A 72,089-nucleotide genomic window follows, 5' to 3' on the forward strand; every position below is an offset into this window, starting at 1 on the left:
TCTTTTGTTTCCATTTGAACAAAGCCCGTCAGTAATTCATGAATAATCAGTGAATTAGGGCAGTATATCCGCATGCGCTCTCGTTTAAGAATTCAGCCAGCATTCACTGTTGTTCCAAGCCACAAAACAGACCAACTGGCATATTTCAGGAAGAATATGTCTACTCTACAAATGAATCACCCAGCAGGTTAATCATCAATACTAAACTGGTCATTTTATATGCGAGATTAATTTGAAGACATATTAAATGCGCTTGAAGTCGAATGAAGTCACATCAGATAGAGAATAACCTTATTTCCTTGGTAAGCAAAGGAAAATGAAACGATTTGATTTTGGATCCATTCGGGGTTTTTTTTATCTCTTTATTCCCATAGTCGGACTCTTAGAGGTACCTGTCAAAACAGCCGTCATCGAAATTCAGCGCATAATTCAGTCGGTCAGAGTAATCGATGGGCAAAAGTTCCGTCCAGGGCTGTTGAGAAAATCTCTGCAAAAGTCTACATACGAACAACTTCAGATTTGGAGAAAACTTAACGACTCTGTTCACGAAGCTCATGAATGTTCTAATGACTAGGAACTTTCTATTAATTTTAATAAGATGAGTTGTCTAGATGCGAAGTGAGTCTGCAACTCTCTTAAAAGTCAGCAGGCTCGAGCTGAAAACTGGTTAGATATAGCGGGAATGTCTCCAATAAAATGTAATAAAATGAGAAATAGACAACTACATTTCAGCCACGGTCGTCATATCTAAAAGCCGTCTAGAAGATTCGTCCTTGATCATACCTTCCCATTGAAAAATCTGCCTTTAAAACACAGCAGACGCCATAAGTAAGTGCAAATACTAAGCTCTCACCCTGCCCACAGACACACACACACACACACACACACACACACACACACACACACACACACACACACACACACAAATACATCAAGACACTTTTGAGCCGGCTTCATTTCACTGTAGGCTTTGGGTGGGTGATAAAATGAATATCTACATCACTTGAAATATCCCATATTAAGTATTCACTAACGGTGTGAAAACAAGAATAGTGTCTGTCATGCGAGCGCCCCCTTGTGGAGAAACCTCAGTCTGCGTGAGTGAATTGCAGGTCCACGAAATGCTTTTCATATAAAAAATTGAACACAAGGTGAAACAAAGCTACACCAAGCTGCGACCGTCTTCATCTGACACCATGACGACGACAATAGCGACAATAGCGCAGATGGCTGAAACACACCCCCTTCCAAACCCAAAGTACAGGCAGCCAGGATGTGAGCTCCATCGGCCAGGCCCGAGTCTGTAGCGGTCTGCTGCCGTCTGGAGTGTTCCAGAGGAGGCCTCTAAAAACCACCCAGCTGCTGAGTGATGGACAGGGCCATCAACTAAGACCAGAAATCAAATGCTTCCTTGTCTGCCATGGAGAAGGCTGGGTGGTGCAGATAGCCACTCAGGCCAGACCTCCATAATTCAAATCCAGCTTGCCTTATAGCACTTCCTCCCCGCACTCTGTCTGATGCTAGCTGTGGGCAGCCCATGCAATTACCTATGGGGACAGATGCAACAGATGCTTCGCCTTTTATTTGGAATGTTCTCTTCTTTTATTTTATTTTATTTATTTTTTTTTCATTCCCCTCCACAAGAAGCCCCTGGTCAGATCTGAATGGACATGTGTCCATGGTTGACTTTCAATGTATATGTTTTGTAGTGTTTATCGAAAGGCATGTATCTATGATTGGGGGTAAACAATGTAACAGATGGTATCTTAGTAAGTGCTATATGAAAATCAATGTTCCTATAAAAAATAATGAAAAATGTAATAAAAATGCACTTCCTGTCCTCAGAGGGAAAAGTAAGCAGCGACAGGATGAAGAAGCAGCCTGGGAGTGTGAGTTTAATAAAGATCCTGTAACACCTGGATACTTTCAAGAGGGTCAGAAATAAGTCAAGCCCCTTCTAATGAAACAATTTCCACTTTTAGAAAGCCCAACTTTGTATGTGTCTAATTTCTGTCAATAATTAAAAAAAAATAAAAAAAATCCATAGCCAAACTAGAAGAACAGTCTCTTCTCTCACACCATCTCTCTCTCACTCAGTCTTTTTTCCCCCACACTCAATCCCTCTCTCTCACCTTTAGTCTCTCCTTCTCCCTCCTTGTCTCTGGACTGTAGGTGAGTGATGGCTCTGTGGTGTGACCCGTGCTATGTGGCGGAGACTGGAGAGTCTTCAGTGACAGTGGGGGGAGGGTGGTGGTTATGGGTGGGCATAGGGCCTCTCCATCCTCTCAGGCCCAGCTTCTTCTCTCGGGACATGACCTGAATATTAAGGCACTAGCCTGGAAGAGAAGGTTCCTGGGGTGGCAGGATACCTCAACTTGGTATCCTCATGAATCTCTAAAGGAGCTGTGGAAGTTGGGGAAGGCCAGGCTCTCACTGCCCTGTGGAGGTGGGGGAAAGCCAGGCTCTCACTATCTTGTCTCCCTGATCCATCTCCACCTGTCTCTAATGGTGGTTATTAATCAGGTTTGTGACAGCACTTGGATATAGGACAAGAGGTGTTTAAGAAGAGAATTAAAAATTGTTTTTCCACCTTCTTCCTACCAGAAACAGCCACATCAAAGAGGCACCAGTCACTGTCCACAAGTCAGGGCACAAAATGCCTCTACTGTTTTTAACTTTAGATCTTTTATATCTTACTGCTGCAAAGCAAAGTGTTTGGGATGAGGATACAATACAAGGCTTAACTGGGACAGAGCAGACTTCATTATACTCATACTCTGCAAACTTACCCTTGCACTCACAAGCATGAACACATTTGCAGCAGCAGAGAATGCAGTTTGTGTCTGGTGGCTAATCAATCATCCAAACATGTCAGACAGCAGGAAAAGAGCACAGAAGGTGCCGCAGTGGGTGAGAGCAAACAAAACCGCGCTGAGCTCTGGACACGACTTGAGCTCTTCCATTATTGTTCCAGGGATCAGGGAGGGTATGGGGGCCCAGCAGGTGTCGGGGGGATTCTCTGCAGATCTGGGCAGGCTTGGTGAGGGGTGGTGATCGACAGCAGAAGGATGTCCTTTTGGAAAGGAAGAGGCCGAGGGGTGGCCATTAGTGACACAGACAGATTCTATTAACTGATTGGTCTTCAGCCTACTTAGGCTCAATCACCTAGCAGACAGAACCACAGAAAGTGTGATTTGAAGTGAGCAGGCAGGGTAAACACTGTCCCCACTTTCCCTTATCTGATTTGGGTGATGGGAGGGGTGGTGTTTGAAGTTCTTTGAGACTGAGATTCAAAGCACAATGGGACTCTGAGTCGAGCCCAGCCTGGGCAACCTTTGTGGACAGACAGAAGGGGAGAGAAATGAGGAGCCTTTTGATCCAGCTGCCATATCTTCCTCTCCCACTCTCTCTCTTTAACTCTCCTCTCCCACTGTCCTCTCCCACTGTCCTCTCAGTGTTTTTACTCTCTCTTCGCTCTCATACAGTCTCTCATGTAGTCATTCTCTTTTCTCTCTACTCCTTCTCCTTCTCACTTTCTCTCATTTCCTTGCTTCCTTCTCTCTTTGTCTCTGTGTTTCTAAAACACTTCTGTGCTTATGTTAAACTGTAACAGCTCAGTGAACCTCTCAAGCACAATGAAGCACAGAAGCCAAAACCACTGGGCCCTGAGCATGGATTCATTACAAAGATGAAAATACAGGTCAGACACACCCAAAGTAGCATCCTAACAATGACAGGGTTATTACAGATTCTGTGACCGTTTGTAATATACTCAGAGAAAAGATGGTACAAATAGGCTGGTGTAAGATGAAAAATTGTGACTGATTTTTTTTGTTCACTGATAGCGCCAGAGGACACACTAACTTAGTTTGGACTCAGGTGATCCAGTACACTATGGCACAATATAATACTTTTTAAGGTCATCTAAAACAAATCCACACACAAACACAATCACCCCATGCCCCCCCCCCCCCCCCCCCCCCACACACAAATAAGTGCTACTGGTCACCATGGAGATGAAGGGAATACTCCTGTTTCTGTAGAACCATAATTCAATTAAATTTTCTCAAAATTTGAGGATTAAAATAAAGAGGAGTATTTTAGAGGTGTGGCCCTATTAGATGACAAAAAAATGTAATCCCACTTTAAATATTCCAAAAGATGTGATATCTTTATGTAGATTATGATTGTCTATCTCTTTTCTTTTCACTTATAGAGCCATAGTAACATATTTATCTAAATCACTAGCTGGCATGTGACTGCAGAGAGCCTCAAATATAAAGGAGACATTGTATCTCTGAAACACAAACACAAAGCTTAAAAAGCACCAATGACTCGTTTATTTAAAGTTTAAACTATAAATAGTGTAAGATCTCAGTTTAAATTATCCCTAGCACCTATTCTTTTTCAAATGAGAGGAAAATACAATGCTAATAAACAAACCTTTGTGGTTAAACTGGATGGCAGTAAATTAACCCACTAGCACTGACATGGATGACAATAAAAGTCTGTCCAATAACAACAGCAATAACCTCAGTCTGACATTTATGGAAAAGGCACTGGTTAGTGATAAGAATGATACTTGGTGTGCCACTTGGGAGGCAAAAAGGTAAACATAGCATAAGAAAAATCCTATGTGGTGTTCATGCCCATAAACTAAATACTGACATAGCATAAGAAAAATCCTATGTGGTGTTCATGCCCATAAACTAAATACTGACATAGCATAAGAAAAAACTTATGTGGTGTTCATGCCCATAAACTAAATACTGACACATTTTTTGCAGTACACCCATGTGACCTAGAAGACAAATTTTGTATCTGCACTTCCAATTTATGAAACCTTTTATAAATCCAAAAGAATATTTTATGTACATTTGTACAGGCTCCATAAGACACAGTGCTCAGTGAGAACAGACAAAGGATCCTATGTGTAATGGGGGTGGGGTTGGGGGGGGGGGGGTAGTGGGAAAGAAAGAATGTGCATTTGATCTGGAAGATGTTCAGAGCAATGTTCATGTCCCACTAGATTTAATCTTTTGAAAGCCTGAAGAACATGTTGCCCTCAAAAGGGCATGTGAGAATGTTGGTACATGATAGATAGATAGATAGATAGATAGATAGATAGATAGATAGATAGATAGATAGATAGATAGATAGATAGATAGATAGATAGATAGATAGATAGATAGATAGATAGATAGATAGATAGATAGAAAAACATCATCAATGCATTAAATTATTTATGATTTGCACAAGATAACTGCCAAGCTAATATAAAAGCATGAAACAATTTGATCCAGGAGAGAGTGAAAAATTAAATGTGTGTCCTCTAATCCACTTCACTCAGAACAGACAGAGCTGGAGTCACTACAGATGAGAACAAGCAGTGTCCTTCAATAGCTTCCTTCATATCACACGAACCTGTAATAAACGCAACCCTGGTGGCGCATAGCAAAACATATCTGCATGTTACCATGGTTATGAGAGAGAGAGAGAGAGAGAGAGAGAGAGAGAGAGAGAGAGAGAGAGAGAGAGAGAGAGAGAGAGAGAGAGAGCGAGAGAGCGAGCGGGGGGTGGCACTCAAGATGTTTCACACTTGTCGCCGCATATGTCGTTTCCTTCTCATTATGAAAGAAAGGTGAGCGGTCCTCTGCGCTTGCTCGCCATGAAAAAGGTGGACAAATAAAGCCAGGAAACCATTCTAAATACAAAGGGATGCTAGTGCGACAAAAATAATTAATTTGGTTAGAGAGGAGAAGGATGCATGGGGTCTTCAAATGGGAAGGAGGCGAGGATAGTAGATCTGCCTTCAGAGAAGCGTAATTCGTGCGCGAATTTAAAAGTGTGGCATATAAAATCGAGGACGGATCTGGACGAACATGGTCCCGAAACCAAACATAGACGTACATGGTCATGACAGCGTCGACATTTGCTTTTGGACGAACAGCGGGGTCGTCGAAACTTTCCTGAGAGGCTGTGATAACACCCGTCCATCCCGACAGATTGACTCTTATTCAGTCCAATCCGCATGTCCGTTAGTCTCCCTCTACCAAACAGCGCGTTCGGGTTGAGAGGGCAGCTTTAACGATATTACTGGTTACCGTTATCTTTTTTTGTCACGAAAAAGGAGGCCCAATTTAGAATTCGCAGGCCAGCTGAGCCGAGCAAGTACGGAGTCTCCCTCAGTAAGCACAGCTGAAAATGTACTTTAAGATGATAACTGAATAATTGTCTTTAAGGTAAAACGTCACTGCTATGGCTGTTATGACTGCAAAGCATTTACTACAGAAATAGGAATTAAGCACACCGCAAATGTATGGGCTATTTCTCTTTAAATAAGCCTTCTGCCAGCAGGTGACTAATGGAGTGATGTCTGACTAAAAAAACCCAACAAAAACACATGTAAAATTAAGCTCTTTTCATAGGCCACTGAAGTGTAGGTTACACATACCTCCCTTCCATTAGTGTGACCGGCGCCTCTCTTCCGCATTCAACCCAAAGGTAGAGTGATTCACTGTAGTTCAGCCCAGTGGCCCGTGGCTATGAACTTTAATTTTCACGTTTGCGAGCATTGTTAGCTTTCTGCATGCCTCCGGGGTCATTAGCAACAACCCCACCGAATACTGCCGATATGCAAATGGACCTAATTATACCATGCTTTGTATTTGTGGCTCCTACTATGTTTGAATTGTTACGACAACCTTTTAATAAAGAAACGGCGCAGGACTTTTTAAAAAGGGGAAATTACCTGGAGCTACATTCTGGCATTCAAAATTTCAAATAAGTGTGTAAGAAGAGGGACCGTTATATTTTCAGAGAAATGTATTTTAAATTGCATTTCGGTTATATCTACATGTGTTAAACTTTGCATAGTAATAGTTCTAATCTTCCTTAGCCTTAAATCCCCACACTTCTTAATTGGTGAGCAAAATTCTGCTAAGCCATTCCTTAGGTAATGCAGGGCAATACATTCATGTAAAAAACAAAACAAAACAAAAAACACTACGTTTTTTCAAACTAAAGGTGTTTATGGTTATGGTTTTGCCTAAAATACAGTGAATGCAAATTCGACATGGGCATATTGCAGGTGTTTAAATAAATAAATAAATATACTAATACTAATTTACTAGTAATATTGATATTTCATTTAAACGTTTTTCTGAATATTAAGGAGGGAAGATGTTGAAAAAAAGTACTTGAGAACACACCTCTGTGGGAAAAACAAAGTATCAAAACAACAACAACAAAAAAAAAGGCCTTCAGTTCAGCAACAGAAAACATGTGCACTTGTCTCCAGCAATGCTCCTGGTTAAATGCCAGCATTTGAATGTCTTGTACTGATTTACATTAGCTTATGTAACTCAGACAGCTCAAACTGTGAATGACAAACCTTAAGGGGAAGGACACAGTTGTATATTTGAGGCTGTTCCACTCGACAAAACTTTCACTGATGCACCAAAAAAGTATTTCTACGGCTTAGGTGAATAAATAAAGAAGAAAGAAATAGAGTATCCGAAACAGAACTGCCCATCCGTGTCTCGATTCAGCATTGTCTCTCTGACTTTGACCTTTCTGGAGTTGCTATGCCTGAAACTCCTCAGTGCCAGATTAAAGTGTAAATGCATTCAGGCTTGGTCAACGGGACATGTTTCTCATCCCTGTATCGATGGCACTCCCAGAGAAAAGATACTGAAATGCGGTTATTTTTTTTTTCCTTCCTTCGGCTTTGCTCTGCAACCGAGTTTCAACAGTATGAGGGTGGCACGGACAGCTTGGTAGCAATAAACTGACAGATATCAGCTACTCCCTTAAAACTATTTTTTTTTTAAGTGGAGGGGGAGATCAATAGATCAACTCAGTCTTCAATACTGAGAACGTGTTTGGACTCTGCGTCTTGCATGCCCTGCAGTCGAGCGGAAAGGTTTTCACTGGTAGCAATAATAAAGACCTTGGTGGATGAAATAACCATCGCATCACCCAGTTGATTTACATTTTAATTATAGTTCTGTTTACATTCCCATTTATCATTACCAAGGACCATTTCAAGGTTGTTCTTGATGATGCCTGCCATGAAAGACAACATTAAAGCTAACAAGTGAATAAAGCAACGGGCTGGTATTCCATTGGACTTCTGGATAAATTGGGCTGTTTTCCAGGATATACATAAATTAGACACCAAAATGAGAAAAAAAAAATGTAACTACCTATTTTTGAATCCCCATTTTCAATCATTTTTTCCTCAATCTGTGATGAATTCACCCATTGATCCCCAAATACTAATTATTCCACTGACATCGGAAGCATGTCAAAAATAGCGAGATTATCGGTTTTAAAACAGAATATATATATATATATATATATATATATATATATATATATATATATATATATATATTCCCCTCCCCCAAATTCCTGTGCCTCAACATAGGCATTGATGACTCATCTACTTCATAAACAGAAATGGCATGCATCAAGGATGTTTGAGGATTTTTGTATGCTGAGGCAGGACCCAGGTGTCATCTCTTTTTTTGGATTGATGTCAGGATCAATAAAGCCAGAATCTCTTTTCAAACACATAATCTGCCAGCTCTACACCTTATCATCATTATATCTCTCTATCTCTCACTCTGTCTGTGTGCTGTCTCTTTAAGTCCCAGTCTAGAGTCATCCTGTGTGTCCTGGGTTTTGCCACAATTTCAACAAATCGAGCTTAAAAGCCAGGTTTTCTCCACATGTGTTTGCTCTCTTCCTAACAACCAATGACAATTACACAGGTCATTTTCCACGACATTTGGCCACCTGGATGTTGGAGACCTGCTTGCTGCGCAGCAACTAGAATATGAATGCAAAGTGAAACTCAGCCCATGTTGCACAGCGATAGCTGCAGTGCCTTGAGATCATTGAGCCAGGCCAGCACTACAAAATGACAAAATGGTGTTAAAACAAAGCTATGTGTACCAGCTTTCAGAATTTAGATGTTGTACTTTTTAGGAGTCACACGTATAATTCTGTCCAAACACGTTGCCTTATGCAGATGTGCACATGATGTCCAATCACCCTGCCTTATGCATAAATGACACATGCTGTTAAATCACATTGCCTTATGCAAATGTGCACGTTACATATAAAAAGGAATGTGATTGCTCTATGGTTCAACCAACATATTGCAGATGTAAATTCATTGAATTAAAGTTACATTGTGCAATTTCATAGACATTGTTACATTTTAATTCAGTGTACTGGATTTGTTAGAACAACATAAATTGTGTCAGTGTTTAATTAACAGAAATTCTGGCTGTGGGATTGTCACTGTTCTCCCAATATCTTATGGAGACTTTAAGATCAGTGCTACATTGCAGCCCAGTGCTACATTATTACACAGAGCGGAGGCCAGCAGAATCTCATTCACTCTGAACACCCTTACATTATCAGCTGATAGTCTCTACTTACCGGTCTCATTCAAAGAGCAGTTAATAGCTCAAAAAATCTGCTAGTGACAAATTATAAGTGAAACTTTCCATTTGGTGCAAAGCCTGTGAAATTGAAAAGTCTAATCATACACATGTGCGAAGACGTAATTTATAAAATGTCATTTTAAGCCTGAGACAAAGATGACTCTAATGAAACAGGAGATGAGGAAGGAACTTTCTTATTTCAACACTTATTTTACCCACCACTGATCAAATTCACCTTTGAAGTCAGCTTCATTTAAGAGCTAATGAATGTTGCTTTTAGCATATTCTCATCATACCCCATAATGAGGTCCTAAAAACACATGAATCATAGAACATGCATTTGGTTGTTTTTTTAACATTCAAAAACATTGTTTCTCTGTGACAGCTAAAGTGGGTGCCGTATGGTTGGCAATATACCACAAATGCTCTTCAGTGACCTGATTGTGTTTCTGGGGCATGATCAAACACTAGCACTAGCCGCTCTTGTTAACGCTGCTGCTGAATCACTCAAAGCAGCATCTTAATCAAAGGTCAACAGCATACATGTGGATCAGCAGACATGTGCTTCAGCATGATTCAGTTCCCTCTTCTTGCTGGTGCAGGGGGCTTTCTGAGCCTGGAGGAGCAGCCTAGCCAGGGTGCTCTACTCACAACTCTGCATGGGCTCTAGCACCTACTTCCTCCCTCATCATGATCATCATACGTAGATGGCCAGAGAAGGTTTAGAAAATACACAGACCTTGGAGTGACTCAATCACAAGCATTGCTGAAAACATCATGAGGTTCTTAGTAATTAGGATTGAAAGGTTCATCATGTCATTACTCCGGCATGATGTCATGTTATGGCAATGATTGAACATTAAAATGTAATACTGATTAAGCTTTTAAGACCCAGCACAGATTATACCACAACTCAACTATAAATAAACATTGACTGAGCAATTAAATCCAGGGTCAGGGGTAAGTGTTGTAATTGTTGCTGTAACTTGAGAAAATCAGCTTACATTTTAGGAAAAAGATATGAAAATAAAATGGACTTTTAATGTGATATAGCTTGGACTGCCATCCATGTTCAGTTCATGTATCCATACAAACCTCTGAACCATGTGACTGTCAGTATTACAGTCCTTTGCTATTACTGACATTCTGGAATCAGTCTTCCCCTGTGTGAGATGACAGTGGTAATTAATTCATTGTAGAGGTGATTAATTAATGTAACGATGGATTTGATTTACTTGGCACATGCTTCTCATGTCATAACTTGTTTGTAATTGGCAAAAGGCACCTTTTTCTGGTATGGGAATATGGACTGAGTTCTCTTTTAACTAGACAACCTACAGGGTCGAACAAAATCTGAATAAATATGCTTTTGTCTGAGTTGATGAACCAAACGCTTCAGTTGTGAATAACTGTGGGAGGACAAGAAATATTCCCTCCAAAGAAAAAGGAAAAATGGTTGTCTGACAAAAAGGAAATTAAGGGGGGTGGGGAGGGATAAATTGTCCTTGAAGTTTTCCTCTTTGCAAATGCTCTTTAAGAAATTAATTTAAGACATCATACTTTTATGACAAACAACTTAAACAAGAAGCTTTACTCGGGGCAGGCTTCTGTCTGATTGCTCTCCCTAGTGTTCTTTCTCATGTTAAAATCAAACGTTATCTCAGGAAGCTCAAAGACTCCAGGTGTCTGCGACATTTACAGTGAGAGACAGGGAGATATGGATGAGTGCATCGCCTCGCTGTAATTTCTCTATCTTTGCCCCATCTCTTTCTCACTGCACAACACAGCGGTGATATTTGACATTACTATGGCTTCTGGGAATAATATTATGTTATTCTGTCAACATTCAGAAGCACACAAAAATTAAGACAAATGAGCACAATCCATTCTTAATTTTCCAGCAAAGTAAAAATTATGGAAGATGAATAATGCCTATATTACCATCCAGAAAGAGAGAGGAAGAGATGTTTAACAATTATAGAATGAGCAGAATAACAGAGGTACCGACTTGCACCATATTTTTCTGATGTTGTTTTAGTTGAGTTGTGCGATCTACATGTAGATAGCAGGACACCAGTTCAATGACATGATCCTGAACTGCTACACTAATGTTATGTGATTTAGAAGAGAATAAGCAGCAAGGTGGGCTATAAACGCTGAAAATGCAGTTCAACTGAAAAAAGCTTTAACGTTTCCAAAAAGGGACTGATAACAGATGCTGAACTGCTTGGGGTACCATGCCTTATGCTGCAGACATGCATGTCTCTTTGAGTTGACAAAATTACTGCAATTATTTAATTAGTTTTGCATATATGGAATTAAGAATACAAGCTAATGCCTTAGAAGTGAGAACAAGTTTAGATCCTTGGAAAGGAAAACTCTGAAAATCCAATCACACCTGTTGTGGACAAATGGTTTTCAAACATACTGACAAGTGTGATCACATCCAAAGTCTATGTACAGTGTAGCAGACATAAGGGGCTTTTTAAATACAGCTTGTTTTCAGCTTTTCAAAAACACTTCACTTCATATTACCACATATATTAACGCATGGCCACAACACACCACAAACAGCCATCAATCACCTTGTAAGCTGGTTTGCAAAATCAAATTATCATTTAAATATTTCATGATGAACACTTGAAGAGAAATTGCATAAGAAGGAGACCATGACAGACCAAACAAACAAACTAACAAACAAACAAACAAACCAACCAAACACACAAATAAAACAAAGCTCATTGTGATACTAGTCTTATTGATTCGTTTTAGTTGTTATCCTTTCAGCAGTAGCATGGAAATTAATTTTGGCCTTTAGGAGGACAATGTAATTTTTTTTCATGCTCTGAGCTAAAGGAGGTCAGGCAGGTGATCAGTAATAAATGGGTTTGGTGGCTTTTTCTAGCCAAGCAAAATCTTGGAGATTTGACTTGTGTTAATAAAGTAAAGTAATAGGATTTTGGTCTGAAGACAGATGACTGGATCAGATACTGCCAAAAGGAGCATCAGATTTGTGACACACAGCAACTGAGCTTCTAATCGGGTGCCAAGATTTCTCCTGACCCTGGCTAGTTAAGCCTTAGCTTTCTAGGAATGGAGGAAGAAGACAACTGTCAAATGATATCTGCATTAAAAGTCATTGGCACACTGTATGAATAACAATATCTGGTGTTGTTGCCATTTACTGGATGATGTTTGGAAACCAAAATGATCTAGACTTGATTTTTTGTGCCCCCTGATACTAAATGCATGCTGCTCTGCAGTGTCATTTGCTTGTGTACACAAATGAATTGTCCCCTCAATTATTAAGAACACGTAAACCAATCAGTGTGTCTGCTAATTGTCCAAGCTTCCATTTCACTTAGTAATGAAGTGCAAGTGAAAAGTTGTACAGGACTTGGAGTAAGCAAGACAAGCACACCCTCCCACATCCACAAAACAAGCGCATATCAAAACTCTTCATCTGTCAATTCCTCAAGGAGAAACACTGTGATATCCTGAGGAGACTTTAGAATTCATTTTGATTATACACACCATAGAATGTATATGTTTATGAATTTAATTGATATGACCTGGGTTGTGCAAATTGACTTTTATGTGATCCTGCTATGACCTACCATGGTCATTGCAGAACCTAAGCACACTCTTCCTCTTCCTCAGTTTTACTACTCATGAGATCATTTCCTAGCAGATAGAACAATTAAAGCTGTTGGACAAAGGCAGTATTAGTGTCCCATAATTCAGTGAAAGCATAACTCTGAAAACTGGAACGTGAATGTTCCAGAAGAAACAAGAGGAGGGCTATTAAATCTCAGTGTGTAGGTTAACTCATGATAAATGTGTGCTTCTTCAAAAACATTTATGCGATTACTAGTAAAGTAAAAAAAAAAAAAGGAAAAAAAGACGGTGTGGGTTAAAGGAATATAATCAACATAGCTGTGACAGGTGTAAGTCTTTTGTTTGTCTTGGGCTGCATAATAATGATATATACAGACTAATGTAAATGTGGAAAATATGGAATTCAAGTATTCAAATAGAAGGTTAAAGCTACAATGCCGAGTTTAACTGCACAGCGGGACAAAACCAGCAGGACAAAAAAAAAGAGTAAGATTTTGAACTCATCAGTTTCAGAAATATCCTTCTTTTCTTATGTATGAACAAGTGGCATTTGATGTCATTTGTCTGCCACTCCTCCATACACACAATTTCCATATGCATATTTTGGCATAATTAGAATCAGAAAAATGTTTTGCATAATTAGCAGTAAAGCAGCCCAGTAATATTACATAGGTGGGACCTGTTAAATAATGGGTGTAATTAAGCTGGATTTCAGGAGATCAGGGGAAGTCTTGATGCATAACCAATTACACAGACTACTGTAGTACATAATATTTATAAGTCCATTACATATAAGAAAATTAATTATAGGCTGACCAAATATAGTCCTAATATAATTTGGCAGTCTCTAGTTTCATTTTCAGACATTATTTGGCAAAATTGCTTTATAATTAGATTTATGTTAATGTTAATAAATAAAGAAATAAATTCCTAAACAGTCAAATGACTGTTTTTTGTAGGAAAGGGGGTGAGAAGGAATTATATGATCATTTATTTCTAAAGTTTAACCTTCTACATCAATCCAAGCATAACCATATAAAAAAACTCACAGGTACTGATTGATCAATCTGATTGACAGATTGATAGTCTATAGTGGCAATATCAGTACTGCTCTGTCACCCATCCTAAATCCCCTTACTGCTTAAAAGAGGGCAATCATTCCATCAGCGCTAAACCACCACAAGCATCATCCCTTCATATCAAAACAGTCTCCATCTCGTAAAATGCACATACTGCTCTCAGTGTGTCTGTACCACAACTCAGCCAGGCCACGCTGCCCGTCATCAAGGTCGCACTCATGATGGACTTCAGTGACCCTCTCTGAGAGGAGCGCCCGTGGGGTCATTGCCACTGCACCTGTCCCTGTGACTGTCCCTCACGCTCTCACGCCTACTCATCCAGAGTGGCGGGTCCTCAATGGAATCAGCGAGAGCAGGTCTGATCGGCTGTGTGCACTGCATGCAGAGGGAGAAGCGGGGGGACCTCATAAAGTCCCTGTGACTATGTGATCAAGACAACAGCTTATACGCCTGCTCTGATCAGCCAGAGCGGCCCTCCCATTCTGCAAAGAGAGCGTGTGATTCATTAGCCATGCGCTGATTGGCAGTTGTCTTCTGTTAGTAGCCTTCTCTGCTGTCTTCTGGAAACTTCCATAGTGTTACCACAGTGCTTAGAAGGCCCCACCATAAAAGAAAAGACATCTGTGTGGCTGGTGTACCCTGCATTATTGTTAAGAAAAAACACATTATTGTTGGTGTATTCCACATTATTATTAAGGAAAAAAAGCCTTCCAGAGAAAACGGGATCATAATCATAAGTAGCGTTCCCTGATTTGGGACTCTTAAGTGAGCTCCTGTTTCTGCCAGGCAGTGATCAACATGGGCTCCACCCTATCTGAGTGGCTCTCTTTTCTCCTGACACTTCACAGTGCCATCAGCCACCAGGTCCTGATTTCTGGTAAAATTTCCCAGGTTATGACACCTTGGTGCTGTAAACAACGGTGGTGTGAGACGGTTCGTGCCATAATAAATTTCTCAAGCATGCCATAGGGGACATGGTTAAACACGGTGCCAAAAGGCATGCAGTTTTTCTTACAATCAAACATCAGTTAGAATGCGACTCAAATTTATCTGGAGGTGCCTTTGGTTCTGACGCCATATGTAATGAGCTGCATGTCAATAGTAATTAAGAAATACTTACATCATTTACATTTATAGTATTTAGCATTTTTATCCAAAGCGACTAACAATAATGACAGAGTACAAGTCAAGCAATCGAGGGTTAAGGGCCTTCCTGAGGGGCCCACAGGAGTAACTTTGCAATAGTGGGGCTTGAACCAGCAACCTTCTGATTACTAGGCCAATTAACAGGTTAAAAAGAGGTTTAAAGCACTGGAGGAAAATATTATTTCTACTGGCAAAAACTTTTAAACATATTTCAACCCACATTTTACCTGTAGTTTCACTTAGAAGGTAGGAGCTCTTTGATGGGCACTTCATGACCTTGAACTTGACAAAAGAGCCTTTGATCAGGGCATTATGAAAACCGCAAACAGGCCCTGAGCTCAAAAACGCCTTCAAGGTGTAATCACGAATAAAAGCTAGCACCCTTCGCTGGAGAGGTTATCTGCTTTTAAATTGAAATCCCTCGCCCCCACATGCCAAGGGCAGCCGCATTTGAGCACGCAGAGGGCACCTCCAGTGCCAGTTCCATCCGAGCCAAAGTGCCTGGCATGTACCTGGGCTGAATAAAGCCCAGATCCATATTATGGGGTCTCAGGGGATGCTATTGTGCAGCCTGACAGTGATCTATGGCCTGGAGGGAAATTGTGGCTGAAGGCCTGCTGTTGTGTCAAGTCTGCACTAAAGTTTCAGAACGGTGACTTCATTCAAACGGAAGATGCATAGAAGGTTTTTGACGGACTGCCTTTAGCGATCACTGCAAGATCTTACGCAAGCATCGAGTTCATCACGGGTGCCTGAGGCTGATTCTGTCTAAACTCCCTTGCCAATATGACACCAGTCCCGTTTTTGATCTTGGTGAGCAATACTCCGCTAACTCCCCTTCGTAAAGGACACTTGGATTTGAGCATAGCACTCTGTTCAGAGTGCTTTTCTCTCTCTGAAACATTTATGTCTATCGTAGATCAAGATGAAAACGACACAAATACAATGCACCTAAGTGATGGACTTTGGCATGCAGCTTTAATAAAGGTTAAAAAAAAGTTTTTCTTTTCTAGTTTTTTGCCATGCAGGTAGCACCAAGCAAGTAGTGCCACCATTCTTGCTCTAAGGAACCCTTTTCTGAAGCCAATAAGTAATTGGATAGCGATACAATTGGGCTGTTTTCTGATACTAGTTATTATGGTTCTAGTTATAAAAAGTAGGGATTTACAATACTGTACAAAAGTACTACTCAAAGGCCACCCATGAGATCATAAGATATTAATCTGGGGAGTGAGTTTTTATTTGCAAGTAAAGACCAATAGACTATATAAATACACACTAATACTAAAAGCAAATCTACAATGCAAATAAACCTCAATACAGTACAATTTACCTTTTGTGTGTTTTTCCATAAAGTTCTTCCCAGAACACTGATTTGGATGTCAAACCTCTCCTAGTAATGCCTTCAAATACATTAGACCTATAGATGGAACAATTACTGTGACTGTGCAGAAATGAGCCCCACTGTCAACGTAATTAAGATGGACATATATATATATATATAAAGAAATAATAATAGAACAAAAAGCAGGCAAAGTAGTAAAATAAAAGAACATCCCCAAAACAAACTTGGAACATTATTATGGGACTGCTTGTTTATACATACTTTGCTTGGAAGGTTCGAGGCTTATGCACAATACTTAAATGATAGCTCACACTGCACTTTAATCTTAAAGTCATCATACCATTTTAAATCTAACATGCTGTAGAAAAATGAATACCTTTACTGTCAGATCACATTTTACAGGCTACTGGCAGACTCTGCGTCATCTAGTGCTGCACAAAACCTTCAGTCAACTTCCTTTTCTGCTAACCCATATAGAACATTGCATATGAAAATACTCCATTATATTTAAAAAATCTCCACTGTCAGATGTAGTAGTCAGTGATGCAGATGAAAGATGCAGTTTTTATTTCTGAACTGACAAATAAAAACATTGCACCACTATGAAGGGTAATAATACCAGGAACTTTTGTAGACGCTGATGGCAAACCAATAAAGTATTGTAGCCAAACAAGTATTATTACAAAGGGACATTACTAGCAAAACCAACAATCTGTCACTCGAACTCTCGAATCTGTGCTTTCACTAACATGAAACAGCATCTCTGGCTGTTATCTACACACCTAAGAGACCCCCCTCCCCCGCTCTGGGAATAGAGCTGCAGCTTTTTTTTTTGGTTGTTGTTGCCGGTTCCTCCCCGGAGCAGCTAGCGACAGGATATGAGAAATGCAGAGATGGCAGAGAGGGGCAGGCGCGCTTGCGGGGGCTCAGACAATATGTGGGGCGATGACTATCAGCAGGCGCTCTGGGGAACCGGCCTCAGCGCTGTGAGAAGGTGGGCAAGGGCAGCAGTAACCGCTGCGTGCTGAGGAGCGCGCTCGGCTGCAAGGACGCTATCGCCTTGGCATGCCAGCCTGCTATCGTCACAGGGGTCACGTAACAGTCACTTGCTTTACGAGGGACTTCCAGGCACGTGTGTGTGTGCGCGTGCTGGGGCAGACAGGTCAGATGAAGATAAACACAGAAGAATGCACTGGTGAGACCAAATTGTATTTCTAAAAGTTATCAGGAAAGGCATCTTGCCGTAAGGGGGCGGGGCGCGGTTGCTGTAGGGATCACTTACTATACATCAACAGGCAGGAGGCAAGACAGGGAGAAAGAGAACACAAGGAAGCTGATGAGGAAGAAAGTAGAGAGCTTCAGGATGGTACCGAGGTCATGCACTGCACCAAGGTCCAGAGCTTCCTGAAGAGGGCACATGTGTGGCATGCGTTTGTGGATAGATGGACAAACAGATGCTGCACTGCCCCCATTCTCCTCGGTGTAAGAGCACGCGGCTCAGCCTAGCATGCTCCCAGAGGGATCCAGTGCGGCGTTACGCCGTTGTACATGCTCGGCACGTATCAACCAGAGCACGCGCATTAGACGCATGAAGAAAGAGAGAACAAAGTAGCCTATCAAAGCCTGGCCTTTTAATCAGCAGAGGATCGCAACCACCCTAAAGGGGCTAATTTAGGATTATTTGAGGGATTTAAGGTTTAAGGATTTCATGATGAGTTTCAACCAAAACTGACTTGCAGTGGCGCATTAAGGATAGCAAAAAACCCCAAAACACCCTAAAAGCCTACTGAGCAGCTTAAGACCTCTGATGAGTGCGCATTTGAATGTATCCTGTACTAAAGCATGCTTTAGTGACACATCATACTCTTGATATTTTCATCAAATGTATAGCAGCAAGCAAGTATTGTTGCCACAACCACCCCCCTCTTCCAACTCCATTCCACACCAAGACATTTCTACTCACATTGGGACACGATAGGAAGCTTTTTTTTCTGCTTCTTCGCTGGATACTGATTGTGCTTGGCTGGGTATTGACGTTTACAGCACTTTGCACTGGGGGTGGGGGGTTATAATACACATACATAGTTGTGAAAGCAGATGCTAAAAACCCTTTTATGCAGGGTTTTTCATTATTCTGCATGATTTGTAGCTGAAGCACACTATGCACCTCTCATATGTCGTTGTCAAGCACATCTCATACTCCATTGTCAAAACGCTCACCTCTGACAAATATACACCTCTTTTGGATTGAAGAGACAAATATCTTAGGAAAGGAACAATAGTTGGTTTATTTGTCATGCACAGAGTGATTTTTCGTATTTTACAGTGGAATGTGAGGAAGGCATTTTCCTTACAGCTTTGGATCAGGGTGATGTGGGACTTTTAACTTAACAGACCTTATGTCAAACCCCAGTCAGCAACTCTCCACTTCCCTTAAGCCTCTGACTGCAATTTCAGCCTGATAGTGGAAAGTGGGGAAAAACTGCAGGAGATCAAAAGCACGCTGGGAATGGAAGCTCTGAGCTCAGTTCCTTGCCGCGCTCATGGGATCGAGCAGCGCAGTGACCCGCCACATGTAGAGTGCGAGCAGGGGGAACTCTTCCGACAGAGGCAGGACCTGGCTCTCCAGCTGGGCCAGGAGATCCTGGTTCTCAGCTCCGCATTTCCACCGCCCGGCCTGCGAGAGGTGCTCTAGGAGCCAGAAAAGGTAGAAGGAGTTCTCATATCTGGCCCAGTCAACTGGCTGCTGCCCTCCTTCACTCGATCCCTGCAATAGAATACAAAGTACTTTAACTGGCGGCAGGGAAAATTCATTTAAATACCTGAAGCAGCTGCATAAGTCATATGTAAGATGATATATGTTAGTATATTTAACCAGTGCATAAACAGTACAGTCATCATGCAACAAAAGGGAGTACTAAATCCTTCCCATGGTACAAGCTGGCCACTTCAAAATCCAATACCAGTACATTTATGGCATTTTAAAGGATGTTTTTATTCAAAGCACCTTACAATTATGATTGAATACAATTTGAGGAATTGAGGGTTATGGGCCCTGCTTCGGGGCCCAACATTGGCAACTTTGGAGTGGTGGGGCTTGAACAGGCAACCACTAAAAAGATCTTGCAAATATTTTTGTACTGAGTGCAGATTTAAAAATTCATTTATGCATCACCCTGCGGGTTATTCAGCTACAACTTCCTCCCAGATTCATTTCGGCAGGGGCTCATACGACGTGAGGAATGGCTCTTTTAGTCAGGGTGAACGGCTACAAGGTGCCAGCATGGGATGGGGTGTACTGAGTTTCAGGTTAGTGGGCTGTCAGCTGAGAAGTCACGTGCTTGATTTGAGCCGGCGGCATCCTGCCGCCTCAGCCGAGGCACTCCAGACCAAGCTGCTCCAGGTGTTACTGTTGCTGTGAAATGAATCACTGCTAAATGAGTAAATGTAAATCAGAAAGCAAGGGCTTATCAATCAGAGCAGCCACTGCTGAAAGGGGAAAGCAGTCATTTGGCTTGAATGTGAAGAACCCCCAATGGTTCCTGCCTAGTTGATTTTCGTCCAACACTGATTCTGTCCCTTGTCCCCCCTCCCGAAATGTCCTCTTCTTCCATGTAGGCCGCTCCTTCATTACGCCACCCCCACCTCCCGCTGATAGTTGAGAAATGACGAAGAACGTGAAAGAGGCTTCAAAGCTTTGGAACTGGAGTGTGGGTCAACAGCTGTCCCCGACAACCTCAGCGCCTTCCCGTACCGGTCCAGAGACAGTCTCCAGTGATGGAAGGCGTCGTGGAGAAATTCGAATTCGGCTGTAATAGCTTCAAGGGCATCTTCTGAGTTTATTTTTAATGGCCCCAACTGTTCTGATTGTAAAATGAAAGGTGGCCAAACAGCAAGGAAGGGCTCTTTGTAGGCATCTTCAGTACAACTGCAGAGATGATAAAAGAATGATGTACAACCAAATTCAGAGAATTTGGTTTTATGGTGCTTCATGATGATCTGGTTGCTCAAAAGTACAGGGACTAATTTTCTCTGGCCACAGGGGGCGATCAAGGTGAGAGATCTGAGGCAGTAACATTCAACTTTAGGTGCAATCGGCCTGGAGAGAAATGGACACAACAAGGCAGAAACATATGAGATGGAAAGTCCTCCAGGGTAATGCCTCTGTTGTTTGCAAAGCCTGCTGATAAAATTCACGTGGCTGTCGAATGTAAAAGTGCAGCACGCATGACACGGCTAGTTGTGCATTCACAGTAACAGACAGACTTGGACAACTTGAGAAATGGGAAAATGAAGAGGTGAGGTTATCTGAGCTCCCTTTACACACACACACACACACACACACACACACACACACACACACGCACGCACGCACATGCACCTATTTAGGTTAGACTGTGAATGAGTGCATGTTTATTTGGGTTAGATGTCGTGTGTGTGTGTGCACATGAATGTATCAAAACTGAAGTAGGCAGGCCGCAGATTTCGTCTCTTTGTGCAACACTTTCCCAACAGCACCCATCAGCCGAGGGATCCCTACATATATTTTTTCCTCTCTATCCCCCCCAACTCGCAAGTGAGAACTATTCCAATGACTAAACATATAAATATATGTACATTATAGCTTTTCATACGACCGTTAGCACTTTTTGGAGTCCGACATCTCTACAACAACAGAGGAAAGATCTATGAAAAAGTTGCCCTGGCTTCCTGTTGTGCTAAGGAGACTGAACCAAGGTGTCTTGTACCTTTTCCTATAACGTATTCAACACGAAGTGTGACACATGGCGAAGAAATAAGATGCACCCCTGTCTAAAACACTGAATCCTCAGCTGTGCAAAAATCTGTCATCGGTCCCTTTGTTGAACATGGTACTCTGCCCACTCATTCAGGTCAAAGGGAGCTTGGAGCATCTCTTCAGGGGCTCCCCTGGTGAATATGTCTGTATAGCATGAAGTAATCTAGATAGAACAAGGCATTTAAAAAAAAAAAAGTGTTTTGCTGTAAGAAAAACAACCACAGCCAATATTTCTTTCCCAAGTGCTTCATGATTAAAGAAAAATGCTCGAAGGAAGGCACTGCAGACGAGAATTGGAATATCAAATATGTGGAGGTAGGGAAAATGAAAAAGAAAAACAAAAAACCAGAAGGTATGCTGAGATGACAAATCTGACGTCAATCTTTCCAAATCTCGTAGCTGTCCCGGGACGCAGAGCAATAAGTGTTTCGGGAGAGCCAGGGGGTGGATTGAGGCGGGGTGTGGAGAATGAGTGGGAGATAATAAGGAGAAGTGTGTGTGTGTGCGTGCGTGCGTGCGTATGTGTCTCTCTGTAATTTCTCCAATGGGTGTACACAGCAATCAAAAAAATGAGACAAGGCAGGAGGGAAGAGAGAAGATGGAAGAGAGAGAAGGCTGTCCACATCATGTGGCGAGGTTTTTCGTTGATCTCTGTGGAAAGGAAGGTGTCTCTGCTGTTCAGCGTCTTCCCGCAGTGGTAGTGTCATGCATTATTGGGTCTGAAGCATCAAAGCATGGTACCAACCAAGTCCTCGCCTCACTCTCAGTCCATTGGCTAGTTTGATTAGTCTCAAACTTCTGATGGGTGGCTCAAACTTCTGTTGGGTGGCTCAGATATGACTGCGTGAACAGGGAGGAGCTGGCAGCAGGTTGAGCTGCTTCACATGCTCAGGCTCTCCCAGGACTGCTCTCCTGTGAGGCAAACGAACCGGCTGAGGCATGCAGACGTACTAAAGAAATAGCAAGCAGCCATGACCACAGGATCTCGCCAAGACCGAGGCTCACTGCGGCGTTAACAGAGATGAACCGAAAACAACACCTAACTGCTAAAAAGCTGGAATAAAGCCCCTTGGAGGGGCTAGTCCATGCTGGAGCCACGGCGATGGTGGAACCCGACAGGCGTGCGATGCAAAAGCAGAAAACGGAGCCGAAGGCCAAGGACACTAAGGCAGTACATCATTACAGGCTTACTGCTAAATCACTCGATCACAGCCCTCGATATCTGTAGCAGCACAGAGTGGTACGAGAGAGAGCTGAAGCAATATAGGCAGAAAATGATTTATTTTCCCAATGGAAGAACACAGCCTGTGTCTTTTTTTTTGACTGAGACACACCAGAGAGACAGACAGTGAGAGCAAGAGAAACAGAAAGAAAGGAACAAACAAAATGTCTGGGGTAAAAAATAAATAAAGAAAAGACGACAAAAAATAGACAGGTGTCAGGAATGACAGCTATGATCACTTCTCTACTTGCTCCTTTCCATGACTTTCATTTGTAAGTCAGTTTGGTCGCACGTGACCAGATGATTCTGTAAAGCTTGGCCCGAATAATGAGCTCTTCAGGAAAAGGGCAGATGACACCACTGCTTTGGCAGCCTGCTGGAAATCTGTGGTGCTCAGCGGCCCACGGGCTCTGTGCAGGGTGGAGGAGTTCGGGGTGGGTAGGACCTCGCTCTGTCTCTGCAGAATTAATGCTCATCTAAATGCATAGGCTGTCCATTATGCGCTCTACTCAGCTGTCCCCATGTCCCAGCACAGAGAGGGCTGCCTTATGCTCTGCTTCTTCCACCTTTAGTAGGCCAGAGAGAGAGGGGGATGGATGGAGAGAGAGAGAGAGAGGGGGGTCAGGGGAGCTCCACTATCTAGGACACACAGTGCACGCCTTGGACCGGCTGGGACGATAAGAGGCTCATCCCCTCTCCTTTGCTTTGACCCCACGCTCTCAGACATTCTGAGAAAAGTTTGTTTTTGGAACATCTCCCATCTCTTCTGAGTAGGTCTCTCACCAAGTTGTCCTCCTTCCTGCATGAGGTTCATATCCAAGAAGAAATTGATGATACATTTGTTTTCTCCACTGCTATAATCTAAAAGTGGCTTTATTATTACATAGACCATTATTATATACAATTATGCAGACCAGTTAATCTGTATTGTGATAAACCAGAAAAGCCTTAACAGAGAAGAAAACATTTACTCTAAAGATATATCTGCACATCTAGCTATACATTTAAAACTTCATATAAATGCTGAGTGCTGAGAAAACAACATACTGACACACATCTCAGGTCAGGTCAAAGATTAGAGGCGTCTCTTATAACAGGACTAACACTTATTACAATGACTAAACAGCCTGTTGCTACAGCTGGCCAATTCGCACACAACCAATAAAAAAAAAAGAACAGCCACCTCAGAAGGATTAAGGAAAAGAGAAAGGGCATGCTGAAAAATGACTTTCTACCTTCATGGCTCCCCAAACCATTACAGTGTGTGATAGGAAAAAAAAGGAAATCAACTGCAAAACACAACTCCAACAGAATCCCATGAGTGTTACCTAATTATTCATTTACACAGCCCGGACGTGTAAATTTGGCTTCCATGGCCAGGTGTGTGTGTTGCGGAGTGTGTGTTGCTGCGGCCTGCACTGCCGGGGCATTGTCCTTGTGAGGCAGCGTTTTCCCATTGCAAGAGCCACATGCTCTGGATCACCTGGATTACACTAGTGGCGATTGATCTGTGCTGCATTGTTTGCACTGGTGCTGCAGTGACATTCAGAGGAAGAATGGGGCAGTGGAGTCATTTATTACCCCCACCTCCCCCACCCCCTTCCGCCCTGGCACAAGGTCACTTGTGAAGACTAGGGTGTACACTGGAGCTCAAATGTAAACGGCGGTACAAAGTGAGACCTTCTACCGCCGACGGAGAGCAGGAACAGGCAGGCTGAACCCACTCGAAGCCTATGTCCATGTAGCATACAAAAATAAATCATATTCTTGCAGTGTGAGAAAAGTCAAATTGGATGATGTGTGTTTGTGTGTGAGTGTGTGTGTGAGTGTGGGATCTGATCATGAACAAAATGAAGCTGATTAGGATCTGCTAGGTGCACTGCCTGAGCACAGTCTCTCTCAGTGTCTTCTCAATCCAAAAAAGCAAACAACTTCCACAAATTGATTTCTGTTCTCCAACTGTGCTGTTTCTCAGGGCGTTTTTCCCGCTCCCCACCCCCCCACCCCATCCCCCCAATCACCCAGTGTGCTACGTTCACAATACAGAGATTTACAAGACAGCAAATCGATTCTGCCTTTTCCAAGAGTGCATTTGCTGAGCCTTATCTAACGTGATCCAATCAAAGGGTGTGGGTTTATTTCTGATATTCAAGAAAACAGAAAAAAATGATTGATGTTCTTTATAAATGTGCAGTATATCACAGCTATTCCTTTGTGATGCAGTATGTGCATGGACTCTCCACAGGAGTCTTGGTTTGCAGGCAGGGTAAATGGAGCCTCTACAGCAGAATGCTTGAGTTTCATATGATACATCTTCACATTAGCCAGGACTTTCCAAAGCAAGTGTCCTAAATGGTCTGGAATTGCACTTTTCTTCTCTACAATTAGTCCAATGTTGGATGTTATCACGCTGTGTTTTATCATGGAAACCTCATAAAAAAAAGCTGTTAGTTGCATTTTCTTCTACAATAATCTGAAGAAGAAAAGTGTAGAAATATGATGGATATATGTTGCACATTAGGGAAGTGCTGCATGGTTGAACTGTACCCTTCTACCTGGGTCCTTTAGTCAAACACTTGAGGAGAGTCGAAGGATACGGATGTGGCATTTTGTGGTGGACCTCGTTGTTGGCTGCAATCGGTCACCAGGTAACTGCCCACATCAGTGCTTCCTGCGCATAGTTTCAAGGCATGTGTTTTTACAGGTCTAGGTGCCAGTCAGAGCGTTCCCCCAAAGAGAACACACAAATATGTCTTCTGCTCCGTGTGTCCGTGACTCACTTCAGCTGTGATGCTCAGCTCTCAAGCCCTCACCCCAAGTGCTACCCGTTTCTCATTTAATGCACTCCTTAATGAGGAGACGGCACAGTGGATGTGCGTGCCAGCTGACAACAAGGGGGAAATGTGTGCCTCTCTTTGCCTTTTACTTAAAAGGGAAACGGAGAGCTTGCATCTGTTTTTCCTCGGTCGGTCTGATTAAGGAAGGGTGACAGGAAACAAAGATGCCGGCGGTGAGAAGACAGGGCCAATGTTCCCGCAGCACCCTGCAATGGACTCTGGCCAGCTGTATGCTTCCTCTGAAACAAAGGTTGTACCAAGGATACATTCCAAGTGCATTTAAATTACGTCTCCAGCTGCTCTCTGCTAAACCTGATGGAAACCATTTTCCTTGTTTATAAAACACACTCACGCACAGATTTAATCCCAACGTCAAGATACAGGATGCACGAGGCAAGATTTGTAAAACCCACGACAGGTTAAAAAGATCAAACTCCAGAGCATGGATACAGACTTGTCCTTGTGTTTAAGCAGATGCACTGCAAAACTGAGATGTCTCTGCTCAGCCCCTCACATATAGCCATAGAAAGGCTATTAAATCGTGCATGTTTCAGACATGCTTGTAAATGTTTATGAAAAGTAGTAGAACCCAAAAACAATATCAACTGAGAATAATAATAATAAAATAAATAAACAGAAGTGCCTCTGGTTTGAAAACTGCTTTGAAAATCACTCTGCAATCTAAACATATTCTAGGCTACACGACATGTGGTAATGATATCTATACGGCTGAGGGTTAGGTTATATTAAGAGTGAGCAACAAAGTGCTTTCATTTTACTTTAGAAATCGAACTTAGATGCTAACGATGCAGCTGCTCATTCTAGCAACAAATCTCCAGACAGCGCAGAATTGGAGCTGCCAGGTAAACCTGCCCTGCGAGACACCACATGCATGCTGAAAGGTCAGGGGTGTCACACCCTTCGCTCCTAGGCAAGGGTCAGCAAAACATGTATGTATAACCATTACTCAGAATCCAAATGCATCCATCACCAGAAGTAGACTCACTGCCTGTCTGCCAGAGACAACGCCATGATACTGACAGGGTTTTTACATCATGTAAAAATGTTTTGGTCAGTTTTATGCACCAAGTATCTTGGGTAACTTGTAGTAACTTGTCTTGGGTTTTCCAGTTTTTGCAGTTGTGGTTCCAGTGGAGATATGTGGATATTTCCTTTCTCTCTCTCTCTACTCAACACCTGCCTCAGTCTGCTGAGTTATGAAGGAGGTTAAGGAGTACCAAGTGTGGTGGATTAAACTTACATCTCATAATTAACAATGGCGTTCAATTAGATGCAGCTAAAGTAGATGCCACCTGATAATGTGATCATCCAGTGTATATGCATGCTCAAATTTACTCTGCTCTGGTTTGAGACTAAATACGCTTACTCCCAGATTTTCAGTACCACAGGTACAATAGCAGTGCCAAATGTTCTCAATATGAATGGGTTACAGATTTCAAAAGAGAATGGAAAAAGAAATGTGATAGAAAATTCTGGAATTTTGCAAGCACCCAGGATAAATATGAGAGAAAATTCTGGAATTTTGCAAGCACGTAGGATAAATGTGAGAGTCAACACACTGTCTCCAAATGAGAGCAAAGCAAATCCCGGGTGCAGCAGAAATCTAAGCGCATGCGCACACACACACACACACACACACAAATATATATATAAAATTTATTTTTTGCATTAGAGCAAAGAACAGTGTGCTCTTGCATTAATAGCCAGCTCTCAACTTCTGGCAGTCAAAGAACCTTATAAGATCCCTCCTCCGGGCTCACCAAGACTTGCTAGAAACATGGAAACAACAGTAAATGAACACTGTTGGTAGAACATTGTACTTCGTAAAACTCCTCAGTGAACTCAAGGATCACGTCTTATGCTGTTTATTCTGCAAACAAAAAATATCTGATTCATGTCTCTTGTTGAGCAGACAGAGCATGGTGCTAGTAACACCAAGGTCATGTGATTCCCAGGGAGCATATCATGTCATAGTGACAAATTTGTAAGTAGCTCAGGATAAGAGTACCTGCCAAATGCCACAAATGTAGCGTAATGAGGTAGATACTGGAGACTGACTTATACTTTCAGCCATTCGCTGGTCTTCTGTTAAAAGTTCCCATAGCACTCTGAGCCGAGATCTTTGCTTTGTTTTACAAGCCCATTTCTGGTGGCTTGCACGCACTACCAATGCCCATAGCCTGTATACATTTACATTTACACATCTGGCATAGACTCTTAACCAGAGTGACTAATAATTTCAATCATGATAAGCTATTGTGGTGTTAGGAGTCTTACCCATGGACTCTTAATTGTATAGGACTGCACATCTTTCAGTCATGGGAAAGGCAGTGTTGCTACCATATCAGGAGATCTGGGGGCATTGATAAGTCTGTTACTAACGTGCACAACTTCAGATGATTTGGGATTTATAAATGGTTCATGCATGAACATATAGACATCTTATGAACTATCTATGTGAATGATTTAGGAAACGATCATATACTCACACTAAAAATGCTTTTATAAACAAGGCCTTGGGTCCTTTAAACCTCACTCTGCCTACACTGAACCAAAGTCATGATCCAATCTTACACATGGGAACATGACTCTGGTAGAGGTGGGATCTTGCTGTGTCTGACGTGTACTTGTTCTCACGGGGACCGTTCATATGCACTGACATGTCTTTTCAGGCTAACATGTTTCCATTAACTCTGTGATGCGGCATGCTTTGTGGAGTCCTTCAACCCAACCAGCAGCCTGTCGGGCCATGGCTACATTTTCTAGCATCGCCATATTACCTGTGCGGGTCACAGAGGAGGAGGGTGTTTCAAACACCTGCCCACCGTTCTGTCCCAACCTGCAAATGGGGTGGACTCTATGCTCGCCCTGCTCCCAATGCAGCCAGCTGGCTGCAAAACCCTCAGCTGTTGGGCTGACTAAGACCGTGATGCTCTTTCAGTAGAGCTCGCCATCATGTGAATAAAACAAATGTGTGAATGGCATATGGTGGTGATTTGGGTCGGCAGCATCAATTGTTATTTCTAGACTAACAACTGATGAGTTTTTTGCTCTAATTCTTGGCCTTTTTATTGCTCAGAAAACTCACTCTGCCCCTGTGCTCCAAAAACCTCTCTACACCATACCTAACTTCATTTCACAGTGTATATTTATTTCCTCTTGGATTGGTGGGGGGGGGGGGGGGGGGGGGGGGTTAATATTTTATTCATAATAGGCAAAGTATTACTTTAGAATAGTCAATGCATTCATTTGAAAATCAGATTTTTTTTTCTCTCACGGGAGCTAGTAAGAACCACCAAAGAACAGATTCAACCTGTTGTGATTCTGTCCTACCATCTATTATATATGTTTGTGGAAGGGTGGGGGTCAATAAAAAGAACAACTGCTTTAATACAATAGTAGAATTGACAAACGGTTTGTTGCTACTTGGAGGAATAATTTCTCATTGTACTACTTAGAATTGTCTTAAATAAATATGCATTCAGTGTTGAAGAAAAATGTGGAGAAAACTGCTTCAAGGACAACCAGAGACTAACACATTTTTATTTTCTAATGTACTCTAAGAGATGAATGTATTCAGAGTGCACGCAGATAAACCTTTCAGCTGAAATGTCCTTGGGAGTCAATGTTTAACCACAAATCCAAAGACGACCCCTCACCCAGTGAATACAATGAAACACAACACAGCAGAGTGTAAGAAGAAGTTCCTGATGGAACAAGAAGGGTCAAATATTCAGCCCTTGAGCATGACTTTAGTTGAATGCCAGGTGCAAGTATGGGGATGTGGCCAGATCTTTGGCAATGTGTGTACCCAGTGAGCAGTACTACATTTGGACAACCTGGACTTGGGATTAGCAAATATAATTCACTGTTGAGAGAGAGAGAGAGAGAGAAAGAGACAGAGAGAGAGAGAGAGCTAGATAGATAGATTCTGGAAGAGAGAGATTTAGCCTTAATATGGTGTTAATGAAATGGCTTTTTCTGCCTCCGTCTGAGTGTTCCCCAGAAATGCTTTCATCAGTTTTTCTTTTTTTATGGTGGGACACCCTCTCCTTCGCTGTCTTCAACTCCATCATCAGTCATGTATGACAGCAGAGCTTGGGCCATATTCATGAAGCGTCAGGAAAATGCTTTCAGACAACACTTATCTGGGATCAACCTCTCTGCTGCCCTCTTTATGCGCTGACACGGAAAACATATTCCCCTAACACTTTGCAGAGGCCCAGAAGAGAAACAGTGCCATTATGGGCTCAGAATTGCTCTCTCACACCTCATACGCAAGACCATTTGCACTACCCACAAACCCGAAGGCAACATCAGACAGGAAAAGAGGAACAGCCTGAGCTGGAGATGTCGGTGCAGGCATGGGTGTGTTTGGAGATGGAATGTTTCTGATGGCCAAATACCCCATGATAGGATGCTTCCCAGAAGCTCCACGGATTTAACGAGGGCTGGTACGAAGACAAAGGAAACGATGCTCTAGCTTCACTGGGCTCAGGCTTGAAAGCTGTTAACGAGAGGATCTGAGCACTAACCAGGTCACACATACAGGCATGCCTGAAAGTGCACAAGTGCACTCAGTGAGTGTTCTCACACACATGCGAGCACATGTATGAACATGTGGCCACGAATCTGGAAAAAGCCAGAGGGCTTGGCACGTACCAATTGCCGGGCCGAAACCGAGTGCATAGAATGCGGCGCTCAACAATCTGCTCTGATCGATGCCTTAGGTGCAAGGCTGTGGGAGCAGTCTCGCCCTTTTCCTTCCATGCCCTCCTCTCTGCGTTTGCCCTTCAGTTATTTAGGCCAATCAATTCCACCCCTTCATCATCTGCCCCTGCCCCCACCCTTCCCGCAATATCATCACCTCGTCAGCCCCAATCTCCTTAATGGCAGTGGGAAAAGGCATGGCGGTCTGAGGTGCCAGCCACAGAAGACTGGGCCCACTGAAATGACAGCTCACCATGCAATCTGACAGCCCTATGAGTTTGCTTCAGAATATATGTCTCACTCCTTCTTCTTCTTCCCCGTCCCCCCCAAAAGAACAGATTTCATCTTTAGTGGCGATAAAAATGGATGGCAGTGAAGCATTGCTGCGCTGGGGAAGAGAAGCAGTAATTTCTTTGCCTCCCCTTGAAATGTCAAAACCCCTCTGATGACTACCTCAGTGAATCGGGAGCCAAGTTCGGAAAGAACAATGGTGCATTCTGGGTCATCGTCAGCCATAGCAGAGGAAACGGGAAGCCTGGATTCGAGCCCCTGAGCAAGCTGCAAACATAGTGGTTGTGAGAGGACATGCACCCAGTGTGCGTCTGCGGGCAAAGACATATGGGTGCTAGAGGAACACCCTGACCCTAACATCAGGATACAAGACACACATCATCATGTACCAGTAATGCCAATGTAAAAACAGACTTTTGTGTCTAGATGCAGGGAGAGTGGGATGTGGGTTGTCACAATACAGGCACCAGAGTTATCTATCAGCAAAGTGTAAGATTTAATTTTGTGTGCCTTGCACGAAATGAGAGTTCAGTAAACTCTGCCCAACTCTGCTCAGGAGCTTTGTCATATTAAATAGACATCAGGGGTTTGTGTACCACTCTCCTTAACATGCAAAACCTAAAATTCAAGACTCAGAATTGGCTATGAAAAAATGTGCAGCTGTCAAGTTGTTGGAGAAACGCAGCCTTTTAGACTCATAGCTACTGCCATAAACTTGGATGAGCACTCAGCTGACCTTAAAAAGGATATAATATAAGACTATAGTTTGCCACCATAAATTGTTAACTGTTCCAATAGTGGCCAACATTTGTAAGTGCACTTATAGTTAATATTTAAAAGTTATTAAAAGTCCCAGAATTTGTTAGTACATATTGTTACAAACAGCTCTAGCCAAGGCTACAAATACTGAGACAAGTGGCTAAATTATTCACATGAAAGTTTTTGCTTCATTTACCAAAAGCAATACCTACATATGCAATTATTAATTTATTAATGTATGTAGCAAGATAAGAATTTCTCCAAAACACCTTGTGAAGCACTACCTAGAATAGTTATGCTGCAAAATAACATCTTTGCAAACATTCTTTCATTTTGATTGTTTAGATAGTCCACGACCATTATTTCAGCTTGATTGTTCAGATTTACAAACATTATTTCAGATTCTCTTGGTTGTCTCAATTCATCTAGCCTCCGGCTGTTTACTTGCAAATTGTTCTGGCAAAATGGCAGCGGTCTGAGTGTTCCGAGAACAGGCGTCCGTGCCGGCAACAGAGGTGGGAGACTGATGACAGAGTGGAAGTTTGGAGAACGTGCCCACGCGCACTGTCACAGCCTGCAAGTTGCTTGAGGAGACAGGGTGCAGGGGCCCACGTGACGCGTCACGTTCTCCAGGTTGCCTGAGGCGACAGGGGGCAGCCAGTGGTGGTGTTGCCCTTCCAGCTGGGGCGAGCTCTGTGCGTCTGAGGGGAGTACACTTGGGGCTCACATGAGGCTCACGTGGGGATCACATGGTTCTCGCTCATCCTTGGCACCCATCATAGGCGCACTTCCCTCTCATTAACAGAGGACATGAACGAAGCCATAGGTGTTTGCCAGGTAAACATCAGTCAGGAAGAAAGCAGAGAGAGAGAAAAAGAAAAAGAAAAAAAGAAACAGAAAAGGGACAGAGGACAATGTGAATATTAGCGAATGGGGGCAGAGTGGGGAGAAGGCCATTGTCTCGCAGAAGATCCTGTCGAATGACAGGGCAGAGCTGTTCATAATTACTTAATTAATCCAGGGGGCTGAACAGATTTATGTACACTCACTACCATCAGCCTGATGTAATCTAAACAGTGAGACCCAATGTTATTGTTTCCACTGCCCTCACAAATTAGCAAATCAATACAATGCAGAAAAGTCTTTAAAGTTTCATTTGCCAAGTTTGAGAACTGTCCTGGTGACAAGCACAATAAAAACCTCTCTACAGACAACTAGTTTCACTCCCGCCTCCCGCCATTCAATACTATTTTGAATGTCTCATGTGGGCCTTTGTGGACATGCTATAATGCAAAGACATAAAGCATGATTCAGTTCACAGCGGCCTGCTCTCTGATATATACAAACAATAAAACCTCTATACCTTCAGGGTGTTTTTATACTTAAATAAGACTCTCAAAGAGGACCAGTTCACTCCATTTATGAATGGAGAAAATCTCTTTGCTCTATGCAGCAGGGTGGCATCTGGGTATATTAACACCTTCAAGCAGGACTCACCTGCCATTCATGTCTTTTATCAGTCTCGAAACATTCTAAATGGTTGGTGTGGCCCCTAAAAGAATATAGAAGGTTAAATATTTTTCAACTTTGCAGTTTTTCCATTGGCCTTCAACAGTCATTTACATCTTCAAAATCCCAGAGAGATCTCCTTTTCAAAAAATGAGCAACTGAAGTTGTATTCATGTTTTTTATGCTTATTCCAGAACAGCAACAGAATGTTGTTTTGAATAATAATAAGTCTTAATATCACCTCTGGAACTTTGAGAACTACTTACAATTGCTGCAGTGATTAATGCATGACTAAATTGTATGGTTTGAGTTTCTAATGAAGACATTTGTCTGAGGATTTTGGAGGCTTAAATGACTGCCCCGCTGGACTGTGTTTAAGCCTCTTGAGAAACCGCAGAAGAGTGCTAAGCGTATGCTATGCACAATTATAAATGAGGGGAAACAACTCATCTTAATAAGCCGCGGGCTGAAAAATAGCCAATCTATCTTTTAATGGCAAGAGCTGAGGGCCACGACCACTGCTGGTGTGGTCAAAACCACTCTAATTAGGTGTCAAGGGGAGAGGTAGTCTTTGCAAGTTCCTCTGGTGGGACCCAGGGATGCTTGGCAATTTTATAGAGAAAACCATTACTACTGTACTCATCACATTATAGAAAGCAAAAGACTTGCACCTTCAGAGGAGATGCACAAAAAAAAAACCAGAAGGTCATTACTCGAACACTCAAAAGTGCAGCAAGGCTTAAAAGAAAACATAACTCAGAGCCTTACAGAAAAGAGAGCAGCAAACTAGATTCAGTCAACACAGATCACTTTGAGAGGCATTTCAATCATGCCCTCTTTTCTCTAGCCAGGATCTGGCAATGCAATACGCCTCCCTCAGGCCACAAAGCTAATTTTACAGACATAACCACGACATATGGTGGCCCTGAGCTACCAAGCTACACTGACGATACCATCGCTGTTTGGTTATCTGTTGGCAAGTGGGATGGGCCTCAGGCAGTCACCCTAATATCTGGCACCCAGATACAGAACAGATCGATGGATGAGTAAAAGAATGAAAAGAAGTGTTAGTGTTTCAGCAAACATGGTGGAATTCAAAAAGAGCTTCAGCGTAAGCCATTGTCATCCATAGCTGATCCGTAAGGAATCTGATCCATATGGAAGTTGAACATTTCACCTTTGCTTGGAACAGTTTTCCCAACAAAACGCCAACTATAAACTGTTATAACATGACAAAAAATAGCAAAAAAAGAAATAAAAAATGCACTGATTGGAGACACAAAGATTTCGACTACTTTGTGCTGTTGCCAGTTATGTGCAAGCAAAGGTCAAAAGAGGAGGGGGCCAGGGCCATATGTCTCCTGTCGACCCCAACAAGGGGTTAAACAAGATTTAAATGCTCACATAAATCAACACCAAGCAGCCACTAAAAATAACACTCTGCCTGACAGTCTCCACACTCAGTGAGATGGGGATACAGATGGCAAAAATATGAATATGGAGGGTTGGAGATAGACATGAGCAGGGGAGGGTGTGTAGAGGCTGAGCACAAGAGTGAGAAGAGAGGACAGAGATGGGGGACCTGATACAAATTGGGGAAAAGAGGTGGAAGACATATCTTGGGTTCACTTAACTGTTATGCAGTGAGGTTCCAGTGAAATTTACATATTATATTTTTGGCATTTAACAGACACGCTTATCCAGAGCGACTTACAAAAGTGCTTTGTCATTTACACATAGAATACATCGTAGCCAGTACAGTAGGTTAGAGGCCAATATACCAACGAACTAGAATACTGTTGAAATACATAGATCAATGCGTATGCCTAAAAGTGCAAAATACATAAGCTCTATCTCAGTCAACAATCAAGGGAATCAATTGAAACGTGACCCCCAACCACCCCCCCACCACACAAGGAATGAGGTTTGGTTCCTGATGCACGGCTAATCGAGCTAGCTCATACACGCTGTGGACTTTCCTTCTCCCTAACGGGTGTTGACATTTTCATACCTTCCACTGTGGGGTTCTCAGCGTTCCAGGCACAAAGTCCCACGGCCTATCAATGTGCCCTAAGGACTCCTAGCCTACACTACCAGAGTGTCTAGCTTCCTGCAGTGGTTTATGGAGTGTCTCAACAACCCATAAACTACTGCTGCCTTCCTGGAATCCACAGCCCACATCAGAACCTCTATACTACTAAAGACCTTATGAGTGCACACAGTGTACAAGGGGTTACCTGTCCAGACTTGCCCCACGCAAGTTGTACTCTGCAGTGTCAATCACAGCACTATATAATGAATAATAACTTTAATCAAAGTGCTATATAAATAAATTTGACTTTGACAGAGATGTAAAGTACTTCAGGGAGATGTTTTCAACCCGGATTATAAGAGTTCTCATTTTATCAGATGTTAATCAGTACAACTTAATTTGTTAAGTGTATAACAAAGAGAAATGTGAATTCCATACAAATTAGAGGCAGGATTTCTACCATTCAATAAACATCCCTTCCAAGCAATGTTTTGAGGCATCTCAAAACAAACACACACACACAAAAAACCAAAAAAACCCCCCAAAAAACCACAAAGAAACTGAACGGCATCTGCAGTGCCTAACACTGCAGAACCATTTAGAACTGAATCACAAGGCAATTTCATGCCTTGGACTTCATAGAAGTTCACACTTTGGTCAAAGTCCTGCAGAACCTTCGTGAATTCCCCAAAGCGCGTAAATGTACTTGATAAATTTCTTTTTTTTTTTTTTTGCTTGCTCTTGTCATCACACGCCAAGGTGTCTGGAAGACGATGTCTCAATGGCTCAAAGAATGGATTGTTCATTTGGCCGCATTTCATTTGAAGGCCACAAAGGTGACCTAGCAGTAATACACATTCAGTGTCCAGCATAACATTTTTCCACTCCCTGGGCTAGTAGATCAGTTTTATTCACCCCTGGTAAAATTTCTTCTGGCTCAGGAAAAAAAAAAAAGAAAAAGCAAAAACCCTACTTTTCAATAAAACTGTTAATATATTAATTGTAGCTATATTCGTTGTACAAGTTGAGGCTTGTTGGTTATAGCTGCAAGATGTAGTTACTGAGGGGAAAAAAAAACAAAAAACAATCAAAATCATGGATCAATTTCTTAGATTCTTGCAAAAGAAGACAAGGTCTCCCTTGTGTTATACACCTTAAATGATAGAATGTAGTTTTACTAATATTATTAATATGTGGTTTAAAATTTAAATCAGAGTCTAGACATGACACTGAAACTCGCTCATGACAGTCATGCAGTCACACTTAAATATCTGATTTTCTTTGAAATGTAGGGGAATTGGAAAGCAAATCGGATTCAGGGGAGAGCAGTTAAATCCCAGAGCTTAGTGTTCTTCTCTGTTGCTACAAAGACGTTGCATTTTGTGCCTTTTTGACCTGCACAAGTTCACCTTTTGATTTCTGATGCAGATATAAATTTACTGACATTCCTGGTTTTATTCTTTGGACATTGTTTGAGGCCCCAACATCATGTTAAACTAACATTAGCATGTGTTTATAAGTTTACAATTTCACTGTAAAGAAGCTAAATTTCATAATGGGCAACAGCACGTTAGCATAAAAAATCATGATCATGCCCCCCAAGACATATGAGGCTGATGCCACTGCACTAGCAAGAAGAATTTGTAATATGATTAAACAAGAAGTCTCTCTGAAAAATGGGAATGGTATGTCATCATAATTTACCAAGTAGAATAAATCAATTTCTTGCCAGGGGAAGGCCGCCCTCTCTTGATGCTCATCATTTATCTACATTATCTGAGATAACAGCTACCACGTGGTTCACGTTTGCTAACAACTTATTAAATAATAAAAGGATTATTAATAAACATCTCATCACTCATGAAGTCATGGTAATTTTGGTAATGCTAGAAATCTGTAATTGAACTCTGTTGGCCAATGCAGATCTTAGAGGTGTGCTTTGAATTCATGGGCTGAAATAGAAGACAGATCCAAAGAGTAATTAAAATAAATTGTTCCAGTCTTGTTGTGTTTACCTACAGTGTTGTCACCTTGAGGTTACATAGGTGAACATCTCTAAAATCTGGACTAACGCACCTTTAAGTTATCATTTTAAGGTCTTTGCAGTGAAAGCAAGTTTATTTGTGTATTTTCATACACAATGGTAGTTCGAAGTGCTTTACACAGACAAACCAGAATAATAAAAAACTTTATAACATCCGGAGACCTAAACATCAAGATATTTTGCAAAATGTTTTATACAAATGTTGAAATTATGCATGAAAGATTAGTAAAAATAAATAAATAAAAAAGAGACACAAAGCCATATAGAGCTCCAACCATGTGGTAAAAACCTTCTGCTGCCAATGCTGCAATACAGAAAGCAGCACAAGAGCACAGATGACTCTGCCAAGTCAGTGACGATATGCGAACAGACCATCAAGTGTTAAGAGATGCATATAACCACTACTTCATTAAGTCACTGAGGACAGCTCCACAAACCCGTAGGCACTTCTGGCATGAAGCATGCAGCTAACAGCAGTTCCCAGAATCGACAGACTGGCACTTGCTTTCTATGACATATCCGATGATCATTCCCACAGTCATCGACACCCCTTGCTACTGACATGATCACACAAAAGAGGCATGGAATAGTGTTATTATTTTGATGACTCTCTCTGCATGGTATGGGTCTGTGATGGGAGGAAAGCTCATTTTCTTTGATTGCTTTAAAATTGTGCGACATCCTCCTGCAAACACACACACACACACACACACACACACACACACACACACACGAACAGAGAAACACACAGGCAGGCACACAGATGCCACACCAACACACCACACAAATGCACAGGCTTACAGGCACACACCCACCCACACTAACCCACCGACCCACACCCACAGACACAGACTTTAGCATGGAAGTGAAGAAGGCCAGGCCTGGTGTGTGCAGGTGGAACTCGTGTACTCCTTCAATATGAGCTGCTCCTCGGACGCAGTCTTTGTTGATTCATTGTCTCCCAGGCAATTTGGAGCGATTGCCCCGAATGAGTTTATAAGAGTTGTTTCTCTGTTATGGATTTTGGCTGTTGGTTTAAAAGAGAGAGAAAAAAAAAAAACTCTTGGAAGAGGAGTGATGGATTGGCTGAAGGCCTAAACCCAGCTGCTCAGAGAGCTCTACAAAAAAGTTTACAAAAATGGGAAAGAAAGGCAATTATACATTAAAATGGAAAAAAAAAAGGCAGTGTAAAAGCCACAAGCTAGCAGAGGTCTCCTGCACATATGATACTACAAGGAAAGGTGCATTGAAATAACATTTCATTTTATTTTTTTTTTCATTGAAATCTAAAAGTTTAAATAAGTGCAAAAGAAATAAGTTTTTAGTTTTTGCTGCTGTTGCATATGTGAAAGTTAAAGAAGCTGCGTGGTGTGCAGAGTACACTGAGCAGTTGCCAGCTACAGTGGCTTTCACTCCAGTTGTCTCGCAACTTTGTAATGTTTTTTTGTGCTCGTGTCTTTTGCCACTCGCCAGCGCATAATTATGTGTCTGTTCGTTAAGTGTGCACTAGGTGTTTGCCGTTTGCTGCTACTGCATTCAGAGTTCCTCTCGCGGGTTTAGTACATTCGTCTTTCTGTCGGACAAGTGCATGAACCATCCAGTGCTGCAGATCGCTCCTTGAAAGGCCTACTTAAATCAAAACAACGGCTAAATATATCAAATTAAATGCTCCTTATTCATTAGTATAAATATGCCTAAAATAAGACAAAAACAACACCCCCCCCCCCCCCCACCAAATGTATATTAAAAAGTCTTATCAACATTTTTTCTTATACATGCTTTTATGTACTGAACTTTACAACTTGCAGCCCTGTCCGGTCTCGGCTGTGCTTGGTTTGTTCTTTCATAAAATGCATACTCGGAAATGTGACAGACCCCCGTTCCGTTACAAACAGGCTCAGTGGAAATGAACACTGCAGGCCTAATTGCTTCCTTTTTCCACATTCACACATTTTGCCTTCACAGGGTCTGTTGGGCTAATTCATTCAGTATTACTGGGAGTGACAAAAATGCGCCAGTAAATTTAACTTAAACTTAACACATTTTGACACTGGAAGCAAATACACCCCCCAATAATACCATTAATGCATCGATGTGTCTTGAACCCTCAGGACATGGCAAATGCATCAGGCTTTCTCTTACCTGGCAGGTGTCCCGCAGATGCTGGGTCAGGTGGTTGATGTTGGACAGCAGCAGTCTGACAAGCGTGGGCCTGAGCAAGCCGCTGCTGCCCAGACAGAGCAAGCACTCCGTCAGAGCCTCCTGGGTTCGGGACTGTGGGGAGACAGAGGTGAGGTGTTATCCACACGCGGAAATCCGGATGAGTTTGCCTGTTTGCTACTTGCTTGGGGGAGTGGGGTGTCTGTGCATGTAGGGCATGTCAATCTAAGTTCAAACCAAGGACTTCTGTGCTCACAAGCTGTCTGTCTTTCAAAAAAAAAAAAAATGCAAGAAAACATAACACATGGCAAAAAGAGTCTGATGGAACACAAAAGAAACAGGAAGCATGTGCCTCCCAAGCAAAATAGCCCTGAAAACGCCTGGAAACTGTCTGAAAATGCACTATTTCGCATGTTAGGGGTGTGCAGTGATTTTTTTTTAAGGGGGGAAAGAAGGCCTCACACAGGAAATGAAAAAGTTGAATTAGCCCACGTAATGAAACAACAGTGGCGCAATTAAAGCGCCGACAGTTCCTGATGTAACTTAACTGTATGATTTATGAAACGCATTCAGCTGAAGATAAAGTCCAGGGGCAAACTAATGGAAACCAATCAAAAGTGGGCGAGTGAAGACAGTGCCGCTGTGAGGAGCCAAACAGACTGTGAAATTATATTGGATCCAGAGGTTGGAATCAAGATTACAGAAGCGCGGTACTTACTAACTACTGATTTTGCCGGACACCAACTTTCTAACAGTTGGTAACTAGGCCTACTAACGCTGCTGAGGGAGGTATATGCTTACCCATCTAGAAGCTCCACTCTTCAAACTGACTCAATCGGTTCGGCCTGGCACAGTTTCCCTGACAGAACCCGTCTCCTCTCTCATGTAGCGATGGCTACATTTATTTTTCCATGCATTTTAAAACAGGCCATTCTGCGAGCTGATAGATGCCTATGGCTCCATTCAGGTCCAAGAAGCTGAATTTACATGGAAAAAAGAAAAAGAGAACCTGAAAAGGTTTGGGGCAGCTGGAACTGTGGGAAATGGCCATCGGAGTGAAGCAATAAGAGGCTGCCTGATTTCATCCCAAGCGAATGGGGGGATTGAGTAAACACGTACCAGCCCCAGAAACAATGCATTACGCCAATCACTTGGCCTTTTTGTTTTTTTGGTTGTTTTTTGCTTATGGGTTTTTGCAAAAAAATTTAAAAATGCAATTGTGTCATTCCATTATTTCTAAAAAGTAATTCCCTTTATAGAAGGACATTCTAAAAATGACAATTGTCATACTGATAAAGACCTTTCAAAGACTGCGAAAACTAAAATAACATAACCATAAGCAAATGCAAGTAAAAATAAACACACACAACAAACAAACAAAACAAACAAACAAACATACATCCATCAGTCAACTAATAGTGTACCATGTCAGTAGTAGATATTAAGACATTATAGCGGCACATCACTCATGCCTCCAAAGACACAACATTGATATAATGAGTGGAAAGTTTATCCTCTTAACAAATTTAAAAAAGGCACCTCATATTTTACTAAATTTACTGGAGGAGCCACTTAAAGTCTAATGTTTAAAGGCTGCAATAAAGGATGCATCTTATCTTGTGGGTCCTTTATAACATAGAACAAACCTGGGAATTGAGTTGGGGGTTAAAAGGATATTTAAAGGCTACAGCCTACAGGTCAAAGCAACCCAAAAATGTAAACCCACACACAGATGCTGCATATGGTAATGGTAGTACAATTTAAATATATATACACAGTTTTGGAAATTAGCATTTTGATGATAAACAATGAAATCATGCAAGATAGATCAAGTTATTTCTACCTATAATCGGTACCTAAAAATGAAAAAAAAACCAAACAAAAAAAAAAACAACCTCCTTCCCCTCTCCAACAAGGTGTGTACTGCTCATCCTTAAGACACTGATATCCTTATTTTATGAGTTAAAAAATGACTTCTGAAATGTTTTTCATAAAAGACCCTTCCACATTCCTTAAAATGAAAGGAAGCTTATCCTGCGTCTTTCCTTTCATTAGCACAAACAAATGCATGAAAAAGACAAAACAACCTTAAACAACCTTCCTCCCTTGAGTCCTTCATTGCTTTTAATTTAGTATTTCAATTCTGTGCCTGAAATATAATATCAGAAATTGATGGGTTCTAGATGAAGAAATGGCAAAAAAAAAAATGAATGAAAGCCTCAAACTCAGAAACTTGAGCATCCACTGATATATGTGGGAGAAAGACATTACCTTATCTTTTCACACATTAGCCCACATGCCTGCTACATCCGGCAGGAGCATAATTGAAACAAACACAGGATTAGCTGCCTAATCCCCAACACTCTAATTATCTGGGCACACAAGAGAAATCGTTTTCTAAACTCAGGATAATTGAAAATAATAAAAAATGTATTAAATGAGCAAAGGAGTAAGCCAGCGAGCAATGGCCCTAGTGGATGGAATGGGAGCTGTCTTTTAGCTCACAAGGAGCCCAGATGAGACAAACTAAAGATGCCGATTTATTCATTTCTAGTGCTGTGCTCCTTGTCAGAGAAATAATATAGAAAATACTGGCAGTCCAAAGAACCACACACAGACACACAATCCATGCCCAGCAGCCAGGCAACAGAGAAACAGCCATGTTTGACACTGCAACCTGTAAAGACACTATTACCATGAGCAGGTGCACAGGACCAGTGCACACGCCCAGGAGCAACCTACCGGCTTGCATGGGAACAATAGCCTGCTAACGGTAATGAACCTCATATCAGTAGTGGCTCAGACTCTGTCACCTGACAATCAAAAGGCAAAGAGTCGTGAGAATTGAGAGTTAATTTAAATTGGTCAGTAATTACCATATGAACATGTTTTGATTCAAAAAGCTTCTTGGGAGAGTTCATCCTACAGACACAAAAATCCTAATGGGACCATGATATGTTAGGTTTAAATTCATGGGTACTGTACAATTTCTATGTTATAAACATCCAGAAATTACTCTCATGGCCAGAGTCTAAGAACTAATATTGAAGCTCTCAATAAATGCATAAGGAGAAATGGTAGCAGAGGACACTGCACTCTTGCAGTCACTCATTGCTCTGTAAATGGCATGTCATGTTAAAAAGACTTAGTGTTTTTGCACACGCACCCCTCCAATCAGCTAGCTCCCTCACAGACAGTGGGCCATATTTTATAAAGTACATTATTTGCTGCTACACGTGCCTATATCGAGCACAGGGACCACACCTCAGTGCCCTGGCTGGATGATTTTGGGAAAGATTCCCACCCAAGGTTAGTTTTTCCTATGCAAAATGAGCCTACTCAGTGTAATGTGTCACGGACTAATAAATCTGTGAGATGTATTCATTATCTAAGTGCTCTGGGGCACATGGTAAACGACCATAAATCTGAAACTCATATTACATCTCAAGTGCCATCCAAAAGCACTGAGGTGAGCTTGCCTGCCCTTTGAGATATCAATATCCTCTTGGTCTTGAAAAATCTGCGCAACAGAAGTGGCCTAATTCAACTCTGGTTCAAGATTTTTTTTTTTTAAGTTATAGTTTGCGTTTGGTTAGAACAGGGATATCCAAATACAGAACTGCTGGAAATAATCACCCAGAGAATCTCAGCACCTTCTCATTAGAGCTTGTCCTTCACTGAGGCCCAACACCCTTCACAAACAGCTTTATAATTAGCCCATGAGCTGAATCAGGGGTGTTGGATGAAACATTAAAACCAAACAGTGCCATGGTCCACCCTGACACAATTCAGAGGACCCTCTCTGAGGTCCTGAAGCCCACTAAAGGTAGGTTCTCAGCACCATCCTCCACACTCTAGATGAAATTCAAATAATGAGTGGTCCTGAGCACCTCTTATATCTGGAATCTGGCAAGGCAGAACCTGGTTAACACAAAGAAATTACAAGGATAACTGAGGTACTTTTAATATGAAGAAAAATAACAAAGACAAAACAAAACAAAAAAACGTTTTCAGTCTCCATTAAATGCTGTCACAACCGGTGCAAGCAGCAATCAACAATCAATGACATCAGACCAGAGAGACTCAAAGACAGGCCTGGTCGAATTGCCTCAGAGCGAGCTGCAATTACAGATCTTATTATTTTAGTCATCATTCATGGAGCACAGTGCACAGCTATTAAATGCTAAAGTAGGATCAACACCAAAAGGCACAACTCCAATTTCAATCTATCAGCACAAAGCATCACTCTTCTCTTCCTGAGATTTGCAAATACTATTTGCCTCCTAATGTTGCCTGAATGGTAAATGACAGTGTAAATCTATCTATTAATCCAACCAAAGAAAGAGTTGACTTGTCCTCCAGAGGGATAAGATGACAGCACCCCCCATTAAGGCTTATGAAGGCAAGCTGCCTGTCTGCATTCTTAAATCAGTGGATGCATACAGTGTAGTTATCAGACAAACTTGATGCACTTGACATATGTAAAGTATAGGTGTACAGCACTCAGAGATTAACAGGGAATAAGCCCCCTAACGCAGTCATCAGCAGTACAAGTCTTCACTACACAGTGCTGAAAAAGCAATGGTGCTGTATTAAACTAAAAGGTAGCAATCCAACACACATAGGATAATCTTGACCCTCTATTACCAGTGGATATCCAACCTTATTGAGTGAGCTCAAATGTTATATTATCTGGTCTGGTAAATCAATCACACTGTGTCTCTAAATACCGAAAGGTCCAGTGCACATACACAGGAGCTGTTATTTCATTGTGAAATAGTTTCTGGAGCTGCCCATGAAGTTAGCAGAACTCAATAATTGCTGAGGCAATAAAACTGGAAGGTTGTGTTCGTTATGTGTCCCAAATCAATATTTACAGATGTGTTCCATCTTTTGCTTGTTTGAATTTCTGCCCATTGTTTCTACAGATGTCTTGTGTTTCATTTTTTAGTTACCTTCAGTAACCGCACAAAACTAAAAATGAAGTAAATAAATATTTCAAAAATAAAACATGAAGTATAAACAGAAGCAAACCTCTCCTTGGCTTTTATAGACTCACTTTGCTGAGGGCATTTTACAGTCAGTGCCCCAACCGCAGTGTAAATCCGGATAAACAGCTCGAGGGGCAGACACTGCTTGAACACTGCGCATGCTGAGAATTCCTCTGTTACTCTGCATACAACATGCCCAAGTAAAAATGTCGGATTAAAAATGAGTGACAGGTGTTCAAGTAGAGTCCAAGCAGTCGTTCTGATGGAAGGCCGTGTGTGCGAGACAGAAGCAAAAGGCACAGAGCCAATAAATCGCCGCGTGGCCAAGAGTTCATGTTTTTCAAGGCTTTTTTTTGCTGTTGTTTCTTTATTTTTGTCTTAAATCCACCTGAGCTAAAAAGCGCCAAACCTATCGTCTTGTCCTTGGAGCAAGGCTAATCATGATAGCGATGCGATCCAAAGTGATATACTGCAAAGGTCAGCTTGCTCTCAACTCAATGTGAGCAAAACAGTCATTAATGCTGACAGGGAGTGCAGACATGTGAAGATGAAGATTTTCTGACAATGGACATTTTGTTGAAAAATGTTTTATGGAGACAAGCCAAGCAGAATCCAGGTTAAATTTAAAGAAACACAGTCCAAAAAATAGCACAATGCCTAATCATCTTAAAAATCAAAAGTGTAAGAACAGCAGGATTTTTAAACAGTGTTTTCCAACCCAGTCCACAGGGACTTAAGGACTAAACCAGTTGGCTGTATTCACAAGTGTACTTTGCCAACAGCCAACCAGATTAAGGGTGTGTTACTCTGGACTTCGCCTACCTTATTGAGCTGACTGTTGTTTAGCAGTAGATCAACCAGCTCTTTCAGTGAGTCCTCCGATTGGCCCAGACACTGCACAGGAGGCCTCTGGTGGATCCCTCTCTGATCCAGGACCCGCGCCACCACTTGCGAAGCCTGGATGAGGAGGCCTGGCTGAGGGAGGAGCCGGCCTCCGCCAGCCTCTCTGTAGGCGTCCACCACGGTGCTGAGCAGGTGGAGGACCGAGTCCCACACCACATCACCCTCTCCACTCAGGGCCAGAGCGGGGCCATCCAGCTGAAGCAAGCCGCTCAGGTTCTGCAGGAACCGTGTGTGCTCTGAAATGGCACGCTCTCGGGAGCCTGCATGGCCCACGGGAGGGAAACACACCCGACTAGGATGGACAGAGGACAGAGGGCTGGGAGAGGGAAGTAACAGGAAGTGGGCATCTACCAGGTCGGGAGTCAGGGGCAGAGTCTGCGTGTTGTTGCCAGTCCCACAGCCAGAGTCACTCTCTGAGAGATGGTGCTCTGTTAGGTCCTGGGAAAGAAGCTTCACCAGATCACCACCTGTAGGATGATCATTCACTCATTCAGGGTCATTTGCTAATAAGTGAATTAACACGGGTGTGTCCCAATGGTTGGATTTCAAGGTGTGCCACTTTTCAAGGTCTTCTCCTATACCTCTAGTCAAATCCCTTTTTAAAATATGAAGTTCACAAAAAAAAAATTACTTTTAAATGCAACAGTTGGCTTAGTGGAAAAGTAATTACTTAACCCAATTACCACTATTCTTAAACTATCAGTGTGTATTTTCCTCATCAAATCTCTTAATGTTTAATTCATGAGACACGCATTTTCTTCGATCATGTAGTTCCCAATGTATTTCGCAGGTACATGAACCTACTGCAAGCCTCAAAGAAAGATGAATGACACCCACCTTCTCCTGCCCCAGCTGAATTATTCGGCTTAGACAGCAGCTTTGTGAGCACAAGTTCTTGTCTAAGTCGTAGCACTTCCTCTTTCAGGTCTCTTGCTTTAGTTTTCCAAGTTTCGTCTTCCCGGTTGAGTTCAGCGGCAAGATATTCTGCCTGTTGTCTCCCACTCCTACCTGATGGCTTGCTTTTGATAATGGCCACTGCTATAGCCACTTTAGCAGTTCTGATATACCAGGTTGCAGTTCCTATGGCGAAAACCACAGAGAAATGTTCAGGTTTCTCTTGACATTTGAGCTAGCTAATTATCCACCAATCGACTGCAGAGATAACTTCTGTAACGTTAGCTAGGTTAGCTCACTAACTATCCAAACAAATTTCAAATCCTTCGGTTAAACGTTATTCACTTAGTGTCAGATCAAAAACTTTTTTCCATCTACATCAGACAGTCACTAATAAGTCAAAGTGCATATCAAAGTGTTTGCCAGGTTCGTAGCTAAGTTGGCTAGCTAACGCAGAGAGGAGACGTTATCAAGCTGTTAGCCATCCTAGCTGTGGTAGCTACCTCCGTGCTGATCGCTTGACATTTTGCGTTCACCCGATTCAACATTGTCTTCCATTCTTGTTCAAGGAAAGGTAATTTTCCAACAATCATATCACGTCATTCGTAATTCGAGCTGTTTGTGGGAGAAAACCAAATGTAAGCGTACTTGTACATAGCTACCGGCTTATTTAGCTACACGTGCACGCGGGTCGAAACGAGACCAAGTCTCGCTGCTCCCGAAACGTTCAGGCAGCACGTTCTTTTTCCCCTACCTGTACTTTTATCATATAAAAATGAACTAAATGATCAACTAGCCCTTCTTTATTAATCCTACATAATAATCCCACGTAATAATAAGATTATTACAGCCTGTGTGTGTGTGTGTGTGTGTGTGTGCGCGCGCAAAGGCGCGCGTTTTTCGAGCTCCACGTAAATACTTTAGGCTGTGTTCAGATTTGGCAGCTTTGGTTCAGTAAAATAAAACCCGCGAACCTCGTTGCGATATGGGTTGGTGCAAGCGAGAATGCTACTTATCGAGCTCTCGTTTTATTTTCCAAAATGAACTCTGGCGTGCTTGGTGTTAAATATGAGCAATGTGCGGACCACACGCGCTAAACGCACCAAACAGGGTCGTGATGTCACCACCCGACGCGACTCTAAACGCCTCGAGCGTGAACGGGGCGACGCTGCTTAAATGGGTATCTGTGCTAGCAGAGGGACCGCCAGACTGTACATCGGAGAGGCACGTCTAATTTTCAGTGGATAAGCGGTGGGAGGAGGTCTTGTCTGGGAACGGGTTGAGCATAAAGTGCCTGGTGGGGCAATGCCTGGACATCCTGAACATCTCCATTTGCTGTTAAAGATATTGTGTTTAGATGGTAAATGCTTTAAGTTCCTGTGACTTGCTGTGATTCTTTAATTCATCTGGTAATATTACATTGTTATCTCTACATCAGGAAATGATAAAAGGTTTGGACATATGTCAGCGAATACTCATTAGTTAAATGTTAGTAGCAAAATAGTAGTGTCTGAGCCACTTCTGGTAAAATGTAAATCTGCTTGAATACACTCACTGTAATATTCCCAGGTATCCTTTGCCTCCACAGTTGCCCAACATCTGTCTTTGACCCGCTTGTGTGTGGTGAGCATATTTCCCAGCTTTTTGTCATTGTTCTGCTGATACATTTGAACATTTTTATTAAATTTGTTGCTTAAGTTTTTTTTTTTTTTAAAGGCAGTTTGATTGCATACATACTAACTAACTGTTGGTACATTCTTGTACAGTCCAGCAGTATAAGTGTAGTCCTGTGTGTCATTTCCATGAAAATATGAGCAATATCATGGAAAAATAAAGACTTTATAATGATTCTAGTGTACCTTGTGACTTTTGGCTTGGATGGGGATGAGAGCCTAGCTGGAGGTAGTGATTGCTGGAAGGTGCCCCCTACTGGAGTGGAGTACTGGATGAAGGTTTCTGGGAGCTTGACTACAGCTTGTGGGTGTAAGAGATTGAGGGGGTCTGTTTGCAGGAGTGGAGCATTGGATGAAGGATGATTCCAGAGAGGTTGCAAATGCAGTCAACAACAAAGGCACAATTTATTGTGGGGATGCTGGGGACATGCCCCCCCCCCCCCTCCCCTTTATGAAATGGCTGATTTTCATTCCTCTAAGGAAACACAAATTTGAGGGGCAACAGATGTTGAATGCAACAGCTGGTTCATATTCTTGTCCCCAGCACTTTTCAAAGTAAAGTTATACCCAAGGTCAGTAGTATTCAAAAGCACATATGTCAGTTTGTCTGGTATAAATACCAGAGTAAATAGCCTAGAGCTTTTTGTAGTTCTTACTTGATTCATTATATGGGCTAGATAGTCATTATTGGGAGATGTACTTAAACAATAACATTTTCCTGAAATCATTGCTGTTGTATTATACTTTAATTGTATACTCAACATTCTTAAGCCTTTCTGCAGAAGCCTTTCTGCAGTTTTTTATACACATAAGGTTAAGGTAATATTCCCTTGGTTGTCCTTATATGGTCATATATACCAAAAGGAATAATAAGGAAATAAGGAACATCTATTGCAAGGTGCAGCTCACTATTCTTAATTTGTTACAGTAACACCAAATTATCACTCAAAACTATTTCTATTAAACAGTGATTGCCTTGTTGATTTAGTGTGTGGTCTATAGCCCACTCAAAATCAAAGCATTTCAATTATCAGTGATTGCTACTGTGTGTATGCCATTCATGTTCATTATCCTACTCCTAAGTGGTGTGTTTAAAGCTGTAATTTGTAAATGCATGTATTTATATTTCTTTTGTAAAACTATCAGCGTTGATGTAATAAGTGGTAAAAGTAGTGGGAGATTTTTTTTAATAACTAATATAATATGCAATGAGAACTATTGGATATTGTTCTATGCATGCATTGTACATGCATGGGATAAGCTAGCTACACAGTGAAGCATCAGTTCTGATCATGTATTCAGAATTGGTAGCTTTTGTTCGATTAAAATTAACCCTGGTGGGAATTGTTTTGTTAGTGCATTTTTTTTTTAGAGCAAGTGAGAATGCTGCCTTTCAAACCCTAATGTACACCAAATAAGCAGACCAAGACCCCTTGAGCAGGTTGGTTTCAGTCCGCTTGAAAAACAATTCTGGTATGAGCACAGTATGGTCCAAAGGCATCAAACAAACCAAACTCAGGACATGATGTCACAAGATTGACAATAAGAACTGATTGGTGGTAACGAAAATGAGCAGAGAGGACAAATGTGGGGCAATGAGGAGGTAAAATGCCTCACTGACATTTGGTACTGTAGGAGCAATGATTTGACTTCCCTGGAGGGCAAAGAGTTCTCATGCCTCACTGATTAAGCAAAAGCATTAGGAAGTTACTGCATTGTTTCCACTAAGTAACATAGGCAGCCCAATAACATAAAATAGCCATAAAACAATTCTTCTGGACAGGACACCACTTAAGGAACTTTTTGTACCTCAGTATGCATGACCTTGTTTGATCTGGCAGACTAGAATGGACTAGTGTACTCTATAGACTCAGAGTTTTAAAAAGGAGAAAAACACTGTCATAAGCGATACAGTTGCTACACTGGAAATTTCAGGAGACATTCATAGATCCTGTAACATGTCATGTGTTGTTTGTGTAATGATATTGTTTAGTATGAAAGTGTAATCCATTCCATGCCCTAAATTATATGTGAAAAATACAAGATATACCAGGAATTAAAATCCTGCCTGAAACAATGAGATTATTTTCAATGTTGTGTTATTATACCTGTTACATGGCAAGGACATCAAATGGAACTTGAGATGGGAGTGAAATGGAAGGTGGCCCATAAACCACTGCTGCTGGAAGGACCAGCTAATCAACACAGAGGATCAGATATGACAACGATATGAACACTGCGGTGTTTCATGGTGCAATCAAAAATGGTAGGTCTGTTGATCTCTTATCAACAATTTTAGAATTTAACCTTTGGTTTTAGTTTCTCAGCTGATCCCACTTTGAATGTAGCTCAGTGAATACGTGCCAAGAAACCACTGCATACTGCATGCAGCAATCTGGAATTAGTGTACAAAGGTCTGTTTCTGTGATTCTCAGAACATGGTCCAGGAGACTGAAGCTTCCAGCCAGGCTTCTTAGTCTCAAGGACAACACTGAATGTAATTAAAAGCTTTTCCCCAATGTTGGCATGATATTCTAGTTTTGACACTGTGACATTACACAACAAAGAAAAGTTCTGTCATTATTAAACTAGTCATACTCTGTATAGTTTTTATAAGTCATTTTTAAATGTAAATAATAAATACTCCCTTTTTTTAAACTTGATTTTATTGATGTATGCTGATGTTTTACCTTCTTTATACATCTTACATTATTCTTGTCTTCTTTTTCCAATTTCTTTGTTATTAAACTTTGTTAACAATTTATCCATGAGTGTCACAGAAGTTCTGTCAGCTAGGAACATTTCTCAGTTAAATTTGAGAGTTCAAAATTTCTTTCAGACATTGAGAAAATTATTAATATTTCTATGGTTACTTTATTGCAACTATCAAGTTCATCTCATTCTGAGACTATTTGTCATGTTGGACTGGTCTGGGCCAAGGGACTCGAACTACAACTATAAATGTACCCTAAGAAAAAGCTTGTCTTGTAAACCTTTCTTGTAGGCTATTGCTCTAAGGAGAAACAGGTTAGGCCTGTCCCTAAAAGCAGTAAATTAGTTTTAGTGGATATTAACAATTACTGTATCCAGTGTTTCACAGTCCCAATTTAGACGTCTCCTTGCACTGAAGGGTTTTTAAATGTTTTAAGGACTCTATTCACCTCATCATTTACTTCTCCTGCCACTTAGGAGATAAGTCTGGTTAGATATGTCAAAACACTAACATGTGATTTGAAGAACTAGGCAAGACTAGATGTGTAAAACCTTGTTAAATTGCCGTGCTAGAACGAAATTTAGAGGAGCTGTCCAATATCCTGAAGAAAATCACGTGCTGAAACCTATTTAGCCTAAGCTATTTTTTCACATGACTGTTTAATGGGACTCAAAGTCGTCAAAGCCAAATTATTATATAGGTTGCCTCGGTGTCACACTGAACAGCAAGCTGATCAAACCCTAGGGCATTATGACCCGGTAGATGGTGATGACTTTGGAGAGTGAGTACTAGCGCGCACTGTTAGCGCCCCCAGTGTATTTTCACGTAGCCAGGGCGCGCTGATTGCATAAAGCTGAGTGTGAGGTTCCAGCAGCATCATTAGAACTTCTGAAGTAGGTTAGGCTACAGCATGACCAGTGATGTGCCTCAAAAAAGCTCATAGAAGTAAGGGCGAAGTAAAAAAGAACAAGGCTTTCCCTCACGGCTGTTACTCGCAAGTCGCCTGCTTTACGCACGGTTAAACATAAAGACCAACTCACTTGAACAGCGTGGAATACAAATATATTTTCGTTCGTGTTTCGAAGTTGTCTGTATGCAGTTGCGGGAGACGAACGGAGTATGCTATATGACATATAAAGGAAAAACTGAGGAAGATTCTGAAGAACAGGGTTTACAGTTTTGTATGTCGGGTTGTTTCACTGATGTTCCTGCGATGCGACGAGAACATGTACAACACATTTGCTTTCCAAGACCAAGATGACACGAAAAAAACCCACAGAGGATAGACATTTAAACGTAATGCCTGACGCGTAGAAACGAACTTCTATATCTGCGTTGGCAACGGTGGATGATGGAGCGATCCAGTCAGTTCAAACCAACAACTGTCATATATGGGGAGCTGTTAAACATTTCATCCAATTACACCGATTCAAATTACACGGACAAAACAGAAGAAAGTGATGGAAACCTCGTTGTCCAAGCGACTGTGGCCATATTATTGTCTCTGTTAACATGTGCGACTACATTATCAAATGCATTTGTCATTGCCACAATTTATCAGTCAAGAAAACTGCACACTCCTGCAAACTTGCTGATAGCATCCCTTGCTGTCACAGATCTCCTCGTGTCTGTTCTGGTGATGCCTATAAGCATTCTATACACGGTAAGTCACACCTGGACACTGGGACAGGTCATGTGTGATATATGGTTGTCGTCGGACATAACATGTTGCACCGCGTCCATTCTGCATCTGTGCGTAATTGCACTGGACCGCTACTGGGCTATAACGGACGCTGTCGAATATTCCAAAAAGCGCACTCGTTCGCGCGCGGCCGGCATGATTGCCATTGCCTGGGTAATCGCCATTTCCATCTCTTTGCCGCCTTTTTTCTGGCGTCAAGTGAAAGCGGAGGAGGTTACGAGCTGTAACGTGAATACTGATCACATTTTCTATACTATTTATTCAACCTTCGGAGCATTCTATATCCCCACGTTACTTCTGATCGCACTATACGGCAGGATCTATGTAGAAGCCCGAAAGAGAATTTTGAAACAGTCCCCCAAAAAAACTGGGAAGAGACTTACTTCTGCACACCTCATTACAAATTCACCTGGCTCCGTGGCATCGACAACTTCTTTAAATTATGGAACGAACGAAACGTCCTCTTGCGATGCAGTGGTCTCAGCAAACAACCAGGTGAAAGTTACGGTGTCCGATGCGCTTTTGGAGAAGAAGAGAATATCAGCTGCCAGAGAGAGAAAGGCAACAAAAACTTTGGGGATTATATTGGGCGCTTACATTATATGCTGGCTCCCGTTCTTTATATATACGCTTTTAGTGCCTATTTGTACAACTTGCACTTTTTATCCGGAACTGTTTGATATATTCACTTGGCTGGGCTACTTAAACTCGCTGATAAACCCCATAATTTATACAATGTCTAACGAAGACTTCAAACAAGCATTCCATAAACTCATACGCTTTAACTGCTGCAGGTCTTGAACTAGTGCTGCATCCCAAAAGCTTGGTAAAATACGTGATGGGTCATTATGATGTTAAATCACTGTTATGTAAGATGGGAATCAGATGATATAAGGTTGCAAGGTGAAATCAGCGGGAAAAAAATGAATAGCTCTTTATCAGTGAACGCATCATTATTAAATTCCATACTCAGAATGGCACGTAAATGCAAGGTCTAGATTTGAAAAAAAAAATTGATTAACATAACTCGGTGAATACAAATGGATTATCGGTTATCAAAATCTCGACTTTTCAAATTTTACCACATTTTCCGTGAATTTTTAAAAGTCTCAGAAGTGCCCTTTATTTTAAGTAATTCGTATTCTAGCATATGCGTCCATACAGGAGAGCGTTAAATTAGGCAATAGCTGGACCGGAAAGCTAAAATCTCAGCATAAAGTCTCAAGAGAAAAAGTCTTAATCAAAAGAGCATAATGTCTGAAATGTGTAGTCGGGGATTGATGTTATTTTTTTTTTGCCGTGAACTAGGACTGTTGTTCTAAATGTGATTTCACAGAAAAGACATCTGAAATAGCCTATAATTTTAATTGCTCAATTTCAAACGGCTCAGTTGTTGAGACAGTTCTACTATTTCATTCAAATGAATATAACAAAAAAGCCATTAAATCTACTATATATGTGTATGGGATATGTAGGTTTCTTGACTGTGTGTGTGTGCGCGTGTGCGTGCGTGTGTGTGTGTGTGTGTGTGTGTGTGTGTGTGTGCATGAATGCATTTTTTAATGTCTGGTTGTATCTTTGCTTTTATGCTTTTTTGCTATTTATGTATTTATTTATTTATGTTCATTAGCTTATATGGTGGGTAGTTTTTGCTGGCAGCACTGATCTTAACTCTGAAAAATTCTGGTGGTCTAAGAAATCAAGCCTACTGCTGAAAATGGAAACCTATGGCTGAGGACACCATTCTTTGTCAACATGTAACAACAGTTGCATTCCTTCAAAACAAGTTTGCATTTGTGAAAGTGTATGTGGGACAATGGAAAATTATCAATATTGAACTTGACCTAATACTGATCATAAATGACAAGACTGTAAATCAGCTGTAAGTTTGGTATGGTGCACAATACAATTTGATGGTATCCATTTATCCAACAAAAACAGAGGTCAGCACGCACACTTAGCAACGCATCCCATTTCCAGTAGAATAAAGCTGCTGTGTTGTTTTAATGGAGGCCATGTTTCAACATAGCTGATGCTGTACTATACGCTTTTGTGCATATAAGCAATGTTCTGTAACTAAGTTGGCAATGTGGGCTAAATTCCAATCCGATGGATTCAAATGAACTGCTGCTATTACAAACCATGAGAAAAAATGAATAAATTTCAAAAATGTAATTGAGATTATGGTAATTTATTGAAAAGTGGTTCAGATTTTCATGTTGCAAAGCATTGAATTTTATTTTAAGACCAAGTGCATATGAGATAAGTGATTAATTTGCTTTCACAATACTCAAAAATACATATAGGCATTTCTCCTTTCTCTTTTATTAAATTCACAGCAACTGCATTTTTATGCATTTTTTTTAATTCAAGCCATGTTAACCCAAGAACAAGACCCCAATTAACACTTGGCACAGTGTCTCAATTTCATTTTCTCTTGCTGTAAGAAATGGTTGAATTGGAAATGATACAATTACACTAAAGGTAAGAAGCTTTTCAAAACAAATTTGGGCATTCAGAACAATAAAGAATGCTACAAGGTAATGTGTAGGAAATTAATGTTTGGGATCTCTGAGATACAGCATCAAACTGACTCTCATAGAGAAAATCATCTTTAATGAATCAGAGTGGAAAGGTGGCATTTCACCTCCCTGGGGAGTTCATTTTCACAGCATTTCTTCTGTTCTCTAATCACAAATCTGCGAGATGAGATTTCTCCCATACCTCATGATCTGCGCTGAATAATGCTGCTTGTATAACCTCAGACATGGGAGGGGTAAAACACATGGTCTTCTTGGCGCACATTTCAGTGCCAAGCTCATTAGGCCGCACTGATAGGGTGAACGAGGTGAACATGAAGAACTGAAATGAGAGCAAGCCTAATGAGGGAGGAGTAAACAATCATGTTTGCCCTCAGTGGCCAACAGATAAACACCAACATCAGGTCACGTAAAGGGGGGAAGAGAGCCACACAACTTCTATTGAACACAGACAGACATGTAACTCTTCCATACACCGGGCTGCTCTTCATCAGGAAGTTACTGAGACACATGTCTTCAGGTTGGCTGTTGTTCAAAGAAAATGATATAATAATATTAATAACCTCTCAGGCAAAGTATTACAGACATTTCAATCAAATTCATAAACCGCTGGAAGCTGCACCTTCAGCTTCATTGTTCTTGGCAAAAACAGAAACTAATATCCTGTGTCTATGATGCAGCTCTGCCTCATACACACTTGGTTAATTTCCAGACTCCCACATGATGCGACAGTTTCCATGGTTTCATCCTTTATTAAGAATTAACAGCAGGCTTGATGGCTACTGCTTCATTCCATTTGAGTCCGTGAGAAACTGCAAACTACGGCTTCCTAATGGAGTCATTTTGCACTTGCAACTTTGAATTTTGTGGCAAAGGACCCTTGAGCATAAAATACCCAAGCTCAGCCTGTTCTTGTAAAAAATCCTATGGAATTTGCTCACGTTCCTCATATTGCACCCCTCTCGTCCACAAACCTGATGATTACGATGTCTGCGAAGCTACTATATGGACATCATCATTACCCAAGCCCAAGAGGTCACAGCATCTTTAAAATACTAAACAGGAAAGATCCTGTTTTCAGAAAATATCAGCTTCATTTACTGACAATAAAGTATTATGAGGTTGACCCATTCCTACCCATGGTACCGCCAATTGTGTAATTCTGTCATTTTACAGCAAGCCATAGCAGAAGTTCAGTGAGTGAAGCATACACATCTGTACCCATCTAAAAGGGAGAGAGAGAGAGAGAGAGAGAGAGAGAGAGAGAGAGAGAGAGAGAGAGAGAGATATGGCAAGACTGAAAGAAAAAAATTTTAAGTTTTATGATTAATGAGCCATTGTATCACAATGTATCCATACAAACTTTTTTTTTTTCAATTTAAGGAAAAGTGTTAATCCAAGTCACACATCTGGTGCAAGATTATGACTTGAACCATGACTGTACTTTATGTATGTCATCTGGCATTTTGACTGAGCACTTACTCAGTGGTGTAGGTTGTGGAGCATGCTAATCAATGATCGCTTAAATCATTTCTTGGCGAGGTCTCTGGATCACTGGCTTTTAAGTGAAACTTCTGGACCCAAGTCAGAGCTCTTCTGCCAGCTCTGTTCTCTTGTTTTCTCCCTCAGTCCTGGTCTGGTATCTCTTTGCTAGCTCCTCTCTGCCTCTCAAGAAAATATTATATTCGATTACAGAACTAAAGCATATTACATTGTAGATGCAGAGTACTCCCATAGAGGTTGTACAGTAAACATTGTAAAGGTTCCATATAGTATATCCAAACAGGTTCATGCAAAATTAAACAATATATAAGAGTATGTTATCTGCTTTGTTGCATTGTGCAAATTATATATAAATATATTAAACTAATACACACACACACACACACACACACACACATCAGTATTCATGGCCACTGTGTCTCCGTCTTTTGTGTGAGTTGTTTATTTACCTTCACAGAGACTCTGGTCTAATGTACTCATGGCCACTCAGTAGCCCATTGTGTCCTACAGATGTTCCTCGTCTCCCCTGCCTCTCATCTCTGCATCAGGCACTGGCTATCTTTGCCTCCGTACTGTACAGGAACAATGGGCCACTAATGAAGAGAGAGGTGGGGAGAGAGAGAGATAGAGAGAGAGAGAGAGAGAGAGAGAGAGAGAGAGAGAGAGCATGTGATAGAGATGAACCTCATTTAATCTACAATTTATCTCCTTTTTGAAGTATATCAAGTATATTGTCAGTTTGTAGAATAAGAATTTGTGTCTATACATCCATTACTATATTAACATCATACTGTTGTGGGTATAATAAACATGACTTTGCTACTTTTGATTTATGTTAATACAGTCATAACCATGCAAGTAACTGACAGAAATTCGGTCCTTTATTTGTATGCAAGCAATTGCCATCAGTTATCACTTCTGAAATGCCTCTCCCATTCCCGGAATACGTGAGGAAAATAAATAAATAAACAAATAATTGAATAAACATGCAAAATATTGTTTCTTCTTCTAAAATCCCAGTTTTTAAATTATCATCCATATTTGTAGCACTTGTCTACTTTTAAATTGCTTATGTTTCTCAAAGCAGCTCCTCCTCGGCTGGTCTCTACTGCAGACAATTTACAGGTCATCTGCATAAGTCGAAAAAATAAATGGGAAGCCAGTAAGTAAGAAAAAGAATACCAAGAATACCCTGGCTTACTTATCACTTTTCTTTAGGCAATAAAACATGTGGACACGCCATGAATTTCCACCAGTACAGACAACACTGTCCACTCAGCTATACTGCCAGAAAGCATATACTTGTAATCATAAGCGGTCACTTATGTGTAACCAACAGAGCCATGTGATGTGGTCATTGCAGGCATCCTCTCAGCCTCCAGCATGGCTGAGACCAGGTGCAGTGGAGATAACAGAGTAGGAATTTGGCTGTGGCCTTGGGAGGACTGCATTAAATGGAGATTGTTTACTGGCAGGCTCTGCAGAAGTGATGCCTAGAGGCTGGTTTCATGCATTCACACAGACTACAGCTCAGCATGGCAATGAGGACCACCATTTATTGTTATCTCACTGAGCCAACAAAGAAGTACTGCATTTTAAAATCATTTGATCATGTGGACAGGAATCTATCTCACACACACACGCACACGCACACGCACACACACACACACACACACACACACACACACACACACACACACACACACACACACACACACACACACACACACACACACACACACACACACACACACACACACACACACACACACACACACACACACATATGGTAGTTAAGGTACTTGACTTGTAATTGGAAGGTTGTTGGTTCAAGCCCCACGATTGCCAAGTTTCTATTGTTAACCCTCAATTGCTCAAGTTGTACTCAGTCATAATTGTAAGCCACTTTGGATAAAAGTGTCAACTAAATGCTATAAATATATAATTTGGATAGAGGTCCTTCATCAGCTGTGCTAGAAAAATGCACTTTAAGTGTCTCAGTCTAAAATGTCCTGTTTCTCTGGAAACCTGGAGTACTTAACAGCAACTATACGTCAGTTACTCCCTGGAATCATGTTCATACATGTGTATATACATATATATCCTTCCAGTGCATGATCATATCTTTATCTTTTACGTCACAATCAGGCCTTCTACCAGAGGCCCTGGGGGTTTGCACAGTATTTTTGCTGTTACTCTTAGGACCGCACTCTTCAGGACTGCGATTAATATTGTCATTGCTGGGATCTGTTGGAGCCACTCCATCTTAGGGGTTCGTGGCCCCAAATGCCCCTATCACCACTGGAACAACCTTGGTGTCAATCTTCCACATTCTCTCCATTTCTTATTCCAGTCCCTGGTATTTTTCTTATCATATTCTTTTCTTTCAATGTTTCTATGACTTGGGACCCCACAGATCTATTATCAGTGCTGTTTTCTGCATCAGGTCCACAATCATATATATATATATATATATATATATATATATATATATATATATATATATATATATATATATATATATATATATATATATATATATATATAGAGAGAGAGAGAGAGAGAGAGAGAGAGAGAGAGAGAGAGAGAGAGCGGGGGGGGGGGGGGGTGGCTTTGTCAAAAAAAGCTGCCTGGTTCAATTACCATTGAACTTCAATTACTTCAAGATTCAAAATAAATGTGCTGTCTTCCAGTATCCCTATCTCAAACCTCTTAAGCCTTCACTGCTATATATTAGAATTTAGGACCTAAATAATAAAAATATATCTTTTGCTCTGACAGTACTCAGGCTTATGGGCTTACAAAAAGTAATATCCTGAATATGCCTTGTTTTCAGATGTTATGAGCTTTTGAAAAGGGGATTTTTATATTCTCAGTGGTTGTAAAAGATTTCAGAAATTAGTTTGTAGCAATTTGTCATTTGAAGAAGTTTATTTTAAGTGTTCATAAACTGATTTTTGAGACTAGCCAGAAGTGAAAAGAGATTACTGATAAAAGCAAATAGCTTTGTTGATTAAACTAATGACAAAATTATGGATTTATCCACTGTGACTGTGGCTATTTTCACTATATACACTTACCATACACTTAATTAAAACCCTCCTGAACTCACTGGGCTATTTATTAGGTACATGGAACTTATAGGTACGTTTTGGTTTCTTATAGGCTACATAAGGTTCTGCACATTTAAATACCATATATGGTTATGCTAATTTGTTCAACCTTGTCAGTAGATGCCTTTGTCTGCTCTCAGTATAAAAAGCAAATTTATCTCCCACTATATATGGATATAAATATGCACAGAGTAAGAAAGATTATATATTTAGATTATATATACTGATATATAGATTATATATGGTAGTCGTGCTTTACAACAGATAAGCAATATTATATAATTCTACACCTATAAAATACACCTATGTTATTGGAGCTGTGACATTATGGCAGGCAGGGCAGGATTCAAAAGCATTGTCCAGTGTTATTTATTTGAAAGAAGAACAGAAACATAATCCATGGACAGAAACACCTGAATACATGACACATGAAAAACACAAAGTTAGGTTAACCAGGAAGAAAAATGCTGAGGTAAGTCTAAAAAAACACAAAGAGAAATTAAGAACATGGGAACAGAGAACAATACGGAAAAATGAACAGGCAAGAGTGAGATTACATTCGGGTCGCCCCCCCCAGTGCAACAGGGGGAGGTGAATAGATGAAGAAGACACAGGAACAAGGTATATAAATACACAGGGCAATTAAAGCAAATGGGAAACAGAAGAGATTCTTCAAGGGCAAGGAAAACCAAAACAAGAGGTGGAAATAGGGAATGAAATCAAACACAAGGAGACCACATGGAACTCATCGGCACGAGAACTGTAACACCAGAAGAGGGGAATAGTGACAAAAGTAGGTGTATTTAGTCAGATCTTTTCAGTTCAATTTTATTTCCATAATCACTTTTTACAATACACATAAAGCAGATTTACATGAAGCGGGTCTAGGCCCCTAATGAGCAAGTCATGGGTGACAGTCGCAAGGAAAAACTCCCCTGATAAAGGAAGAATCCTTGGGACGACCAGACTCAGAGGAGAACTCAGCCTCCATTGGGCGATACTGGATAGCATGGGGCACACTACAAAATTTGAACACATGGAACAAAAAAGCAAATTGCAAATGCATATTGTTTACAACAGTGTTTACTTAAGTCAGATGGGTCTGGCTGCCCAGGTATTCTGAAAGTAAAGTAGGTGTATGTACGTGTGTGAAAACTCCAGATACCTGTAAAATGGACTATTCTCCAGTGTAGTCCAGGTCAGTTCTCATATTACAGAGACTCTTTTCCCCCCTGTCACACTGCACCAGCACCAGTGAGACTACAGTGAAGACTAGCACATTACTCTTCTAAAAAGACATATATGAAACTTGTCACCATGTCTTTTTAACCAACAGGCTGTACCACACTATCAGTTGCCCTACGTAGTTAGGCACATACCAGGCTGTGGGTGGCAACGGAAGCCATGGTGACGATAAGCATCCCTTCAAATGAGAAAACCATCATGTAGGGGGCAGACTCATGGGTCGCTTTTCTTCTACTCTTCATTAATTCATCTTAATCTTGAAAAAGATTTTTAGGCATCATCTAAAGCCAAAATTACGGAATCATGTCATTTGTTGATCTACTAAAGTTTTAATTCTAAAAACATTTAAATGTTTCATAGCACACCAGATAGGCATGTAGCATAAGTTATGGTTGTATTAATGTCACTTTTGATTTGTTGGTTAAAGGTGCATTTCAGAAGTTTTATTATTAATTCTCGAGATAATCCTACAATGCTTTTCCATCAATTTTAAAGATATTCTCACATGCTGAGCATTTGCAGGCTAAAAGGGACTAATGTTCTGAGTGAAAACTATTTGCTTGGGGGGGCATTTAAGATTAACCGATATTTTTATTTCATTTTTTATATAAAAATGTTATATTTATATTTGTCTTAAGAACAAATGTAAGCATAAACCATTCAATTCTAATGCCTTTAAAACTATGGAAAACATATATTCAGTCAGATCGTAGTACTGTATATCACAAAGGTAGGCTGTATAAATTGGACAGCCTACACAGTCACATCTTAGCTAAAATGCATATGTCTTGCATCACTTTTTCTGTGTCCAATACCATCTGGTTGGGCTGCAAAACCCTCATTACTGATGTGATGAATAATGGACTGTTTTGTGCGCACATGCAGAGACTCAAAATGAGGCCAATTTTCTCCATTACGCCCTACATTTCCGAACTTCTTTCAGAGTTTTTCTAAAGGCAGCCATCAGCAGGAACATGCTGACATTAAGTCCATCCATTATCAACACTGTTTAAAATACACTTCTGGATAGAGACATCCAACATGGCTGAATGAGTAAGCTTAAGCTATATGTGGTATTTAAGAGTGCGCAACCTTCTTTGAAGTTGGAGAAATGGTAAACCACCCACACACACCCTGGCAAAGGATTAAATTGCATACTTGTGAAAGCTTCCAAATGCCTATAAAAAAGCTATAATAAAAATTGTATCAAGCCACTTCTGCTGGAGTAGGATTAACCTAATTGTCTTTCATGCTCAAGTGACAGCCAATGCAAAACAAAAATAACAAAAGCCCTCTGAAGCTGCAGAGCAGAGAGAAAGCAGACTGGGGTGTGCTCGTAACGTTCAATACCAAAATCATCCAATGACTGAATCAGGCATTCAAGGTGATTAAAAACAATTAAGATGAGAAGAACAAAACTACAACAGAGATAAAAACTATTTAGTAATACAGTGTGATACATATTCACAGGTTTATACTGTATTTTAGACTATGAGATGCGGAACATTTTCAAGCTATGGCCGCAGTGTTTTATTCTCATTTTGTCATTTTCACACAAACAACTGAAAATCTCCATAAGTGAACTTTAGTCCTTGGGAACAGATGGGGAGAGTTTCATGACATTCAGCAGATGCATCAACCCAAAATGGCCTCTCGCTCTGTGTGCAGCAAGTGGCTGTGTTAGTGTGTCTCACAATGTGCTATACATGGTAAAATTGAAGTGCCCCCTTTCTTGACCTCAGTTTTTGACAGATTCCTTAATACATTAATCAGTTCCTTCTGATTGCAAGCGCTAGGCATACACAGACCAGTGATTCATGAGACTGTGAGTGATATGTGATACTGGGAATGATGTGTGAAACTGGGAGTGATGCGTGAGATAGTGAGTGATGCCATGAGACCAGGAATTATTCATGAGATAGTGAGCGAGACCGTGAGTGGTGAGTGATACTGTGAGTGATGAGTGAGATTGTGAGTGATGAGCGAGACCGCGAGTGATGAGCGAGACCGTGAGTGATGAGCGAGACCGTGAGTGGTGAGTGATACTGTGAGTGGTGAGTGAGATTGTGAGTGATGAGCGAGACTGTGAGTGGTGAGCGAGACCAGGTGTGATGTACAAGACCCTGAGTGATGTGTGAGATTTGGGATGTACAGACCTGCCACACCAGAACCCTGAACACAGGGGCTGGCAGGGCTTTAATACCTCTACTTCTCAGTGACAGTGCTCAATGCTTTATGAATGATTCTCAAAGGGGCATCAGTCTGGTCCCTAAACTATGCTTTATGCTTTATTCTGACAAATACAGTTATGGTAGGTGTTTCTTTAGGCTGCCAGATCTACCACTTGGCACAATCTCTAAATGATATATACATATGTATTGTCTACAGATGTTCTGCTTGTAAAAAAAAATGTGTCTGAGAAGGGAGTGTTTGTTGGCAGTCATCAACCGTGCTCAGTGCCAAGTAACTGGGGGATGTTGGCTGGACTGTGGCATTAAACATCATCATACAGATGGAGGTGCTTAACTATGATTCATGCCCCCCCCCCAACACACACACACACACACACACACACACACAAACACACACACACACACACACACACACACACACACACACACACACACACACACACACACACACACACACACACACACACCTTCCCATCATCTTAATAGGAGTGGCAATTTTGTTGGTCTGTATGCTATAATTAGTAAGTGTAAGTAAACAAAAGAAGATTTACCTAAATGACTACAAGGACAATAAATTAATTAATAGGTCAATTAGAGTCTAAAAATGGTGGAAAATATCACCTTTACTGAAAATGTCATTGTTAACGCTGTCAGGTGAAACTAGCTAATAAAGCTCTGGGTTGAATATTTCTGTGACTTTTTTGCTTGTATTTACATTTACAATTTTCCCCACATTGTGATTTTCCCTTTCATCGTTTCAATCGAAGTAATTTGACAGCTGCGTATTAGAGTTCATCAGAACAGCCTGCTACAGCGTGCGAGGCAGCACACGAGAGTAGGACAGATAGGTAGGCTAGATAAATGTACTCATTTCCTGTGTAATTGAAGGGAGTAAATATCTTCCAACTGATTCACCAGTGGCCCAGCATAGCCGAGGCCTGGTGTGTCCCAGCTGTCTCGTTGGAATGAGCGATTGGTTTCTCTCCGGGTTCTTTCCTCCTCCTGCCTTATCTCATGCACTCTGCCGCCGAGGAGGACAGCTGCGTTCGATTGCTCCATGGAGGTGGATGGGGCCCAAACCTCCAAGTTATTCTCGTCATCGCCCATGTCATGGTAATGCATAGCATGCAAAGCCCTCCCCATTAACCTGCCACAACTTTGGGAGGGTAACATTTATGCAGTGGAGAGTGTCTTGTTTATTAGCCTATAATCCTTACTTGACATGTAGCCTTTCCTCATACACTACATATTATGAAAATCCCAGTTGACTTTACTCTTTAATCATGAGGCCTTGAAGCTTTGACTTATATGAGCTGAGTCTTATGTGTTGGGCCACGGTGCTTAATAAGAATGTAAATAGTCCTTGACTGAGGACACAATATAATACCGCATTGATATAGAAAAAGAACTTTAAGAAAAATTGCATTTTGCTGTGCCCTATAAAGGTCAAAATAAGAAACTGCACCTTGTGATTCATGGAAAGGAAAAAGGCTACACAAATGACAAAGTAATTGTCATTTTTGATGAAGTAATATAATGACATCAACAAAGCATCCCTGTACTGAACCATGCTTACTTATGGATTTTATTTTAGCTTATTACTGTGCTGCTCCTCTATCCCTTAAAAACTGCCATACAAGTTTCATTCTCAAAATTATGTAAGCGTGGGGGAGATAATATTATTCCATAAACTATTTGAGTGAACTCGGTAAATCAGACTTACCTGGTAACTATTCCTGTACACCCATGCTTTTCCATTGCTGTGCACAGTCTATTGACTGCTGTTGCCAGGAGCCATCCATCAAGCTGGGAAAATACTGATTTTAAAGCAAAAGGAATATTTTTTAATACATATAGATATTTAAATATTACATATAATATTTGACAAACACAATAAGAATGAACACCAGTTCAACCCTTTATAGCTCCAGTAAGTAAATGATGACTGTAATGTTCTTTTTCTTTGACAGCACTCAGCCTTTGTGTTCACGTCCTCCTCTGCACGTTGCACGACTGCATCATGACTTCACCCTGCCTCATCAGCATGGTGTTAACGTTTGCAGCTGATGGCATGGGCTAATCAGGACAACACGGCCTGCCTCCAGAAACAGACGTACCGTCAGCCCAGCTACTAGGCGTGCCTTCTAAAATGAATTTTGCTCGTTTTTTTTTCTGAACACAAAACTTTGATTACTGTAGTGTTATAGTCATCGCACCGTTAATGAGTGCATGGTTTTCTCTTCCTTTTTTATTTTTTGTCTCTGTCTCTCCCTCACACATTGCATCTAGCACCACCAGCCCTCACCTCTCTGAGAGATGGCAGATATGTCAACAGTGCGTAATTTGCACGTCGTGTTTGAGAGTGAGGGTCTTTCATGCAGCAGTGACTTAAGAATTGAGGGATCAGTCACAACTTGGAAATGACGAACGAATGACGCGTTAATCAGCATTTTCTCAATGACAACTGAGAGCAGAGGTATAACTGAAGGAAAAACAATGAATATTTAAGGAATCAAAAACACCACCTTATGAAATGAAATTCAAACAACCAAACATGTTTCTCTAATTCAAGGATCCTGATATTCAGGGTTTTGTAACGTGTGGTGGCCCAAGTACCGCAGGGCGAGGGACAGAACACACAGACTCCAGCGACTGGGATGTACATTTATTTACATATAAACATACAACATTAACAACACTCAGGAATTACAGAGGATTAATACGAAACATGAAAAGGTTAACATTTAAACACGGACGATAAACACAAATACTTTTAACACCAATAAAGGGTACATTACATCAAGACATTTATGATGTTACATCCACACACTACGGCAACAATGACCAACGACGCTGCACACCCTGACGTGGGTTTAAATACACAAACGAGGCGCAGGTGTGTGCAGACGTGGCCGCAGACGAAGGTCCCCCCACTGCACGTGTCTGGCCAAACCACGTGCCTCGCGGGAGACGAGTGTTCTGTGACAGGTTTGCACTGTGTGCACCTTTTTTTTGCTTCTGCCTTCTGACAGCCTTCAAGACACTTAAACATCATAGTATGCTACCGAGTTACCACCGAATGTAAACAATTAATTATACAGAATTACATATTTCTATTCAGACAATTCCAAAATTATGTTCACAATGACAAATATACTATTTTAATATCTATAACTCCCTTAAAGCCTAAAAAGGAGTATCAGATATATTCAATTTAAGCAGCATTTAAATACCATGACAGACAGCTATTTTGAAAAGTGATCATATAGCCATAGTAATATGTCTGACCACACACACATCCAGCCTGGTACAGAATGCACAGAAATAATATTTAAACAGCATGGCCTGCTACTCAGTCTAAATGACCAGGAATTCTTACAGTGTGTTTATGTCATATACAGAAGGATAGGCTGAGTGCATGTGAAACATCTCAGATGACAGATGACATTTATTTTAACTCCATTATCAGATAAAGTCTTGGATTTTTCTAGGGAAAGTGAAGTCTTGTTAGAATGCATGAGCAAGAACAACTTTTAAAAATGCTTGTTAAATGTTATATGTTACTGCTAAAGATGTTAAAGGTGCAGATAAAATGCAAGCCAAAAGCAGTGTAAAAATTCATAGCTGTTGTCTAATAATAATTACAGACTTTATGAGTTATACATGAAATTGTGTGGTACTGATGTAAATTCTAAGTTCTTACATTATGAGTTATAATAGGTTCCAGGTGACAGCAGCACAATCATAAATATGCCATTACAGACCTGTGTGACCAGAAGATTTTGAGGTCAGTCTGACCTCAGAAATAAATTTTCCCTGGCCCTACATTTGACACAGAAAGATGAAGCAATACAACATTGGGTTCGCAAGGGTGCACTGAAGTAGAAACATCTTCAATAGGTTTGTGATTTAATGTTAAAACACACCCTGAAAGTCATCAGAATACATTCTGTCTGGTTGATGTGAGCTAAAATAGATAATGAAAGAGCTCGCAGGAGGCCAGGGTTACACTGTCATCTCCAGGCTTGGGAGCCATGTCAGAGTCTCAGAATACAGTGTCCCTTAGTGCCTGTGACTCCATATCATTAGATGACACTTAAGCTAAGAATGTAGAATGTAGAATGCATGATACAAGACCCAGGAAATGACAGGCAATGCTTGTCTGATCTGGTTAGGAGGATAGTTGTTGTGGAATGTTGCTAAAAGAGATTACTTAAAAAAGGAGCCCACAGTCCTAAATCACCAGTGACAACATTACCCCGATTGTGTGCTATTGCAACCAGTGTAAAACACAGTGTAAAAACCTATGATCAGCTTAACACTGGGGGAGTTAATTCAATGTGGTGACTTTCCTGTGTATATGCATTAAGATCAACTAGTGAGTTAATGTTTATTTCACATAACTATGACAGCATATTCTTGATAGCATATTCAACTCCAGCTGGTTGTCCATAAGCTTTTTAAGCACATCTTTACTATCTAATGTTAGCTTTATAATGAATCGGCTAAAGCACAGACTGCATACAGCACAACTGCTGTGGCTACAGTCCGTTATTCATCTGTCAATGGCATGGCTAACAGAGCAGCCATTTTCCATTGCTTAGTGATGTCATCAGATGGAGGGGAAGGTTCCATGTTCATGGCTTAATGAGTGATTATGGATTTCACAGCCTTTCATGATCTCAGAGCCACAACCCCAGGACTGAGGGAATGAGGCTCCAAACAGTGGAAGGAACAACGACGGCATCATTCACACGCTTTGTGGAGACAGAAAACTGAATGGTGCTTAACACCGGAAAGAAAAAAAAATCAGTTTCTGTCTTATTAAAAAAGAAAGGGTCAAGAACTTAATTGTTGGAAGTAGAAATATGAAAATATATTGTCCAGACAGTTTTGGGATTGTGGGTAATTTCATTTTGCTGTTGTCTGGTTTCACTTAAAGATTACACTTGGATGATTATAGGTAAAGACTAGTAAAAAAAAATTCATTTACACCATAAACCATATACACCATACACACTTGATTAGAATGAACCAAATCATGTTTATTAATTACATAAGCCTGGTAGGTGGGGGTCCAGTTGGAGTCTATAGTCAATCTTTGATGTCTGTACTGCATTAACAGTTTAAAGGAGCCCACAATCAGTTTCTGATATCAGCACTGGTGTCAGCTGGATATTTTTGGGTGCTGGACCACTGTTGGTGTGGACAGTGGCTGACAAATTGTGAATGGCAGCAGATGAGTAACATATGGACAGCACATAACTGTACAAATACAGTTTTTTTCCCCCCCAAAAAAGAAAAAAGAAATAAGACAGGTGTACAGCCAGTAAGTGTAGAAGTAAAATACTGGTTTCTGATACAGTGCTGAGGGTATACTACTTGTCATAATAAATGCTGAGTCACAGTGGATAAAGAACTTATTTTGTCATTAGCATCATCAACAGAGCCATTTGTTTATCACTAATTTTTCACTTGTGGCAAGTAATCTTGAAAACCACTATACAAATGCTTTAAATGACATAATTTCAAATGACACAGTAATGCAGAAGCTCATTGCTGGAACCAGAGAGAATTTGAAAGTCCATTTTTAAAAAACATGTATGAAAAACAAAACGAAACACACAAACCAAGCCTTCTGTAGCCTGAGTCAATGTGTTGACAGTGTGTCAACTATTTTTAAAATTCTAATTAAATGCCAATGATGCCCATTTGATTTCTATTCTTATTCAAATAAGACAAGTGTGCCATGTAAGTTGGATCTCTTTAACTCACCTCACACAGAGTGCCAGGATCAGCAGTCATAAATGCCTGTTTGATCCACTTTCATGAGAACTCATTCTAGTTTAAATCTGTCACAAACAAATCATAATATGTAATAAAGGTTTGGACTCTGGAATTTGAATAAGGATATGGTTAATGTGATAGCTTGAGATCAACAAGGATCAGCTGTAATTGAACTAAACACAACTGAGGTTGTCTTGCCAAACATTGCCCAGGTACTCTTATTGTTATAGCATGGTGCACTTGTCCAGTTGGAACCCCAGTCCCTCATTAAAGAGGCAGTGTTGTTACCCAGTACACTATACTAATCAAATCAAATCTGTAAATCGCAATATTTCCTAAAATGACTAAAACTTCAAAGGTAAATTGGTAACTATAATAATGGTGTTGGGATCTCAGGATTTGTGTCATCTGTCAGGACCCCTTTAGGCTCTGGGATAATTGGTGACCTTTGGCTTTCAGGGTCACTAGGTCTGATTATGCACGGTCATACAATCTAGGGACCAAAACCAATGTACTTCCACTGCTGTCTGGTACGCCTTGAGATGAACTGATCTGCAAATTCAATCATGCAAATCATGGAGAATAATTCTGGAGCTAGGGGGAGGGGCTAGGCAGGGGTTCTCCTCAACCAATCTTTGCCCACTTTGCAGGAATAATCTCAATGCACTCGGCGTTATTATGAGTTCAGTGATTAGGATAAGAAGAGAGATGCATTGATATTTCAAACTGTCACTTTTGTCTCAGCATACCAATGAAGTTTCGAGGTGCGAATGTGTATTAGCACTATGAATATATTAACACGTTCGGTAGCCTGTGAAAGTCAAGCTGGTACACTTGAAAATGTGACACTCAGCTTTAATGGACTCTTTTTAGCATCTGTTCTAACTGTGCTTCATCCATATGATTAGAGGCTTGGATCTCTGAATGAAGGAATCTTATTTTTTCCCAGACCCTTTTCAAAATTTAAGTTACTTTGTTTGATAGAGTGAGTACAGGAGATGAATGCAAGACTTTGCCAAATGAACATTTCAAACATCAGCCTCCCAAGTTTAAAACAAAAACAAGGAAAATTTGTTTAATCTTTTCACAGAAGACTAAGCAGCAAAACCTCACATCAAATCGGTTATTTTCCCTTCCAGTTTGGATACTTTTTTGACACCAGCTTATAGTCACAGAAGGTCTAAGGGCAGAGATACATTCAGGTAAAAGAGGAAACCAAAAGAGGAAACCTTACTTGAACAATGCCATATCCTACTTAAATAGCACTTGATCTCAACAGTCACATTTTCACCACACATCCACCTCCACACATTTTCATTTTCTGTCATGCCAAAAGATTATGCACTACTATTTTAACAAAAAGAAGGTTTTTTTTGTTTGTTTGTTTCCTTGCTTTGCTGTGGATGTCATCTAAAATACAACCTTTGCATGTTACCATAGTGTTCTTTGTCTACCCTTTGTCACCAGGGCTAAATCAGAGTATCGGTGTATGGAGGGCAGAGAGGGGAGGGTTCCCTCATCGTTGTAGCCAGACCAGACCAGACAAAAGCCAGACCAGATGATGGGAAACAAGAATGGCACTATTGGCTGGCATGAGGACTAGCTCGATCACAGTGTTTTAGTTCAGATTTGAGCTACTTTCACCTGCAACTGGCAATGTGCCTGGGACTACATGGCATGTGTAGAGAGAATGAATGGGGCACTCCAGAATTGAAAAGATAGTATATCCCCATGAATATTCCACCACAGTAGCAACACCCCCTGCCCCCACAAACATTCTTATGAGCTCTGGGAGTTGAACAAAAAAATCAGAATCAGTCGCATGCAGGAAATTGAAAATCTTCAAGTGTCCCTGCTTACTGAGGATCAATGTTTTGTTTTAGCACCTTGGGCCAATTAACATGGCAAATGGATACATTGTGCTAATGATTGACAAAATCAAAGTTTTTCGACTCTTTTCTGAGAGGTTTCAACAAGCCAAAGGGAGAATGAAAGTACCTGGTGCTGGAGAACCAGATGGCACTTTACTGTGGAAAGAGTGGAAACAGAAAACAGAGGTGCTGTCGACAACGTAGACTAAATGCTGCATACCCTGCACTCACTAAGTAGAACTGTTGCATTCCAGTTGCTAACATTTGGTGACCAGTGACACATTGGATTTCCATTTCCTTTTTCTGGTATAAAACAATATAAAAAAAATTCATGCAAGACACTATTAATCAAGCACAATATATAGATTCAAGAACTATAGCTCCACAGAAACAAATATCTCATGTAAAGCACAGAGCCTTAATTCTAATGACCTTCATTGTGCTGTATTATGTACTGGAGAGCTCGTCCAATCATGTCACTGCTATAGCCCAGTGAACTCTGTTCATTAAATTGTGCTATCAAAGTTATAGGTCATTCAAAGTTCTTGAACGCCATGCCTCCAAACTGGCATTACACACCTGAATCTTGGCATCTTGAAAATACTTACTTCCCAATAAAGATGTCACCTTTCAAGCCAAGATATTATTTTTAGCACAAAAAAGACCGTGAATTCATCGGCTTTCTTTGAATGGTAAGCTCCCAGCAAGGATGCAATATGGCTCCATAGTAGGAGCTTGAAGAATCAACCACTTTTTGAGTTTGGCATGGTGTAGTACAGAGGCGCTGAACTGTAGGGATCAGGCCTTTTCTAGCCTTGCCCTCTGTTGGGTATTTTGGTACTTGCTGGAAAAGGGGAAACCAAAGATTGTGCTTGTATGCTACCGCTGATCCATTCTCGACTGGACAGATAAATTTTTTATATTAAAAGTGCCTTAGTTACTCCTAAGACAAGATTTTATATATGACTGGAGTTCTCGACTCTCATGATGGGTGCCCTGGTGCTTGTTTTATTACTTAATTCTACTAATAAAGTGCTTCATTAGTTCATGTGTGTTGAAGGATGAGACCATTGACCCAGCGGATCTGTAGGAGTGGAAGTGAAAAGCTGTGATATATAGCACTTTAGACATGAAACGCAGGCATCCATAAATAAAACTTTAAAAAAGATTAAGCGAGCTTCTGTCCACAAGTGGAAATGTGGCGCTAGCGAGCAAGGGCAGACCATTCCTCTCAAACTGCGCTGAACGACATCAGAGCAGTTTCCGAGGCAGCGAATGAGAGCCTGTTTGTCTTTTGGGGGATTTAAGTCCCCAAAATCCCCGAGCGGGGCGTTTAAGTCCTGCAAGTTGATTAGTAACAAATATAAATAGTGTATGTCTGTCAAATTAGAAAAAAAACAAAAACGTATCGTACCAGTTCCTCAGAAATATGACTTCAAACAACAATAATCATATTAATAACTGTATTATAATTAAATGAAATCAAAATTTTATTTTTATTTATTATTTGTTAGGATGTCTGATAAGTTGACGCAATGATTTATACAGGTCCAGACTGATCATTTAAACTATTACATTGAACTATCAGGCATCCTTCATTTATTTTTTCAGGTCTCCTTTAGTATTGCATTTAAAGCAAATGAGCTTTAATGGTATTTGTTGAATATTCTATAGCACCCAATTTAGTTTGTTGCAGTTTATTTTACGTTTTATTCTAGTCTCCTTGGTAACTGAAGCTAAAGCACACATTTGCAACAAGACAGAACAAAGCATTTTATTGAATCCTTATTATGTGCGCAAATGTCAGTGATTTGGAACCAGCACTGTGGTTACAGGCACCTGCACAAACTTAAATAATACCCTGGCACCCGACAGCCTGCTTGGAGAGCCATAGCCACCCGCGAATAATCCTTTACAATTTCAGGATATTCTT

The 72,089-nt window shown here is 41.0% G+C and overlaps 2 protein-coding genes across 2 annotated transcripts; one reads left to right on the forward strand and one right to left on the reverse strand.

Annotated features, from left to right (window-relative positions):
• Positions 1 to 19,170: 19,170 nt before the first annotated feature.
• Positions 19,171 to 46,375, reverse strand: mei4 (meiosis-specific, MEI4 homolog (S. cerevisiae)). The gene is made up of 5 exons (XM_027026052.2): positions 46,321 to 46,375; positions 45,761 to 46,003; positions 44,843 to 45,390; positions 39,012 to 39,143; positions 19,171 to 19,413 (listed from the first exon to the last, which is right to left on the reverse strand). Exons 1-5 carry the CDS (start codon positions 46,373 to 46,375, stop codon positions 19,171 to 19,173), a joined length of 1,221 nt encoding a protein of 406 aa, XP_026881853.2.
• Positions 46,376 to 51,465: 5,090 nt separating this feature from the next.
• Positions 51,466 to 53,361, forward strand: LOC113587409 (5-hydroxytryptamine receptor 1B). The gene has a single exon (XM_027026063.2). The coding sequence runs from the start codon at positions 51,552 to 51,554 to the stop codon at positions 52,704 to 52,706; it is 1,155 nt and encodes a 384-aa protein (XP_026881864.1). The 5' UTR covers positions 51,466 to 51,551; the 3' UTR covers positions 52,707 to 53,361.
• Positions 53,362 to 72,089: the final 18,728 nt, after the last annotated feature.

The sequence above is a fragment of the Electrophorus electricus genome, chromosome 8 (assembly GCF_013358815.1).
Source record: "Electrophorus electricus isolate fEleEle1 chromosome 8, fEleEle1.pri, whole genome shotgun sequence".
Taxonomy (NCBI): domain Eukaryota; kingdom Metazoa; phylum Chordata; class Actinopteri; order Gymnotiformes; family Gymnotidae; genus Electrophorus; species Electrophorus electricus.

Bases quoted from the DNA above. Each gene is read 5' to 3' on its own strand.
- mei4 (XM_027026052.2), bottom strand. From the start codon at position 46,375: ATGGAAGACAATGTTGAATCGGGTGAACGCAAAATGTCAAGCGATCAG. The intron at 45,391-45,760 runs GTGGGTGTCATT...ATCATCCTACAG, and splicing joins TTCAGCTGGGGCAGGAGAAG to GTGGTGATCTGGTGAAGCTT. The intron at 39,144-44,842 runs GTAGGCGAAGTC...GTCTCCCCACAG, and splicing joins ACAACAGTCAGCTCAATAAG to TCCCGAACCCAGGAGGCTCT.
- LOC113587409 (XM_027026063.2), top strand. From the start codon at position 51,552: ATGATGGAGCGATCCAGTCAGTTCAAACCAACAACTGTCATATATGGG.